We start from the raw sequence: 63,383 nt of genomic DNA, 5'->3' as shown, positions 1-63,383 counted from the left end.
AATGAACTGATCCAATTTGAACTCACATCTGCCTCCTGGCAGACAAGACTTAACAGGCTCATTGAGTGATATAAGTCCTTAAAAGCTTTCTCCTCCCAGTCCACAAAGCTGGATTGAGCACAAAAGCACTCTGTATAGTCCTCAGTGGTGTCTCTCCCTGCCAAAGGCACGCAAACTAATCTGCTGGATCCATGGGTAGTGGTCAGGTCTTCTGTAATGCTTGGTAAGATCAGGAACAAGGATCCGATTGCAGATTATGATTTATTAAAGAAAATAACAAAATACAAGAAACAGAAGAAAGGAAATAAAGAACAAATCTGAGCAAGCCAACAAATCATACTCAAATGGAAATGAAATCAACATAACCACAGTAAACACTCAAGCTTATAAACACAGGGGTGACAAAGAAAAGGAACTTAAAAGAGGGAAACAGGAACTGAAAGCACAAGAATACAAACTAAGAGTCAACATAAACACAAACAGAACTATAATTACAATTTTAAGTTGTTTTTAAAAAAAAAATGTAATATTTACATGATGCAAAGCTGAATTACGTTACTAAAGTTTTCAGTATCACCTGATCCTTCAGGAATCTAAATGGTTATTTGGTGCTTTCTTACTATTGTAAATGTTGAAAACACTTGTGCTGCATTATATTTTTTTGTAGAAACTGAAATATTTTCTACGGACTATTTGATGAATAGAAAGTTCATTTAATAGAAATATTTTGTAACATTAGAAATGTGCTGTCACTTTTGATCAACATCCTTACTGAATAAAAGTAATATCTTATAGAGTTTTAGATTGTATCTAAATAAATAAACAAACAAAGGTAAGTCCTACCGAGCGTTAGCATGTTTAAAAATAAATTAATAAATAAAGCAATATGAAATAGGAAACAAAAGGGGTTTTAAGGTTCAAAAACAAATGTTAATGGGTTATTAGTATTTACAGTTTATAGTTGTAGCCTACTTCCTACATAAGTGCTCAGTCATGAAACATCTAGACTGTGTGTGTAATAATAGATGCCTTTGTTGTATTGATGATATTGGTGTGATATTATGGATAAATAATCTAATTAACTTTTTATTTGACTTAAAGGACCAAAATGACTTCTAATATAAAGACATTAAAGTACTGATGACTTAGGGAGGTTTTGAAGTAGTCTTTCTCAAGATGTGTGCATGACCACCTTGTAGACAGAACAACTATTAAACACTGATTTTAATGGGGGTGATCGTATAAAATACATAAAAGGAAAGTGGCTGCAAATATACATTGCAAAAACATGTTGTCAGTTAACCTATAAATGTGTTTCATGTTAACATCTAAATTGACTGTTAATTAAATATAACAGTTACACAGATAAAGGTCATTTTAAGGGTCTTGTCAGGTAACGATTTTAACAGTGTAGTTATAAATCTTGAACCTGATATTTTGAAAATCATTATAAAACAGATCTGTAATGTGCTGGATATTTTCATTCACATACTTTTCTGAAGGCCTTTATACCAATCTATCGGCTACCAGATAAAGTCCAGAGCTAATTTCCCTAGGCAAAACTTTCAGTACTACACTACAGCATGGAGAGGATAAAGTATTGACCCACATTGTCTATCTCCTCTCACAAGGTCACTGCTCCAGCAGTGGTAATCTGTCCCTGGACGTGCTTGTCACAGTCTCCTCTTGTAGATTAAGCTCAAGGCATGAACCATCTGTTACTGTAACATCACTAAGTGGAAGCATTGCGCTTATTAAATGAGAGCAGTTTTTTTTTTTTTTTTTTTTTTTTGGGGTGGACAAGGACGTTCACCTTGTAGTGTTCTACATGAAAGTGTGATTGGTTTAGCGTGATGGTGTTGCCTGATAAACTAACTCCTATTTCTGCACTGATGCTATTGAGAACCCTTTTTGTTGTTGTTGTTGTTGCTCTGGAGGAGGAGTACTTTACAGTGAGCTGTAAACTGTAAAGTATCATATTGATGTCAATTTAAATTCAGCACAGCAATAAATACTGTTACCACAGGATGGCAATGGAGGACAAGATGAGCACTGAATTTGTATGTCTGAAATAGGTTTGTAATTTCTAAACAATATTTAATTGTTTTGCATTCATTATTAAATAAAAAATATGCTTTATTCATTAATAAAAACAATACATTGTTTTTTCATTAATTTGCGATTAGATATACTGTAACATTCATTACATAAAGTTGTGATGAATATGTACACTGTAAAATGTATTTGTTAGGTAACATATGGCTTCAAGTTTTAAGATGAGGTAGAAATAGACCATTAAGATTGTTATTAACTTGTTATAACTTTTTACAATGTATCCGACATTGTCATATTCATTTAATAGCTATATATTTTTGTAAATGAAAGTTAGGCTATATTTACTTAAGCTATTTTGTTTTGATGACTATTATAATGACGTTAAACTGAAAGCATGACTTTTTCTGAACTTTTATTTGTGAAATATTCAGTATTTTAGATCTTGTCCTTATTTAAGCTAGCCTACGTAATGTCACCAAAATATGACTGTTGTGGAAAAGAAATATAGCTGACAGAAGGAAAAAATGACAAATTGAATTATAGAAACAATATGAAAGATGTTTCTTTCTTTCTTTTTGAGTTTTAATATATAAGAAATCACTTTAAATTATATTTACAAACATGGAAGTAAAAAGACACTCCACGTGTAAAGAGCTCAATGGTTTTTGCGTAAGTGTGAAGAAATAATCAAATGATCAAGATGAAAAACAAATGAGGTTGCAACAGCAGCCCTCTCTTGTTTACACTGTCTGTGTTCAAAACATAGCGAGTTACCTACATAGAGAGGATTTCATTAGCATTTCTACCACGTTCTCTGACAGCATTTTTGGCCATCGAAATGTCGAAAGCGTCCAAAAACGATGCGTGCGTCAATGATGCCCAAAAGTGCTGCAAGCGCCTATGAATGCCCGATACTGTCCAAGCAGGCGGCTCGCAAGGTTTTAAGACACAGCCATGAGTTTCCCCACACGAGGGAGGCGGAGGCTCGGGCCCATTTCTATTTATAATGGGCTGAACAAATTTTGCAACTGTAAAGGTCAATGAAGGAGTCGGTTTGAAAATAATCTGTAGATGTTGAGACATGCGCAGATGCGGGATGATGCCATATTGGACACACACATACACACACCGCTCCTGCTTCAACCAGAACACCGGATCACTCAATTCAGATAGACGGAAAAAACTCGCTTAAGGTAAAAGCAACATTATCAGCATGAACTTCATTCTGTAATAGTGATCGTGACTGACACGGACTCGCGCTTCTTTGGGCGAATTTCCGCGTCCAGACGCTTTTTCCTCGTTAAAAACATTTGGAGGTTGTTCGTAACAGTCAGAAATATACAGAAGCGTCTGCGTAAGAGTTGACAAAACGCTCCGAAAATAAGTAAGTAAGTAACCTTATTTATACGTAACATGAATGCCGAGCGACCGCACTTTCGATTCTGCCGATAAATATATTTAGAGACGCGCGCCGGGAATGTCGTGGAAAAATAACGTTTATGTAACAAGCGATATTTTCGTGTCGTGTTCTTCCTCAAAGCGACTCTCTCTCTGTTACTATTGACTTTATTTTCAAACTGCCATTTGACCTCCTTTCGATTTCAAAGGACACAACGTTCAGGCGTAAATATCGACACTTAAGTTTACATATTCGGGCGGTGTTTATATAAATGTGTGAACGTCACGAACCGGTCGGTGTGCGTGATTCAGGTGCGCAGAATATGAGCCGAAATCCTCGTTCCTCATGTGTCAAATCCACTTTCAACATGGCGGGTTAAGGTGTGTTAAAACTGCCATGCAAAATCTTTGAAGAAGGAAAAAATAAAACCGCACTGGTTACGCATTCAGTTTTCGTTTCTTTCGCTGCACCTGGACGTGCTTTAATGAATTAAATTCAAAGTTGTCGTTTGGCGACGTCGGTGGAGTTTTTTTCCGCTGCAATACTTTTAGAGTGTGTAAAGTACAGTAGTATCACACATGCTCATACAATATTTCCTGTTTCGCTTTGTGCACTCTTCGCTGTGCGGGCTGACAGAGAGCCATCATTTTATTCGCATATTATTCCTATTAATCAAACGGTTCCCCAGTTTCAAAAAGCTATTTATTAAGACGTTACACGCTTTGGCGAGTGAACGAACCATCGTGTTCTTTTCAAATCAATTATGATGATTTTGAATTAAAAGTGATTAATTTTCCGCAAAAATGCGGGTAGCTATTTATTTGATCAACCTTTATATTAGTGGATGTCGCGGTAAATCCATTGGGTTTTATTCATACGGGCGGATTAAACTGATGAAGGGGAAGTCACGCGTTTGGAGATGAGATGAACTGAGATCAAATTATATATTTTTTTAATTCTCTGCCTGACCTGAAAAAGATGGACAGGAATAAGTCTCTTCACGTCTACGCTGGTAGCCTTTTTAAACTACCATATATAGATAGCAAGCCCATTTTTTAAGAAGCGTTTGTTTAGCCTAATTAAACCGTTCTGCCATAAGAAATAAAGAGCTGCAACACTTCAACGATACGGTTATGGAATTCATGGCATCCAAATCATCGATGTGTTGAGCTGAATCAGTGTAGCTAAGCTTCGATAAAGCTTGACATTTGAATCGATTGTGCCTTCACAGTTGAGCCAGAAAACATTTTTTTCATTAGGCTAAGGTAAAAACAAGAGACGAAAGCAGATACGACACCTGTCCGGCGCTTACAGGGTGCGAGTTAGGGAGAAGAGGCTGACCCGCTAATTAAGGCCTGAACCCTCAAAACTAAGTCAAAACAAAAGATTGGAGGTCTTAAAAGTGGCCTACGTATTATATTTTACATTCAGCCCAGGAGCCACAAAGTTTACGAGTTATCGCACTTGCGGCCAAATAGACGCAAACAGAAGTTGCTTTAGTCTGAGGAGGTAACCATAGCAACAGTACGCAGCTTGAGCACGTACAGTACATAAACAAAGCGTGACAAATACGTTTTAATTATTACAAAATGTGTGATATGTCACAGAAACGTTAAAAATAATATATATATATATATATATATATATAGCTAGCAGTGGAGACTACCTGCGCGAGATTCACCAACGTTTTGTGACCTGAATTAGGCTACCTAAAAAAAAACATCGCACAGATGTTGATTACGTAACATGTAAAGTACTGGGAAGCCATATTTAAAGCACACAAACACTGTTAGATGTGCATTGTGAGTGAGAGATATGCGATACGTCATAGGGTAATCAGATAGGTTACCCTCGGGTCGCGCAGATCGGGTGACTGCTGCTCTTCTGTTGTGGATTGGATAATGCGATTTACATTCAGCCCATTGTGATGTAATGTCATTGAGGACGTGAAAGCAAATGTTGGTGGCCTCCAATTAGACAGACTTTCACATTTATAATGATTCATTTAAAAGGGAACTTGCCTTGTAAACATCTTACAGTGCAGGAATGCATGGGCAGTGTTTATTCTTATTTGGGATAGGCTTATGCATAGCTCCTACATCCTACACATATTATCTAACATTATCAGCTCACGTAGTATACTGACAGCATGGGTTTTCCTTTATAAGGTCACAAAGGTGTTTTTATAGAGAATGATGCCATGGGTATTTTTGTTTGTCTGGTAAAGAGAAAATAGCAAGGAACTGAATACTGTGCCTTGGTAATGCCATCATGTTGTGTTTTTTGAGAAGTGATGTCATCCTATTTCAGTTCAAGACTAATGCTTTAATGGTAACACTTTAGTATAGGGAACAATTTTCATGCCTATTATTAACATATTGGCTGTTTATTAACTATAAAGCACATATTCGGCATGAACATAGCCTATTCTACATCCCTAATCCTACCCAATACCTAAACTTAACAACTACCTTACTAACCTTACTACTAGCCTTACTACTAACCTTACCTTACTACTAGCAGCAAATTAGGAGTTTATTAAGGCAAACGTCATTAATGGTTTGTTGGTGAGAATTGGACCTTAAAATAAAGTGGGACTGCTTTAATATGGAATGCTTTATAGAAAAACATCAGGTATAAGTGGCAGAAAAAAGAGATAGGGACGAGTCAGATGGATTGAAACGAACCTGTTGGTATAACATGTTTGTTTCAGTCCATTTGAGTTGCCACTATCATTCATTTTTAACTTTTTAATTTTTTTTCTGGCTTGCCTGAAGCGAATTCATAGTGGTTGGATTAGCCTAAATGTAATGAACTAACATTGCAAGTTGGTGGCTACTTGCATGTGTAAAAGGGAAACTGTTCTGAGAAACAGAGATAGCAATTTTACACGTTCACACGTTAAACATGAGAACGCTTGAAGACTTGTATTTAATATACATATATAAGACACCAATAGAAGATTGACCACACAGTTGTAATAGATGCTGTAGGCCTGTTTGAGTTCACTATATGCATTGCAGCATTAATTAATTATGATAAACTATCCATTCAGTTGTATCCGACTCTCTGTGACATTAGGGAGAAACATTCTCCATGCTATCCCATCAAGCACTGCTTCTTTGTTCATATTAGTATCTGTTTCAATGGTATCATGCTAGCAAGTTCTTTGCCATCCCCTTCTTCTGATTCCACTGACCTTCCCAACATTACTGACTTTTCTAGCAAGTTTGCACACATAACATGGCCAAAGAAAGTCAGTCATATTGATTTCAGCTTCTAGTGATGACCCATTGCAATCAAGTACTTCTCCTAATTCTAAAGAATTATACAGATTACTTATTGTTTTATTGTTTGCTGTTTTTACTTGTGCTGTGGTTGTTGTCACTGTCAGTTATGTGGTGATTTTTCAGATATCCTTTTTTTTATTATTATTCATTATCATTGTTGAGGTTTGTGTGTTAAGTTCTGATGTGCATGTATAATTGAATACTTGATTTTATTGACTTCTCTGTTGGTCCAAATCATTTTTTAATGGAGCTATTTCAGGGCTCTTGCCATAAGCATTTTCCTATATTCCTGATATATAGGCTTTCCTGGAAAACATTAAGCAAATAAGGCAAATAATCAAATCATGGAAAAAAAATAAAAAAAACACATTGTGTGCTGTAGGAAATAATTAAACTCAAGCTTTCAAGGTGAAGTGGGCTGAATTTTAATTATTATTATTTACATTGTAATGTCTGACCAAATAAATGTATTGCAACTTCCTAAACTAAACATCAGATAGATGAACACACAGCTAGCCTTAACAATTCCTCTCTCCAAGTTGGGTGATTAAAATGGATTATTAAATGCGTCTCAGATTGAAAAAGGCCAGAGCCATTTATTTTAATAAGAAAAGCAATGCTACATTGTGCTCCGATAATCCTTTAATTCCCCTTCCACAGTTTAACAAGTCCTGGATTAGAGCGAGAGAGGGCATCTGGCTCAATATGAGCTAATCGATAGTACGGCCTGCCTAAAATCTGGATTTACTCTGAAACAGCCCACATCATAGATTAGGTTTGATAATTCACTTTAATCCCACATCTTCAATCTGGAGGTGTCCTTCCACCCACAGGCCCAACTGCATTGGCTGAACCACAGCGAACCCACAATCAAGACATTAAAATGACAGCAGCAATCTGTCATTATTAAGTCGCTTTTTACACTAATAATTTAAAAAGACCTGTTTTGTTTTGCAATGGTAAATAGTATTATTTTTACTTCTGTAATGTTTTTCTCACATTTTTGCTAGCCCAGTTTATGAGAAATGGATCACATTTCTGTCTGACAGCAATTTGGATGAAAATTCCAGTGAACTGGGGACAGAACACCTTTTCCACATTTAAAACCCACATATAAGTCACAATGAATCCTTGTGACGTCAATTTCCGCTTTGATTCTCATCTTTCTGGATCGGGTTAGTGTGGAACACCGCCAGAAATATCTGCCAAATGAGTGACAGAACCAAATTTTTTTTTTCTGTGCAATTGGTCTGCTGTGTTTATAACACACAACAAATGCACATACACACACACACACACACACACACATAACAATACACTACCATCATGGCAAATATTGAGTGAGGCATTTGCAAGGAAGTGGTTTTGGTGTTAAAGTGCACTTCTCATTCTTAGTTCCATCTGAAACCAGAAGAAAAATGCTTTAGTGTCACAGTGTATGTATCATTCATTGCTCTTCATTCCAAAAAGAATACCTTCAAATATCTTTTTTCTTATGAAGAATCAATTTGCTTGTGTGGTGTTCTTGAGTTGAGAAAATGAATGGAAATTAAGGACTGGAATGATGGAAAAGGTTCTTCAGACCAGCATATTGGTTTCTGGCTTCTTTAGAAACTAGAAAATAAAAAATGTTGACATCAAAAAAACCTTTATTAGTCCCAAATGGAAGCTTTATTTTAAAGAATGGTGTATTGAATTCATGTGATTAAGCAAACCAAAAATGAGCAAACAAGGCATGCTATTCAAAGAAATAACAACATGTTAAAAGTATTAAAGCATTACTTGACTCCAGGTTAGAAGCAGTAGAAGCAGACGTAACCGAAACATGCTATTTTTGAAGACATCAGTGGTTTGAAGGATGCTGTCATTATCATGAGTGCAATCATCAGCTTTTCACATACTGGAGACTACACAGAAGATCCAAATCACAGCCAATTGGAGAGCAGAACAGACCTTTACACCAATTTAGATTACATGAAATTACTGCAAAATTGCAAAATGGTCTATTTGTTTACTCAGCCTTTTTGTTTGAAGCTCTCTTTGTTAACCTAGTGAACAATCCAGCATTTCTATAGACCATAGTGAGAGTATGATTTGATATGAATAAACAATGGAGCAAACAACATTTTCGATCTCAAGATGAGAGCAACAAGGTGTAGCTTGTGAGAAGTCCGCATCCTTTTCACACTGAAGTAAATCAAGAGGTGTTGTAGAATTGTAACCTTGTTTTAGTTTTAGTGTTCGATTCTTCACATTTATTTGTGTGAAACTGTTCTGTATGATCATCTTTGATAGATACGCGTCACTGCTCTCTAACATTGGAAGCTGGTAAAATATAATGAATGTGGAATTGTGCAAAAATTGTTGAATGCTTAGTAATAGAAATATGGAAGTCCTCCCCGTCCTGTCCATGGTTTAGATCAGGCATCCTCAAATCTGGCCCCACTCCTAGTTTAGCTCTAACCCTAATCAAACACACCTGAGCATGCTAATCAGTCTTCAAGATCATTAAAATCACAGGTAGGTGAGTTTGATCAGGGTTGGAGCTAAACTCTGCAGCAGATTGGCCCTCCAGGGAAAGATTTGAGGAACCTTGGTTTAGATGAATGAGGGTTTTATCTTGAATCTTCTAGAGGATTTCTTTCTAATTGAAGTCCTCAGCTGTGCTTAGCAATGGGAAAACACATTAGATTCTCCCACGCATTTAATTTTTTCTAAGTGAAACATCTGATGACTCATGACATAAATGGCCTTGTGTAAAACCAGAAATCTTTGGTGTATTTATTAATATAATAATGTTATTCGACTAGGTCTAGTTAGCTGAAAAGAGAGAGATGGTGGAGTGATAGGAATGCTGGTGTTTGTCATGAGTTTATGAATACTTCTCGCATTTGCTCATCAAAACGCGTCACTGCATTTGGTTATTATAGAGTCTTGTAAGATTATTGACAGTCGTTTGCAGACCAAGCTAGATACAAACTATGTGCAAATATGCAGGTTAGAATAACAAACAAACCACAGTATTTTAACTAACATCACATTTTTGTGTGAAACAAAATATTCATTAACCAAAATGTGGGGCAGAATTTGATTTAATGAGGAATTAATTGGGTTGTGAGAGTACTAGAACAGAAAACTGACCACAGAGGAAGTCAGTTTTTAGTTTTCTCATTATAGAGCTCCTTGTGGCTAGTGAAAACACAAAACATACTTGAGTTAAGAATTGCATTGGGACACATTTTGGAACACGATGCATGAAATTGAGCTGGTTAGAAACATTTGCATTCATGTGATTGAACAGAATGTGGCTTATGCAGATATGTAACCATGAAAATACATACACTCTCTTACTGTGTCCCTCTTTCCTACCAGGCATGGATTGTGTAGAGGAGGAGGTGGATTTTAACTGGGAGGAGTACCTCGAAGAAACTGGAGCCACTGCTGCCCCTCACACTTCATTCAGACATGTGAGAACACACAGACAGAATGTCTCTCTCTCTCTCTCTCTCTCTCTCTGTGAGACACACACACACACATACACACAAACTACCTACCCATACAAAAGCTTGGGATCAGTAAGATTTTTAATAGGTCACCAAGGCTGCATTTATTTAATCAAAAATACAGTAAAACAGTAATATAGTGAAATATTTACTTTAAATATTATTTTAAAATATAATTTATTCCTGTGGTGGCAAAGCTGAATTTTCATTAGCCTTTACTCCAGTGTCACATGATCCTTCAGAAATCATTCTAATATGCAGATTTACTAACAGTGTTTCTCCGCTTGATTTTTATATTTTTTTTCAAACCTGTGAACTTTTTTCCACATACACTTATTAATTTATTCAAAATAGAAATGTATAATTTCAATAGCGTTCAAAAGTTTGGGGTCAGTAGGTTTTCTTTCTTTCTTTTTTTGTTTTATTCAGCTAGGATACGTTAAATTGATTTTAAAAAATGTCAAGTAAAGATTTTATTGTTACAAATTATGTCTACTTTGAATAAAGGCTGTTATTTTTAACTTTTTATTCATCAAAGAATTCTGAAAATCACAGTATCACAGGTTCCAAAAAAAAATTAAAAATAAAGGTAAAGCACCTGTGTTTCTAGTATTGAAAATACATTTGCATAATAGGCTGATTTTCAGTCATGTGACACTGAAGACTGGAGTAATGGCTGCTGAAAAGTATATTAAAACAGTAAATAGTTATTTTAAATGGTAATAATTTGTAATATTTGTAATTGCAGTAATATTTCACAATATTACCGTTTTTACTGTATTTTGGATTCAATAAATGCAGCCTGGGTGAGCAGAAGAAACTTCCTTCAAAAATACTAGAAAAGCTCCCAAACGTTTGAATGCGTGTAATATTTTGTTGTTAATTTCGTAAATGGTGTTTTGGCGCAAAGTTACTTTGTAAAACCTAGAAAAAATAGACTGATTCCAACATGGCCACATTGTGTAACATGTTTCACTTCAAAATCATGAGCAAGTTTAAAAATACCACCCAGAAAACATGAAATACAGGTTAGGTTTGGTACTGTGTTGGGTTGCTCCTTGATGTCTAATGTCAAATCAGGTCCTGATGATCACACACATTAACAAAATAGGAGGTGTGCCATTTAACTTTAGGCCAAAACTGATCACTTTAATTACTCAAGGAAGTAATATCAACAGTATATTAGGGCCTATATGGTTATCAGTGTTTTTACTTTCTGAGGCCATCAGTAAGCACATATATTTTTCATGGAAGAATACAGCAAAGTCTTAATGCATCATACTAACATCTGACTGAACCTTACAGGTGGAGCTCAGTCTTCAGAGCAGTTTTCAGCCTGGAATGAAGCTTGAAGTAGCTAATAAAGGCAGTCTGGATACATATTGGGTGGCCACCATTATAACCACATGTGGTCAGCTGCTATTGTTACGCTACAGTGGCTATGGCGACGACCGCAAGGCCGACTTCTGGTGTGACGTCATGACAGCCGAACTTCATCCTGTCGGCTGGTGCGCTCAGAACAACAAAACGCTTCAGCCACCTGAAGGTAAGGCACAAGTGCACCCAAACCTAAACCAATGCACCTTCAGAGAAACTTGTCTATTCAAACACAGATTAAGCTCATTTTAAAACAGTCCCTCCTGTCTAAACAAATGACGTCCAAGCACACACACACACAGAGAGTTCTTCTCGCTATGTAAAGCAGTCCACCTTGTTTGTTCAAATAACAGCACCAAGTCTTATGCTAATCAAACAAACAATGCAAAGTTGTATTGAAATATGCGCATTGTCGTCCAAAAATGAATGAGTGAGCACTGTAATGTCTTTAACAGCTGGAAAGCCTCAGACAGGGTTTAGGTTTAAGTGGATTATTTTCTTCCAAAACTGGGATTGATTGATTCTTTGGAACTGGAAGCAGGTTATCAGTGTTATCCAATACACCATATCATTTCTTCATGAACTTTAACCTGGATTTTCAATGTTTGCCCAAAAACAGCAATGGTGAACAGTCACAATTCTTTACAAAAATCCAGCATTTGCTATTTGGGTTTATATTGTTATCACTTGCTATTATTGTTAGTAAAATACGTTCGTATGTAATTTCTTAGTGTAATTCTGAAGTGTAGTTGACCACTGCGCGTGATGTTTCTTTAGTCATTTTGGTCAATGTAAAATTGTTTGTTTGCTTTAGACAGTCCTAAATAAAGTTAGGTAGGGTTAGGGGTATAAAAAAATTATGCTGAAATGGAAACTTAAGAATAAGAGATTAGTTGAAAGTTTAGTTAAGAACACATTGACAAGTTACACATTTGTTTAAGATGTTTCACTATCCCAAAGAGCAAATTCATTAGTGTAGAATAAAACAGAATTAGAATTAGAAATTAAATTCTTGAAAAGTCTGTGGAGGTAATATAAAAAATTGAGACTTATTTGATCAAGATTAGAAGTACAGGACAGGTGTGGGTTTATTGAAATAAATATCTATTCGGCCAGAAAGTAATTCTTTTCTGTGATTTTAAAGAAATAGTCACCCAAAAAATTTCACCATGATTTACTCACCCTCAAGCCGTCCTAGGTGTATATGACTTTTTTCTGTCAGACGAATACAATCAGAGTTATATTAAAAAAATGTCCTGGCTCTTCCAAGCTTTATAATGGCAGTGAATGGGGGTCGAGATTTTGAAGCCCAAAAAAGTGCATCCATCCATCATAAAAAAAGTGCTCCACATGGCTCCGGGTGGTTAATAAAGGCAGAAACCAAAGCGAAATGATGCATTTATGTAAGAAAAATAACCATATTTAAAACTGTATAAACCGTAATCTCTAGCTTCCGCTAACTGTCGTATGCGTGTTCGCGAGAGAGTGGCGTTCCAGTGGACGACGTAGGTCGTAAGCATAGTGTAAGCTCCGGTGAGAAGTGACAAACGCAGAAGCGCAGAGGAGAGTGAAACAAAACAATGGTCACAAAGTAGAAGAAAAATGTTGGAGGATTGCGATATAAGCCAAGAGGAGACTGGTTTTCCTATGCTGTTAACAAATTCTCGCAAGACTAGCATATACTCACCGGAGCTATGTGGAGAACTTTTTATGATAAATGGATGCAGTTTTTTAGTCTTCAAAATCTTAACACCCATTCACTATAAAGCTTGGACTCTTCCAAGCCTTATAATGGACAGGACATTTTTTAATATGTCCAGAGTGCATATAATTAATAATAATCTAGTTGTGCTTAGGTGTACAATATTTTTTGGAAAAATTGTAATTCATTTGTCAAAGGTATTGGCACCTAAACACACACATACGGTATTTAATCTTAGGCTAGTCCAGTCATGATCATTTTAGGCAGTGGTGGAAAGAGTACTAAGAAATTATATTTAAGTAAAAGTATTGCTACTTAAGGAATAATTTACTTGAGTACAAGTAAAAGTACTGAAAAATAATACGACTCAAGTAAGAGTAAAAAAGTAGTTAGCTGAAAAACTACTCAAGTTACAAAGTACTTTAGTATTATTTTTCTATTTTTACCCAAAATGAGATGATGTGAGCATTATGGAACAGGGTTAACCCTAACCCTAACACCCATGTAGGCCTACTGTAATGTCTGCTTCACAAGTGAGACCCAGGAAATCCCTTATATGGACAAATGCATCAGATAGCACTATAATAACATGCAGATAGAGACGCTTTGACTGATGAAACATGGAACATAATAAACACACAACAGCAATCCAATGCTAATTGACATAGCTTGTATCACAGTATAGAATTTTATAAAATATATTTTCTGTCTCACTGTGATAAGACACAACATGGAACCACAGAGAAGTTTTTAAGTTGTTTTTTTTCAGTATTTTTCTAATGACAATTTTAGGATTGGTTTATACAAACACATAATGCGGCAGAATAGTTTCTATACTGTAATAAATGTTATGTCAATTAGCACTGTATTATTCATATACTATATTAATTACCTGGAACTTACCTGAAATTACCTTTTTTTAGCTACAGCAATAACAGGATGCCTTTGTCCATATTAGGGATTTCCTGCAAATCATAAGTTATTATAAATTACTTATAAGAGGCTTTGAATGAAACATGCACTGCATGAGTGTTTAGCACTCTGTAATGTTCACATCGTCTCATTTTGGATATGAATAAATCATCCAGTCATACATAGACTATCTTGTTTCTTCGCCCACACATCCAAAGCATGCGCACAGAAAAAGTGATTTTAAATGCAACTGATTAACAGATAAATCATGGTTGATCTATCTTACTTTCTTGCTCCATCCGTGCACTGTACGTTTATCAACCGAGTTTCTATTTACTTATACTGTGTGCTCTGGTATGACCCATTTCAGGAGCTGACAAAATTCAGATTTAAAATCAGAGCATAGCTCATTCACTAAAATATTGAAACGCTAATGATGATGATTCAAAACGACAACGCCGGTGATTGACAGTCAAAGCAAAGCGCGGTTTGAACGCCCCGCCCCCGCAGCTGAACTGGAAGTTTTGATTGGTTTTGCACCCGAGTCAGACCTGTCTGTTATTGGCTGAAGTGCAGGGCTCCACCCTAGGAGTTTCTCGCTCTGTTTCTCCATCGGCGCCTTCTTTGTCTATTTATTTATTTGGAACTTTGTACTTTTGGTGAAAAATAAATGTAGCTGAGTTGAATACTTTACTCACGTAAAAGTAAAAGTACCACAATTGAATTATACTCAAGAAAGTAGAAAAAATATAAAAATGTACTCAAGTACTGTAACGAAAGTATTTGTAATTAGTTACTTTCCACCTCTGATTTTAGGGTTGGGGCCTTCATTGTGGTACTGTGGTATTGCAGATCTTCACTGTGCATCCTACAACAGATTTAAGATTTTTAACCCTTGAATGTACGGTGTATGACTTCCGCATTTGGGTTACTGTCAAATATTTGCAATGTATTGTATTTTATCATATCATTTAATCCTACATGCTATGACACATTACTGGCTTAAAGACTTAAAATGTGTTAACAAACAGGTTATAACAGGTAAACACATAGTCTTTTCCTGTCAGAAACATTTGACCTGGTATCCTCCAAGACATCTAAAATCATCAGTTGGCGGATTCACTAATATTTGACAATCTCGATATCTTTTTGAACCACTCCACACGTCAGAGAATATTGGCATCATTCAGTTTTTTGAAGAGCTTATTTGTTAAACCTGTGCTAGAAGGATCTGACCATACCTGTCTTACCCATATTAGTTTATTTTGGAAGAAAAGGTTTTGAACCAGAAAAAGAATCTGTTGAACAAAGTGTTCTGTTGTCAAACGCATGCCTGAAAGGTCAAGCAGCAATAACAGACAAAGCTGATCCCAGTTGTGTCGGAATATTTCATTATAATAAAGCATGCAGTGTTTTGATCCTAGTTGGCTCGGGGACAACACTGAATTTAAATAATGTTTCTAAATATTTTATAATAGTGCTCAGTCACAATGGATGGCTTTAAAGGGATAGTTCATTTATTCACCCTCATGCCATTTCAAACTTTCTTGTCTGGAACATAAAACAAGTTATTTTAAGAAATCTTTTCAGTACATTTTTTCCAAAACTGTCTGGTTACCAACAACATGCATTTAGTTTCTCTCTTACCCTTATACATTTCATATACTTGATCTCAGATAGTCATGTGTTGCATTCTGTCATTATCGCAAGATCATCTTGAAGCGATTTATTTTGCGATAATGACTAGCTGACAGTACATTTTCCTGATTTTTACACACTATTCTTCCTATTTAATACTGTAAAGCTGTATTGTTAAAAGCGCTATATAAATAAAGGTGACTTGACTTTTTACTTGTATGCATATCTTAATGAGGAAATTATGACATTGATTGCAGTACTGGATTTTGTCATTTGAATTTAAAATTGATCTGTTTAATACATCCTTCCATTATGCATATTAAAGGAATATTCAGATTATATACTGAATACAGTATGCATAACATAAAATTCAGCTTCATGGAAAGCAATTGTGGAATGCTGTCAGCTGCTACTGAAAATACTTTCAATTTCAATTGTATGTAAAGTAATGCACTGTCAATGATGTACAGTTGCCCCTATAGGCTTCCACTGTAAGTACATTTAATGTATTTAATCTGGAACATTCCATAAAATAGTAATAAACTTAATTTAAGTGCACTTAAATATTTATATAAAATGACTGAGTTAGTAAATATGCATTAAAATTGACTTTATTTGTGGTCATTTATTTATTTAAATGTAAAGTTGCTGCTACTGTTAAGCAATCTGTCTGGGGTTTTTTTGTGTATGTGTGTTTTCGGAAGAAATAGATAAAATCTGTGTTTGCATTTCTAAGATAAGATGCAGTCTGAAAACATCAACAGTCGCCAGAAGCTCTGAAGCAAGATTCTGTTTCAAAGAAAGCTCTGTTGATGGTTGAAATATTCACCAAAATGGCACTGTAGTCCAAAAATGCAGGCGTTTCTACAGGACCCCTTAAAATGGTTTGACTGGTGCAGTGTTGATGTGCTGAAACAGGAAATTGGGGCAGGACATACAACAGCACTCCCTCCCCTTTTTATATAACAGCCAATAGCCTTTAGTTTACATTACAGCCCAGTAAACCACACAAAGCCACTTCCTTCTCAAAGAAAGTGGTAAATAAAAATAAATAGGTAATGTATTAAAATAAGCACCACCAATAAACCATAACTTGTTATGGGAGGCTGAGGGCATTTTAATTCTAGAGAACATGTTTGGTTTTGTAACAAACATTTCAAATGCTGTAAAGGTTTATTCTGTTGTGTTTACATTAGCATATAGCCTCAAAGCTAACATACTTGGTCTGAAATTTGCTCTTTAAAATGATTAAGGGTTTAACATCACAACACATTTGAATCATTTAACCAGTGAAACACTGCAACATGTAATACTGTAATTTACATCATTTGTTTTGACAGGAAAATAACTGAAGGTAGAAACAGAGTCATTTAGCATTCAATCAAATGGTTTATGGAAAACCATTGTCATCCTGACCCATTTACGTTAGCAAAGTTAATTTCATTGAGTGCCAGAAGATATATGACTAAATTAAATGACTCGTGCAAATGCAAGTAAACGCCATTAATTAGGTTTTATAGTGTGTACAGAAGCTTAATTAAAAAAAAAATGTTTAGGCACAGCCAGGAATACTGTTTGTTTTACCGTGTTTAATTTGCGCCACATGTAGTGTTTTGTTTGTATGCATACCTTTATGAGTGTGTGTGAGTGCGCATGTTTAGTCAGTGTGTATTTGTTGGTCATCTTTGTTCCTGTCTGTTTATTTCTCAGATAACGTTTACCTCAGAGCAGGTAAGCCGAGCCTACTTCTCTCTCTCTCTCTCTCTCTCTCTCTCTCTCTGTCTGTCCTCTTTTCTCTCAGACCAAGGGCATAGGTTTGGTTTCAACATTTTCAAATCAAATAAGCAAAAGCACCATGTTTATAACATTACCTATTATAACTAAACAGTTGTTTAGAAAGAGAATCTGTACAAGTACTGTATGTAGGTATTTGTACATTTAAAGCAATAGTTCACTCAAAAATGAAAATTTGATGAAAATGTCCTCACCCTCAAGCCATCCAAAATGTAGATGAGTTTGTTTCTTCAGTGAAAGATATTTGGAGAAATGTAGCATTAAATCACTTGCTCACTAATGGATCCTCTGCAGTGAATGGGTGCCGTCAGAATGAAAGTTAAAATAGCTGATAAATATTGGCGCAACTTAAAATGACTTAATTATGGATTTGTTTCTTGCAGACACACAGCTTTTCACTTTAAATGGATTTTAAATATTTTTTGATATTTTATCAGCTGTTTAGACTCTCATTCTGACGGCACCCATTCACTGCATAGGATCCACTGGTGAACAAGAGATGTAATGCTAAATTGATCCAGATCTGTCAAGATGAATAAAAAAACACATCTACATCTTGCAGGCCCTGAGGGTTAGTTAATTTTAAGCAAATTTTCATTTTTGGGTGAACTATTCCTTTAAGATTATTTTATTAAAAAATGTGTACAGCCCTTGTTTATTTTATATCTTATAAATATTTTAGAAATAACTTTAAGAATGAAAATTTTTAGACATTTAAAATTATTTAAAAAGTTTAAAATTAGGTTGAGTAATTATTGCAAGTGAAAAGGTGTCTAAAATTATGTGGCAGAAATAGCATTTTATCATGCCTGAATCTGGACAGTCCAACTGTGTCACTTCCCTTAATTCATATACATTTAATTGCAAATTCAGTCATCATCTACCCACTCTTGTTGTTCCTTGTGTAAAAAAAAAAAATCCAGAGCTGCTCTTTTCCAGGCAGCAAAATGTATAAAAATCATTAGCTGTCAATTTCTGTTTTGCTTTGAACGTGGTTCTCTTTTCACACTGAACAAAAACTACACTATTATTAGTTGCTTTAAAAATAGTTAAAAAATAAAATAAAATCCTGCAAACCTACAAAATGAGAAATTGTGAAGAATATTCTATAACAACTTTAGTTTTGTTTGATGAAATTCAAGTTGTAATTCACTAAGTATCTCTTCTTTTTTTCTTTCCTTAATGAGCAAACTCTTATTTTTATTTCAAGTTCTCCTTACTATTCTTATTGATTCGGTTGATCTAATTCATAAAAACTCGATTCTTCTTGATCTGTCTCGCCTTCTTGATTTCAACTCACCAACACAGAGGGGAAAATTACTCTCAACTATGTCACTCTGTACATATAAAAAGTTAAGGTATGACATAAGAAGACTGTTCATATTGACTACTTTTATGATAATTTTAAAAAAGTTAGTTTTTTGTGCTTGAAAGCTCCAGTCCCCAATTCATTATACATGCATGAAAGAGCGATTTTTTTTCTTTTCTTTCTTTAATTTCCCCTTTTGTGTTTCACGGAAGGAAGTACATTGTATGGGTTTGTAATACTATGAGGGTGAGTAAATGGTGACAGAATTTTCCTTTTTTTTTTTTTTTTTTTGTGAACTCAACTTTTAGTAGATACATGTCGTCCCACATGTACCCAAATCTACGCCCACGTCTCAGAAGCATGCATTAACTGTTTTTCTGGGTCTTCTCCTTTATCTCTTGCCTCATCTTTCTCAGACATCCTCCAGAATTCCTCTTCTTTCTCATAATGTCTTTCTTTTCTTTCCTCCAGTATTTTTTGTTTATCTTCCTTCCTTGTTCCTTATGCTTGTTTGCTCAGCCCTGTGTATTAGATTATGTGAGTATGAATGAGAGTGTGTGAGAGGTGTGAACGTGGTGTCAGCGCGAGAGCTTGTGTATTTGCATGCATTTGTGTAGCTGAGACATACAAAGTTAAGGCAGCTCCGGAGGTCATATGTAAAGCTACTTAGCCTGGCATGCTTCACTTGGTGCACGCACATGTTTGCACATATATCATGCTCTGTGAACCACATTTTACACATTCTTTCCATTTCCGGGGCAAAAACAACTGGAGTTAAATGTAAAACATCATGCATACAGATAAAAACAGATAATTATTTATATGTTGTTACCTCTAATAAAAAGTGGCAGATAATAAAATTAAATAATAGAAAACAAATAAGACAAAAAATAATGAAATAAAAAATATAAAACCCAGATTTTGTTTTAAACAAAAGATAAAGACAATTTTTAAAATGCTACACATTTAGGAATCACAACATTTTAATGTACACCATGAAATAAAGTTTACATTTATTATTTGTTATTAAATTCTGAGATTAGATGAATGCAACCAAAATGGTAATCTTCGTGTTAAAATATGGGGAAGCACGTATTTTAAATATCCAATTTTAACAATAAATATCAATAAAAGCAACCTTTTAATATTGGCTGATTGTGCATCCCTAGCAGTGTTATTTTAGTATTATTTATATACTATTATAGTATTTATTTATATTTTAATGAACTTTTCAGTTTTTATTTTAATTTTAAGTTTTTAGTAATTTTGTTATTTTTTTGAATTTTTATTTATTTTATTGAAATATTTCTATTAATCTTTAATTTTTTTGTCTGCTTTAGATGTAGTAATTACTGTACTTCAACTTAAACTTATTCACTTAGATGCCAAGGCAACATTTCTAATTTTCATTTAAGTTTTTCATGTAATATTTATTTTTAATATTTATTTTTATTTTAACTAATGAAAAACGTTTAATAGTTTTAGTTGTAATTAACAATAAGAATACTAATCCCTAAACTCTGTCATTAAATATAAAATGCAAAACTGGCAAGATATTTACAATTTTTTAAATAAGATTATATACCACAATAAAAAACGATAGCTGAGTTTTTGTTGACTATTCTGTTTAAATTTTCACATAGCATTGGTTCTCCTTTTCTGTTTATAGTCTTTTGTGATAGTTGTGTGTGGGACTTCGGTTTCTCCTGAGTAGTGAAGCTGCCCACTGTTTTCGACAAAAAGCCTGCAGGTCCAGTAAGTTCGTTGGTTTCCCAGCATGCTCTGCACATTTGATTTCTTCCCCACAGTGACTTTATGATTTTGAGATTCAGCGTTGGCACTCAGGACAATTGAGGAACTCATACACAACAGTTACAAAAGGCTGCAAGCGGTCATTGATTCTCAAGGAGACGCCACATGATACCAAGAAGCAGGCGAACAAGGTTTTGCAAAAAAATCATTGTGCAAATTAAACTATTTTCTTAAGTAAGTGCTCACTTGCTTCTCAGTTCTTGGTTCATTTAGACTAGGACGTGATGGAAGTGTCGACATACAGTAAGTCATTTAGACTGGTTTGTGAAGAGGTTCATTATTGGACAGGTTCTTTAAAAAAGAACATAGTCATAAGAACCACAAAGAGCTGAATTATTTATAAATGACTAGTTAAGAGCACTACTAAATAAAAATAACTTTTATCTATCTTAAAAAAAAAAGCTGAACGGGATCTGCACTAATGACAAAAACAGGTGCGTAAATTTATCAACAAAATACTATAGACGAAAATAATACTATTATTTTTAATTACATGGTTCTCAAGTTTTTCGAAATCTTTCAGAGTTTCTTTCTGCTGAACACAAAAGAAGATATTTAGAAGAATCCTGGTAATCAAACTGTTGACGGTAGCCATTGGAAGTCAATGGCTACCGCCAACTGTTTGGTTACCCACATTCTTCAAAGTATCTTCTTTTGTTTTCAGCAGCTGAAAGAAATTCATAAAAACATTTGGAAAAACATGAAGGTGAATAAATGATTAATTTTGGGGTAAATTATACCTTTAAGGAGTTATTTTTATCAAATTATTTTAGTACAGTGTTCCATTTCCATTGGTGGAGGAACCACAACCGAGCATCATAAAAATCATTGGTTCTGGGATTCTTTTAAAATTACAACTGCTTTAGAACCGTATTTGGCATAAACTAAGGAGTAGTTTGAAAACTAAACACTGACATAGGCTTACATAAGTATGCCAGATTAACCATATGGGCATTTGGGCACATGCCCGTATGGGCATCATGCAAGGCAGTATAAATATTTTCAATTGTGCAATGGCCAAAGACGGCCAAAAACAAAGAAAGAGGAATACTTGGAAACTAAGAGGGATTGCTGACATCAGCCAACAAGGAAAATAGTTTCTGGAGAAATTATTACTACATTTTATCTTTGTAAAAGATTACAAACTGAGAATGTGTACATTAGTTTTTCAAGAAACGAGGAATGAGTCTTTTTTTTTTTTTTTTTGCTGAGGCAGCATGTATTAATTGAAATTAAAAGAATAGTTCAACCAAAAGTGAAAATTCATTTATTCATGTTGTTCCAAACCTGAATGAGTTTCTTTCTTATGCAGAACACAAAAGAAGATATATCAAAGAATTTTGAAGAACCAAACAGTTGTTGGTCCCCATTGACTTCCATAGGGAAATAAATACTATGGAAGGCAATGGGGACCATCAGCTGTTCAATTACCTGCATTCTTCAAAATATCTTCTTTTATGTTAAAGACATAATTGAATATTGAATACCCAAGACGTGTTTTGAATGGGGAAAAATGCAACGCTCAATATGGCCGCTCTATCAAATGAAGCCCCGCCTTCTGAGCCAAAGAGCCAATTGCTAATCGGTAAAGTCAGCGCGTCACTGCATCTGCTGTTAGAAGTCGCGGTTGCTATAGAAACAGTCGCTGCTCTGAGACGTGCGCCTAGGACTGCGCATGCGGACTGGTGGGTCTAGCCTGAGAAATAAGCTTTTTTAAATGCGATTTGAGCAAAATGAAAAACATCAATGATACAGTTGTTGTCAGATTTCATTGGTGATTTAAAAATGAAATTGGATCGTAAGCTTGGCGACCAGTTTTGGAGAATTTGATGTTTCCCCATTCAAAGAGATAGGAGCTGCACTTGCATGCCCGAGAGGCGTTTCAAAGATGGCCAGTGACATGACTTGCCTTAAAGGGACTTTGGTTAAACATAAGAAAGAAACTCATACAGTTTTGGAAGGACATGAGGGTAAGTAAATTAAAAGTGATTGAAAGTGATTCCAATGATATCATTGCTGTGTGCCGTTATCATTACAGTTGTGGTTTGGATTTAGATTGATTTTTAAAACTATAAAACTTTACAGTGATTGTCCCTGGTGTGAACGGGCCTTTAATCTGTATTTAACTTAAGTGTAGATTTGCAAATGGTATGATATGAATTCAATTAATTATTCATTATTTCATTAAGTTTAATAGTTAAAAAACATGAAAGAAGCTACTAAACACACACACTCAAGCCCGCACCGAATAAAAAAGGCCCCAGGTTAATCGCATAAGTATGTGTTGAATTTGATTGTCATGAGCTAATGTGATGAAATGATCCCGTTCCACTGAAGAGTGTTGAACACACGGCCTGAGTAGAGTGCTTAGACGCTGGGGGGTTGTTGGCATGGCAACGGCCGCACACTCCCGTTCTAGCGCTACTTAAGCGATTAGCGTACACACTTGTGCTGCAGAGATTACACGCTGAGACACAGCGGCATTCTGCCACAAGCACTCATACACACACACACACACACACACACACACACAATCAAACCTTCAACTTTATCTTACTGTAGATATCTGATTGAATTACATTAGTGTCAGTCTTTTATTATACCACAACATTTTGGGACAATACTGTGGTGGTTCACAGCTATATTTATATCTATATATGTGATGGTTTTATACAGTAATAGAACATGTAATATTATGGTTTGACACACTAATATGTTTATCCTTAATATATTTCTGTGGTCAGATTTGATTGTCAAATTCCATGCAAGGTCAAAATGACTGTTTGTGTGTTTAAATGGAATAGATATCATTGTTATGTTCATATTCATATTATACTGAATACAAAATGATAGTCTAGATATTGTATACATTATTAAACACTGAATAGATTATTAAATTCTAAATATTAATAGTCAATGTAGTGTGTGTGTGTGTATGTATATATATATATATATATATACACACACACATACATACATACACACACACACACACACACACACACACACACACACACACACACACACTCAAAATGAGGGTTGATATATTATATACATTATTAAATTAGATTACTAAACTCTAGTTATTATTAATAGACAATGTAGTGTTTTTTCCCCACCCAAGATTCCATTAATCATGTTTGTAATGTCTTTAAATATTATATATATATATATATATATATATATATATATATTAGTGCTGTCAAATGATTAATCGCGATTAATCGCATCCAAAATTAAAGTTTTGTTCACATAATATATGTATGTGTACTGTGTGTATTTCTTATGTATATATAAATACACACACATGCATGTATATATTTCAGAAAAATATGTTATTTTTATATAATAAATATATTTATTTATAATATCAATTATATGAATATACATGTAAAGACATGTAAATATTTTCAAAATATATACTGTAAATATACACAGAACACACATATTATGCAAACAAAAACTTTTATTAACTATGTACAGTATATATATTATAGTGCTGTCAAAGTTAATGCAAATTCATTTTAACGGCACTAATTTTATTAAAGGGGTCATATGACGTTGCTAAAAAGAACATTATTTTGTGTATTTGGTGTAATGCAATGTGTTTATGTGTTTACGGTTCAAAAAACACTTTATTTTCCACATACTTTACATTATTGTTGTTGCTCTATGCTCCGCCTTTCTGAAGCGCGCCGATTTTTACAAAGCTCATCGTTCTGAGAAGCAAGGCGTGCTCTGATTGGCCAGCTATCCAGTGCGTTGTGATTGGCCGAATACCTCAAGCGTGAGACGGAAATGTTACGCCCCTTACCGTATTGTGATGCTGTGTCCCGGCGCGATGACACAAAAAATATAACCCATTACAAACGAGGCATTTGTTGCATCCAGTGGGGACATAATTACTGAATATAATGACTTATACTGTCTGCATTTGTGATTGGAGAAATGACAAAAAACAAGCACTACTCTACACAGCTCAAAAGTTTGAATAGTCAGTGGCAAATTCTTTAAACGAGAATACGTACTTACAGGCTGCGAGTCAGAAGCGCCAGACTGTCCTTGCAAAGTTGGAATTGCCCCACTTTATAGAAACAGTCTTTGAGAACAGCTGGCAGGCTACTCCCAGATTCAGGAAATAGTCCTCCAATAAAATGCGATGCACACACTCGAATATTTGGGTTGAACTGTTCTGGAACAGTGTTGTAAACACAACTTAACCGCTGATTTCTAGTTGTGTCCTCTTTTGGAAGCCCAAACAAAGTAGTTTCACTTTCATAAAGAAAGACAACATCTCCAGGACATGGCGCCGGCGGCAGCAACAACACTACAGCAAGAATAAAAGTCCCGCCGTCTTTCTTTGCATATATGTTTTGCAAATCTCCCCACACCGTGGCGTAGACATGTGGGGCGTGTTTGAATGAGCCGTTTTAGGAGGGCGTGGTCGAGTCTTAACTTTTATAAAGAATATCTCTTTGGTTTTGAGACTTTAGTCTTTGCAACTTCAGGGATCTTATCTATGCACAAACAGCTTGTAACACTCAAAGAGAAAGGAAAACTTGAAATCGCATCATATGACCCGATTGACAGCCCTAATATATATATATATATATATATATATATATATATATATATATATATACTGTATATATATGTGTGTGTGTGTGTGTTTGAATTATTATAAACTATGTGTATATATATATATATATATATATATATATATATACATACATACATACACACACACACATTTATATCTACACATACAATTAAAAAGAATAATACATTTATTTTTACTATATATAGTAAAATATTTAAATAAAATTGTATATGCACTTTTATATGTTTATTTATACTAATTATTTTGTCTTTTTTACTTTTTATTTAATATTTTATTACTGATCCATTCTTTATTTATCTATCTATCCATCCATCTATCATCTACTAAATTAAAAACGAGCATAAGAAAATTCAGACTGACTTTCAGTGTTGTGAAAAATAAATTTGTAATTAGTTATTTATTAATAAAATAGTTGTTATTTTCCTTTGGAATTATCCTAAAAACACAAACTAGTCAAATATCCTTGAGTTAACCTGATTAAGCAATGACCTTTTTGCTGTTAAAAATAGTAACCTGGATGTCCTAGTGGTTGGCAGGCAAACAGGAAATGGTGTTATCCACTTCAGACACACAGGACAGGTTGTTTCTACTGTACCAGTCGGTATCGCAACGCTGCTCTCCCTTTAACACACAGCGTTTTGTTTCCCTTCCTCTCTTGAATAATTGCTTTGATTACACAAGCAAGGAAACTCTTTAAATCTGGCCCCGCTGTTTACAGAAGAGTTGTTGGAAGATATGCAAATCTGCTTTTGCAAAATGAATATTTGCATAGAGACTCCCTAGTGCAGAAAAGAGGAAACGCAAAGCGGCTCATGTGTCTCTTTGAGTTGTTGTAAATTATGCATTCATTTATTTGATTCGAACAAGTCTGTTCAGCCAAAAGAAACAAAAGAAAAAGTGCCACAATGGATTTGAATGAACTAACTTTACAATATTTATGTCTACAGAATAAATATCTACAAAATCTCTTGTAGCCATAGTCACAATCCCATAAGAAATAAAAATAACAAATGAGATCTTATGTTTTTTGTTTTGCTTCTAAAAAGCAATAATATTAAATGAAGCAAATGTCAGATGTTTCTCCTGAAAAAAACAAAACAAAAAAAAAACAACTGTAATCAAAAGTCAGAAATCTTAGTATGAACTCAAATGTTATACAATAATAATACCTTTTAAACCATAATATATTTACCACAAGATATATATTTTACAAAGTAATCACAGTTGTTATAGTGGCTGTAGTTAGTAGACAGTTAGCAGGCAACCAGTGTGCTAGTTAAAAGAGGAAAATAAATAATAGGGACACAAATACGTGTCCTGTTTACATGGAAATGGCCAGAGTCTCTGATGACTGCTTCTGTTATTAAAAAAAGTGTGGTGACAAATTTAAAGTGTATCTGTAAAAATAGTTGCTCTATTCCTGTCTGTAAAACATCAAGCAGAACGACAGACACAATAACACAGGGACAGAGCAAAGACATTTTCAAACACACTGCAAAAAATCCAGTTTACTCACTGTTTGTTCGCTCCAATTTAACCATAAATCATAGTCCCTTTAATTATAATGTAATAACTAATACTAACTTGCTTAGACTCTGAAAAGACTTCACAAAACCCACTGTTTAACTTAAAAAAGGGGTAACACTTTAGCATAGGGACCAATTCTCACTATTAACCAGTTGCTTATTAGCATGCCTATTGTTAACATATTGGCTGTTTATTAATACTTATAAAGCACATATTCTGCATGAGCATATTCAACGCTATCTCACGACCAATTTGTGCGTATTTTACGAGGTGGCTAATTCGTACGAATTCGTACGACCTCACTTGTATGATTTTGTACGATTTGTCTAAACCCCAGTGATGGGTAGGTTTAGGAGCGGGGTTAGGTGTAGGTCATTCGTCCAAATTCATACGAATTGTGAAACTCGTAAAATATGTACGATTTGGCAAAAAACGTATGAATTTGTGAGGTCGTACGAGTGACTTCGTAAGAATTTGCCACCTCGTAAAATATGTACGAATTGATCGGGCTGGCATATTCTACATCCCTAATCCTACCCGATACTTAAACTTAACAACTACTAACTATTAATAAGCAGCACATTAGGAGTTTATTGAGGAAAAAGTCATAGTTAATGGTTTGTTAATAGCAAGAATTGGACCTTAAAATAAAGTGTAACCAAAAAAAGGTTGCATTACGGAAGTAAAATGTGTTTCAAACTCCACTTCTACCGATGGAATAAGCTGAAGCAATTGTATATGTAAATGTATAATAATCGTATCACAATACAGTCTCTGAAAATCTTATGCAATGTTGCTTTTCTGGTAAAGGTTATCTAGTTTTAAGGATTTATTTTAGGAATTATCCAGTAGCTATTTACAGGAAACAAGTCAAATATATTGATTTATGCTGTTGTTTACTTCTGACTTTTATTTATTTATGATATTTATTTATATAGGTAAAATATCTCTTCAAGATACAACTTATTAAATGAATCCTCTTCAACAAAAAGATGACCTTTCCTTAAAAAAATTATATTTTGTTAGTAGTATTATTGGCCTTAATTAATAAATTCAAAATGATATATTTTTAAATCAAATATAAATCAATAACAAATTTAGTTTTATTGCAGTTCGCATAGTTATTATGAGATTTGTTTGGCTTATTCTTGCATATTGGTATATTAAAAAAAGTCGGTACAAAATTTACTTTAAGCCTTTATTCATACAAAAAAATCCAATTGTTGGCCCTACCCCTGTCTGTCTGTGTCTCTCTCTCTCTCTCTCTCTCATTCTGTCTTTGTTTACTCAAATCCTCCGTCAGGGCAGAGATCACACCCTCGTGAGTGGTATCATGTGTTATTGAGTGAAGCAGTCGTGACGTAACAGGGCAGAGACAGTATTTGGCTCTCAGAGTCAAGCTAACAGTCAGCAACCACGCTGAGAACTTCAGTAATGTGAATTCTGCTGATGCTAACGTACAGTTTTGTGTGAACGGTGCACAACGCATCGATTAATGTGTTTTTGTCTTTCTGTAACACGTAACTAACTAGCACTTCTCTCTGTGGAGATACTGCGTACAATTATGCAGAAAGCAGGATGTTTAGGCACGTGTAGATGCTAAAATGCAGGAACTGACTTCTCGTTATATACATTCGTAATGCATATATGAATATTTTATGTGGCTGACACCATGGGGCAGGAAGTAGGAAGATGTTTGAGAGAGGAAGTCTATTAAATGGCATATTCATAAATCTTTGGATGTATACTGCTGTTTGAAATGAGCAGATGTATGTGGGTCAGAGACGAAAAGGGGTTTTTAAAATACTACTACTACTACTACTACTAAAAAGTTTAATACAGCTTTAATTTTTTTTCGTACAATAGAATGCATCCTGTTTATTTTTTTCTGACTAAAAAATAATGACTATCATACATTTTTACCATGATTTACCGAAAAAAAAATCTTGTCAGGCATATTTAGAACAAGAATCATTAGATGACATTAAAAGACTCTATTTAAGGATCACAGTGCAGCCCCAAAATATTAATACATTTTTATTTTAAATCTTTGACAATATCCTTCTAACCACTAGGTTTTACCCTTTTGATAGCAACACATTTTTAATCATTTAAAGTGCCCCTATTATGGGTAATGAAAGGTTCATATTTTGGTTTTGGGAGTCCCCAACAACTGGTTGGCATGCATGCAAGATCAAAAACACTTTCATTGTCTAATAATATGCATTTATTTTTTACCTTATTTGCTCAACGACTCCCAAATGATTCACTCAGCGATTCTTTTTTCCAAACCCCTCTTTTGCGTGACGCTAATCTGCGGTGATTGTTCCGATTGGTTGATTTCATTTCCATGTAATGCCTGATAAGGCAGCTTTTGTGAGTGCAGTTTGCTGCTTTGTGTACAGCCGTTACCAGGGAAACAGCTATTTTTACCGCTCCAAAAGCGGCACCTTGTGACAAAGAATGAATTTGCATTTTCATTCAGACCAACGCAAAATTTCATGTTGACGTCAACGTGAAACAGCTTGGGATTTGTTTTAAAAACAACTCGTTTCAATGATTCAGAGTTGACTCTTTCTTTTGAGAGACAATAACTTTATACATGGTGCACTTTCAGATTTAAAAATTTGCAGGATGTTTTCATTCATTTAGAGTTGTGTTACACACTGCATGAAAGGTCATTTTCAAAAATCCATAATAGGGGCACTTTAAAATGTAATACAATTTAGGGCCAGTTTTACTAAAGAGCGCAATTCCAAAACAGCACCGATGGGCGTGGAAAATTCTGTGGGTGATTTACTGACAATGCGCAAATTAAAGAACACAGATGCAACATCTCATTTCCATAATGAACAATGCAGTCTACCAAGCGCAGCGCAAATTAGCTTAAGAATATGTTTGGATTCTTCTGGCATTCCAAATAAATTAATACGTGTGGAAAAAAACCTCTCCCTTCTAGCAACAACAAATGCAGCCATTTCAAGCGCAAAATAGTTTAAGACATGCTGCTCTTAAATAAAGGCGCAAATATCAGTAATAGTTAGTAAATCGCATTGCATGATTCATTTTAATACTCTCCTCTCATAAATTTCGCATCTGAAAGGGAAACTCCTACAAATTCATATTCAATAAGGTCAGGCGCAAAAATAACTGTGTCCATGCCTTTTCAGCGCTAATTCTTCACTGCGTGTCTTTAGTAAATCCTGACAGTACTATTTTAGCGCCAAAAGACAGTTTTTGCTGCCACAAGCTGTTAGTAAATCTGGCCCTTAGTATTATAACTTATTCTTTTGTATATTCTAATTAGTAGAGGTCAGAATAAATGTTGTTTCATTTTTACATAAATATAAGATGTTATACTAAATGGCGATGGAATATTATTTCACCCATATTTTGTCATTTTATTTTCACAAAAGTTATTTGAAACATCAAAGTAGACACTTTACTTGCATTTAATATGCTTTCTATGTATATAAAACCACTTTTGTAAATTTAATTTGATGCAAACACAAAAATGGGGCATTGCATCTTTGACCCATGCATAATGGGGTACAAATGAGAAAATAAAGAGCTGTAATATTAATTCAAATATTAATAGAGATTATTATTACTTTAAAAGCCACACACACACACACACACACACACACTCCTGTCAGTCGTGCACATGGTAGATACTATCAAACAGCAACATAATGCATCAGTTCCAGACGCAAAAGTGTGGAATTGTCTGTGAATTTGAATTTATAGTATGAAAAATTCATTACACCTCTTTTTTCTTGATCTGTTTCAGCTATTAAAGAGAAATACGGTGACTGGACTGAGTTTCTCATCAAAGAGCTCACAGGTTCACGGACAGCACCGGCAAACCTGCTTGAAGGGGTGAGGATGAGATTTGTGTGTATTTTACATTCATATGTTAAGTGTGCAAAAGTAAGTGTTCTTAACATTAACAATCAACAAACCTGTAAATGCCTAATCAACAGCGCAAGTGCCAAACATCATACATAGATAAGTGACAGATAAATTAGTGTCAAAATACCACAATGCTGCATGTTTATTACTACTTTTGGATAGTAACCCACCAGTTAAAAACCACTGAATAATGGTGAAAGGAAAAATGGAATGGGCTTTAATCAGGATAGATGGCGTATTAAATTTGTTGTGAATAAAAACAAGAGTATAATGTAAAAGATCATGTGACAGGCTTGTGCAACAAAACAACATTTCCTGTCATTGTGATAGCAAGACAATGGTAGTTATGAAAAAGACAGATAAAGCAAGAATTACACACCTAATGTCGGGCTTTACTTTTTTTTTTTTACTGGTAACATTATAATAACTTTCATTAATCATGAACAAACATTATATAATGCTTAACAGATCATTAGTTAATATATATTTACATAGCTAGAAATATGAGAATATGCTTGTTAATGTTTACTAATGTACTTATTAAACATTATCTAATGGTTAACAGTTTATTAAATGAAAACTGAAAGTCATTAAACTTTCAATTCATATAATCCTGCACTTTTTAAAAATCTTCAAATGATTTTGACAAACGGTTTACGAGTAAAAGCTTCATTAATAAATTATTAACAAACATTATATAATGCTTAATGGATCATTAGTTAAAGTTTACAAAAGTTATTCAACTTTCAATTCAAAAAATCTTCTAATGATTTATATACAATTATTACAAGTTTATTTGTTAATGTACTTTTGAATGCTAACAAATGACTCACATATTATTTAATGCTCTTTTTTTTTACATTTATGAATGTTGTGAAAAAACAGCTTAATTAGTCATTTTAAGAACTTATTCATATAGGTGAACATTATTAACTCGATCAGTCTGTAAAGGTCATATATTTGGTCTTCGTTTGTTGTGTATAATTCTACTATTTTCACATCTTAACAAATCATTTATTAATTATTTGTTCATGTTTTTTGCAGTACCCAATCTAAAGTAGAAACTATTCATAATTGTAAATGTTTATATATGTTTACTAATCTTTCACTGTCTTTATGGGCATTGAACTTTTAGCTGCTGTAACAACATTTGTGTAAAGGTTAGTTACATTTAGCTAAATGCTTGCTAAAGCCGTAACAGACATTGTAGTTGGGTCCAAAACATGCTTTTATTGGCTCAACACTGATATTAGCATACTACTGTATATCATAAACAGGATAATCCTTGAATCATTCATCAGGAGGAGAAAATAAACCTTTTTTTTTTTTAAGAAAATACTTCATTTATCAAAACAATGTAATATAAACAGATTGAGATTGATAGTAATCTTATATCTCTTATATCAAATTAATCCCTGTACACTTTTGACCCCTTAACCAACCTTTTAAACCAGTTCACACACCAAACCTGTCCCTAACCTTACCCGTATCACACCTCAATAGCAACAAAAGGACATTAACAAAAGCTTTTAATAATTGCATAAAACGTGTTCAAATCATTGCAGATTGTCAAAGATTGTCAAATGAAATTGTCAAACAATTTACTTGAATGAATAATATTATTTCTTTGTCTCTCTTTTTCTCTCACCTTAGCCATTAAAAGGTAAAAACACAGTGGATCTGATTGTGGTAGGCTGTATTTTGGAGGTGCGGGATGCCTTTGAACCCAGGGTGTACTGGGCAGCACGAGTCCAGTGTAACGTCGGCGGACGTTTATGCCTCAACTATGTTGGATTAAATGATTCAGCCTACGACATGTGGATGTTCTACCTTGATACCAGGCTCCGCCCCCTCGGCTGGGCCAAAGAGAATAATCTACCATTGAAACCACCCACAGGTGAGAGTATGAACCTGTATTTGATCTTTATAAATATAGCCAGTGTTAATCCACTGCATTATTAAGTTGAATTGATTTAAATAAGTGTAGACTAAATGTAAATGAAAAATAATAAAAATTAAATTTTATAAAATGAACCATGCCCTCTACTAATCTTTCTCAAATATTCATTCAAAGTTTTGAGCTGAAGCAGTGCAGTTCATTGTCATGCATTTTTCTTGAGGCTTCCCCTCCCGTATGCAAATTGTTCCATTGCACAATTGCCAAGTTCTACGTGCAGCCTGTCTGGCTTCCTCACTCTAATTATCATGGATCTGAATTCACATTTCCCTAAAGGAAACGTTGCAAATAAATTCAAAAACTTGTTCAGACATGTTCTCTCATGATCTTGCCTTTCTATCAGATGTGCTTTTGTAATGTATAAGGAATAACTGATGATGACAGTTACATTTTTGAAAATTCAATTTAATGAATTCAGTGGGCAGTCAGAAATCGGTTATTCAACTTACATGTTTATCTCAAGACATTTTTCAGGCTGCTGCTAGTTCAAAAGCATTGCTGTAGAATTTGTATTGATGACTGTTTCTAAGCAGTTATTTTGAGAAGAAAGAGTGATTGGGTGTGTGTCATTACCTGTGTCTGCTGTGGCTCTTAGCACTGTTGAGAGGCAGCAATGCCACAAATAGCTAAGTAATTAGTTTAACTACATTTCTCAGAAGCAAGGTGTTAGCATCACTTTAAAAAACAAAAACAAAAAAACAGGTAGCTGTTTAGTAGAAAAACTATTTTGGTTACATTGCATGATGGATGGATGGATAGAAGTACAAAATGATAGATGAATGGATGGATAGAAGTACAGAATGATGGATGGATGGATAGAAGAAGTACAGAATGATGGATGGGTGGATTGATGGATGGATAGAAGTACAGAATGATGGATGGATGGATAGAAGAAGTACAGAATGATAGATGGATGGATGGATGGATGGATGGATGGATGGATGGATGGATAGAAGTACAGAAGGATGGATGGATGGATGGATGGATAGAAGAAGTACAGAATGACAGATGGATGGATAGAAGTACAGAAGTTTGGATGGATGGATAGAGTACAGAATGATGTATTTATGGATGGATAAAAGTACAGAATGATGGATGGATGGATGGATAGAAGTACAGAAAGATGGATGGATGGATAGAAGTACAGAAAGATGGATGGATGGATAGAGTACAGAATGATGGATGGATGGATAGAAGTACAGAATGATGTATTTATGGATGGATAGAAGTACAGAAAGTTGGATGGATGTATAGAATACAGAATGATGGATGGATAGAAGTACAGAATGATGGATGGATGGATGGATAGTAGTGCAGACAGAGCGATAGACAGAATGAAAGAATGATAAAACGCTGGGCAGGATGGACAGAGGGATGAGTAATTGGCTGAATAAATTTGGATGGATGAAAATAGACTGATAGGTGGATGGATAATTGGATGAATAGTTGGTTAAATCGATGGATGGATGGAAGGTTGGATGAATATATAAACTATGTGGATGGATGAATATATAAAAACACTTTGATGAATTGATAATTGGATGATAAATGGGAGAATATTTGGTTAAATGGATGGATGGAGTGATGAGTGGAGGATGGTCGGATGAATAAATATTGGGTGGACAGTTATGTGTATATACAGTATGGATGATGGATGGATTGATATGGATGGATGGACGGTGTTGTGTCGCGGAGCCAATGATAGATTTCTTCAATGTGGTCAATGAAGCTCGAGAAGCAGAGATGTCAAAATAAGACTTTATTAAACATTACTTTACAGCCTCCTATTGGTTGGAGGTGGTCACATGAGACATATATCAAAGTTGTTTACTTGAAAGTGAAAGTGAAAGTGACAGTGACCTGACATACAGCCAAGTATGGTGACCCATACTCGGAATTTGTGCTCTGCGTTTACCCCATCCAAAGTGCACACACACAGCAGTGAACACACACACCGTGAACACACACCCGGAGCAGTGGGCAGCCATTTATGGATTACGAGTCTCTAACCATTAGGCCACGACCCCCCACCTTGTACCTGTCATATGGAAATCATATGACAATCACCCTGGAAATCACCCAAAGTTCATCGGGTTATTTAAAGTTATTTAAGTGCCCCTTAAGACTCACAATCTGTATTAAGACATCCAGTATTGTAATAATCAGCATATTGATCAGTCTATTGATTACTTTGATAACCATACATAATATTTTAAGTAAGATAATACTATATTGAGCAAATAACATAATATATAGTAAAATTACACAATAATGGATGGATGGATGGATAGATGAGCTTTTTTCTCTCTTTCTCTTTCAGATCTGTGTGATTTGAGGAGCAGCTCAGAATGGACCGAAGCTTTAGATGAAGCCACAACTGAAGCCTTGAAAAGTCCCCTTCCACTGGAGGTCTTCAAGGTATGTGTGTTTTGGGAAAGTTAGAGCAATGTTTTACACAAAGCTCTTGATAACTGTCACAACTGATATCTGTATGTGTGTGTGTTTCAGGATCACGCTGACCTGAGCACACACTCCTTTAGGGCAGGAATGAAGCTTGAAATGGTGTCACCCAAGGAACCCTTCCACATCTGCCCTGTGTCTGTAACTAAAGTACGCTTTTTCACACACACACACACACACACACACACACTAGATGAAGGGTTATTATGCTAGAGGTTGTAATTACTAGCCACCTACCCTGACATCAGTCTCTCTCTGTCTCACACACGTCTCTCTGTTCTGCAGGTCCATAATGAATACTACTTTCAGATCACAGTTGATGACCTCACAGCTGAAGCCACGCCCACTCATGTGGTGTGTTACGCTGACTCGCCGGGCATCCTGCCAGTGCAGTGGTGTCTGAAGAATGGTGTTGGACTGGAGAGGCCACAAGGTGGGTGTGACAGTGTTAATGTGATTTTTGCTCTATTAAATTCATATTCACTTAACACGAGTCTTTATCAAAGCTGTTTGCCTGTTATCTCAATTTTATTTTCAGTTTAGTGTGCTTTATTGGTTTGGTATGGTTTGTACTGCCAAGGCATTTGCACTGCTGAAGCAGATAATGAAATTAGTAAAAAACATTGAAAAATAATAATAATGGAAAATAAAGTCAGAAATATAAATAAAGTATAAAGAATAAGTGTGAATGTTAATATAAAATAATAAAAATCTAATGACATTACCTGTCATTACATACATATATATATATATATATATATATTATGCTAGACATTACATACAAATATATATATGTATGAAGAGTTCAGATGCAAAAACCTCCAAATGCCATCTGAAATTTTCTTCTAAAATGAGCATTTTTATCAGGCTCCTATATTTAGGTTCAGTAATTTTACTCTAATGGCAATATATAGGTCCTTTTCTATGCAATTAAAGTGAAATAACTGAACATAAATATTAAATAAAAATGCTCATTTTAGAAGAAAATTTCAGATGGCATTTAGAGGTTTTTGCATCTGAACTCTTCATATATAAATCGTTTGACATCATGCTGTCAAACGATTAATCGCAATTAATATAAATATAAAATATTATTTGTTGTATTATTTTATTACAACAAACAATAGTTATTTATTATAATATTTATTATTATTATTTATTATAATAGGTATTTGTTGTGTGTCTATATATTTGTGTGTGTGTGTGTGTGTGTGTGTATATATATATATATATATATATATATATATATATATATATATATATATATATATATATATATGTCAGTCATCTGTCGTGTGTCATGTGTTTCCCGCCCTCTTGTGTCCTTGTACGGTTTTTCCTGTCCTTGTTAAGTTTGATTATGATTTCGTCCAGATGTGTGTGTTAATTATCCAGTGTATATTAGTTCCTGCCCGTTCAGTTCCTTTTCGTCTGGTCTGGTCAAATCTAATAACATATTACCTATTTTTATATTTATACTATTTCTATATAACATCAGTACTACTACTGCTACTGCTACTACTAATAATAATCAAAATATATCAAAAAAATATATCTGTAGCAAATCAGCTCGAAAGGAAAAGGTATATAAATAATTACAATTTATTATGATTAATTACAATTATTTATATCAGCTGACAGTAATAACTGTAGCAGAATTAAATTGCCATCAACTAATCAGCGAACATTCAGTGTAAGTTCATATCAACTCTAAGAAAGGATATTTACGTGGCCACAGAAAATACTTTTCTATTAATGCATTAGAGCATGTAGCGAGGGTCAAAATCGTAACGAGACATTCATTTGCAAGGCAGAACCAGAAACTCATGTAATTTGTGCACACAACTTTTATTAACTAAACGCTAACACACATAACTAATCTAAACAAACAAACAAACAAACATACACCCACGCGTACATGCAAAGGGGAGCTAAAGTGGATGAATGAAGACAATAGAGAAACCAGAGACTGCAGTTATGGAAAAATGAGTCAGAACCACCTGAGTTAAAAACCATCAGTGCTGTTTTACAACGGGGTCTAGTTGCATTGCCTTGGTCGTTGAACGTGTGTCTGGATGCAGTCTCGGATGAAAGTTATGATGGTTTGAAGGTTTGGTGGTGTTGGAGTTCTTCAAGTTCTTCCGGGTTTGAAGGGTGATGAACTCCAAAAGATGTTATTCTGGCTCGGTGGTGATTGGGAGTAAAAAAGAGCTAAGAAAGAGATCTGCTGAGATCCGAGGATCTTTGGTTGAATGGAAAGTCAAGGCCGCAAGGCCTGGTGCAAAAACTTAAGGGTTGCTGAGGAGCTCACATCCTCCTCATCCTCTTAGGATCTAAAATAACCACAGACTGCAAGGCTCACTGATGTGAGAGCTTTATCTAATATAGAGGTCACACCTCTGGGCTGTCAAAGAGCCAATAGTGACTTTCACTGGTGTCAAAAGTATTCACATTCATTACTCAGGTAGAAGTATAGATACTAGGGTTTAAAAAGACTTCTGTAGAAGCTGAAATATCAACTCAAGCTTTTTACTCAAGTAAAAGTGTAAAAGTACTGGTTTCAAAACTACTTAAAGTATAAAAGTAAAAGTAATGTAAGGAAAAAAATGCCATTAAGGACAAAAGCTTAGGCCGCGCCCCAGGGGCCTATTGTGCACTACCCCACCTCCTCAAAAAAACATTTTTCTAAAGGCCATAATGACTATAATGTTGTATTAAAATGTTAATGTTGAAAAATTTGGGTTGCACTAGGCTACCTGTTTCAGCCGCATATATGCCCATTAAAAATTAACGCATTTTAGTACAATGCAAATACATTAAAGAACCATATATGTGTACTACTGAGCATTAACGTGTTTCATGGAGCGGAAGATATGATGACTAGTTTCCTATAAGTATTGTAATGGTGCAAAAAGTCAAACTTCAGAGGAATGTCATCATTAACCTTTATTGGAATGTAAATGTACACCCAAGCTTAGCTGCAGGAATCTGTGAGGGCAACGGACAAAAAAATTGCTGTACCCAGGGCAGGCTTAGTAACAATTACCCTTGTATGGTTGTCTATATACAGGGGTGCACATACGTTTTTCAGCCTGGTTCTCATATGAGCACCTGGAGATTTGGTTTGGTCCTCACACAGGCCATGGCATGTAGTGTGACCCATAAACTATAACTATAAAAAAATTAATTAATAATAGTGATAATAATATTATTGCACTTCATTTTTTATATATATATATATATATATATAAATTAACTAACTAAAAAAAATAAACTAAATAATCAAGTGTGATAATACAAATGCAATTATTTCATAGTAAACTTAAAAATAAAATGTTAATATTTTTATTATTATCATTATTTTAATTTTAATTTTCATCATTTTCAAACGTAAAATCAGCGAGCTTTTATTTTGGCGGGTTGCCGGCAAGTAAGTATTATGCGCTTCCGGGTTTAGCGCTGCTGATGGAATTGCGTCAGTGTATGAAATGTCACAGACAGTTTTGCTTTGAAAACGGCAGCGGTAGACTAGATTATGCTTTCAGTTTGGATAGAAATCTTATACAGTACAGTTTGTCGATCTAAAATGGTCAACCATGTCGGTACGCAAATGCGCTGTCAAAACTTATTTACGCAGCGCATTTTTAATTTTGGTCGTGCATGCGGACCTGCGGACCACTTATGTGCACCCCTGTCTATATACAATAAACATTAGTGCTGTCAAAATTAATGATTAATCCAAGTGATTAATAAACTCAATCCTGATACCTTCCTGGTTTGTACTATGCTCAATTCTATAGCTAATGGCAACAATGTCACATTTAACTAGAAGATGTAACAAACACTTTGGACTCAATCCTGTATGTACAACAACAGGGTAATCTACATCAGTTACATTTCGCTCGAGTTCTCTTCTTGAGTCTCTGCCACGGACATCTTCGTACTGACAAGCCGAAATGAAATAGGAGTAACGAGGCTATTTTTAAAATGTAAGGAGTAGAAGTAAAAAGTCGGCTGAAAAATAATTACTCCAGTAAAGTATAGATACCCAAAATTTCTACTTAAGCAAGGTAACGAAGTATTTGTTCGTTACTTGACACCTCTGGTGACTTTCAATTTTGGAGGGAAAGTTTAGGACTCTTTGTCTCTGAACATGGTCATTTGCATATGGAATTTGCCTGGGGTTAATGCAAAAACTACTAAAGATTCTTAGGACACTAATATGTTGCATAGGTATCAACATGTAATATTCATTCTCAATTAGATCATCCGAAGACGAATTCATAGATACTAAACATGGCATAGGTAAGGTTACATGAACGAGTGGTTCTATCGTAAGCATGCATAAAACAGTATACAATACACAAAACCATATTCAAGGAGGTCATACACAAAGACATGGGATATGCATGATAGGAAAGTCATAGAAAAATGTGTCTATGAATTAATGAAAGAAGTCATTTCCTATAGCAGTATGTGTCGGTTTTAGAGAGAACTGAGTAGGGAGGAAGATTCTCTCTACATACTTTTAGGTCATAAAGTTGATCTGATCCGGCAGGAGATCGTTCAGCAGACATACTGGCACCCAGTATGTGTATTGGGTGAGGGGTCTGTGACTATTTGTTAGTCTAATGACTAATTGATTTGTTAAATCTAATGAAAAATTGTGTGTCTGATTGGTCCAAATGCTACATATCAATATATCAAAAAATAATCAAGGCTAAAAGAAACATGAAAATAGAGTACAAATGATATAGTACAATCAAACTATATTTGCTCATAATATGTCTCTCTCTGTTTCTCTTCATCATGTCTCTATCTCATTTGTTTTTTCTCGATGTCTCATTTTCTGTCAGGTTTTGAGTCACAGGACTTCGACTGGGCAGACTATCTCAAACACACTGGTGCTGAAGCTGCTCCAGATGTGTGTTTCCCAAACGTAAGGCACTTTCTCTCGATGTTTCCCCCCCAGAGCTGCCTCATCTTCAGATGACCATGTGTGTGGTTTGATGGCATCTGAATGAGGCTTTGGGGATTTCTTCTTAATTAGATAAAATCTGATGACAGCGTGCCAACTGCTGGGTTTCCCCAATGTTGGTCACATTGACACACGCAAGGTGCCAAAACATTGATTGTTTTTGAGAGAAATACCCCTCGCCTCTTGTGTTTCCCGTGCCTCATAAAGTTCAAAGCTGACTATGAACAACATAGTCAGGAACTATAAATTATGATAATTTCCTGGCAAGGGATACACGTCCTAAAATATATAAGTTTATATACGTTTTTTTTTTTTTTTTTTTTTTTTAACAGTATAATATACAAATAAATACATAAATAAAAACATTGTGTAAGGACAATATGTACCTTTTTATTATTAAAATATTATTAAATAATATACTTACTTTGTATTAAGCTGACAGCATGTCTTCTGTCTACCTTATATTACCATTAGATACATAAATCAAAATAAATATTTGTAATTATTTAAAAATTTAAATTATTATGAGCATAAATATTGTCACAAATCAGCATTATGTGTGTGTGTGTGTATAATTATTATTATTAATTAATTATATATAACCAAAATAATAGGGATCATGCCAAATGCCTGTTATGTAGTACTGTCCTGAATAATCTTTATACATAAAAGATATATATTTTCATAAAATCAACATATTTTGTCTCAGGCTTTCTGCGGACCCCCTATCTCTGACATGTAAACTAAGGTTAATTAATGACATTAATTAATGTTTTGCATCATAAATGCTACTAGACACTCACAGCTGAAACACTGTGTTGACCAATCAGCATCCAGCACTGTAATTTTAAAGCTCATCAAATTCCACTAATTATATTGGAATTCAAGACAAAGGCTGTGACTGCAGGCTTTTTTGTTGTTTATTTTGCACCCATTATCGGATGTAAATGGTGATAAGTTGTATAAATCTGTTTGCCATTATTTTGGAGGATTCATTAAAACTTTTGTTTAAAAAAGCAGTTTTCATTGATTATGTATCTGCCTCATTATCCAGTTTGTTTGTACTTATTGTGATATGCATAGTTCTATGTAATTGGACACTTCTCCACTGACCTATTTTTCTGCGTTGTGTTGTGTGTGATCAGGCGTCCCAGAGCAGGGGCTTCTGTAAGGATATGTGGCTTGAAGCTGTGAATCCACTCCAACCTTCCGAACTCTGCGTCGCTCGCATCACTCAGGTCAAAGGTCGGCTTCTCTGGCTCAGACTGGAAGGTAGGAATGAATAGAGCACATACTGGATGTTGACCCTCTTTGTGTATTATTTAATAGAAATCTCTCAAGGCCATGATTTTGCAGTGAATACCAAAAGATACGACACACTGGCATGTTGTTGACATGGTTTTCACCTCTGCTCTCTGTCTTTGTTTTTAGGTCTGACTAAGCCGCAACCAGATTGCATAGTGGATGTTGAGAGTATGAATATCTTCCCTGTGGGATGGTGTGAAGCTAACGGCTATCCGCTAACACATTTACTAAAGACAGTCTGTGAGTGTCAAGTACTGATGGTTTCTTATATGTCTGTGACCGCAACATATGCTTTCAATCTGACTTGACTTTATAAAAAAGGAACATATTTAAATTCTGCAACAAATTTGGCTTTTTTTAGCCATGTTGGCGTGAAAAAAAGTTTTGGTTGCTAAAATGAAAATGTTAAAAAGCAATAATTCTGTTATTTATTTTAAAATGTCGATATTTTTTTTAAATAGATATTTAAATAGATAGCAATACTTTAATATTTAATTTAATGAAATATATTTATTATATTTATTCATACATGCATATCATTTACTATGTTGCCACAGCTAGATGACCTAGTAACAGCCAGTTAGAAAGTATTTCAGGGTTCCAACAATCATGAAAAAAGAGTGAATATCTATCAATTTTCAAGTGTAATTGTAAAAAAGTCATGGATGCTAATAACCAAAGTCCCTATAAGGCAAGTCATGTCACTCTGCGGCCATCTTTGAAACGCCTCTCGGGCATGCAAGTGCAGCTCCTATCTCTTTGAATGGGGAAATATCAAATTCTCCAAAACTGGTCGCCAAGCTTACGATTAAATTTCATATTTGAAATCACCAATGAAATCTGACAACAACTCTATCATAAATTTATTTTGCTCAAATCGTGTTTAAAAAAAGCTTATTTCTCAGGCCAGATCCACCAGTGCGCATGCGCAGTCCTAGGCGCGCGTCTCAGAGCGCCGACTGTTTCTATAGCAACCGAGACTTCTAACAGCAGATGCAGTGACACGCTGACTTTACCGATTAGGGATTGGCTCTTTTGCTCAGAAGGCTGGGCTTCGTTTGATAGAGCGGCCATATTGAGCGTTGCATTTTACCCCATTCAAAACCAGTGATGGGAATAACGGCGTTATTTTTTTCAGTAACAAGTAATCAAACGAATTACTGTTTCCCCCGATACAACGCCATTACCGTTAATGACAATAAAATGCGACGTTACTATAATTTATTATAATATTACTATAATTTTATTTTTCAGTTCATCTGAATGGATGTGCAGTGCAGGCTACCTGTATTTGATGTAGGCTACCGTAAACTCTAGTGTGAAGGCGCACGGCTCGCCGTCACTTCGTCTCACACACGCAAAGAAAGAGATAGAACGAGAGAGTCTTACACAACACGCAGAATTGACCCGCTACATGTAAACAATATTCTTTGTTGTATTTTCCTGTCAAAAATTCCTTTGGAATTCTTCAGCTTTTAAGAACTGCCGGTTTCTCTGCTAGTGGGCAGAACCAATGCGCAAACGGCAATCTCATTGGCTGGCGATCACCTATTATCGTCCCTGTTTTGATTTCAGCAAATAAATTCGAGCGAACGCAGACAACGTGATTGATATTGATGAACTCAGCAGCTCATTAATCCTTATTGCGTTTTATATTGTTATTAGTAGTAGAATTCGTAGTAGTTTTGTTATCTTATCAGTATTATTTTTAGTTTCCCTTTTTGTTATAGAAACCCTAAATGACAAACAATATCTTAAGCACCACCACCAGTTCTGTCAACATGACAAATATGCATTCAAACTTGGTTATTCTAATTACTAAAGTTCTATCATCATATAATGCTAAATTATCATATAATATCATATTACAATGCTTGACTGACTGATGCTAAGTGTCAGATATTTGTGCCATTTTACAAACATAAGCTTTATATATATATATATATATATATACTGTATATAATATAAAATAGTATATCAGATAATCAATATTAGTCTGGTGAGTAAACTAAAAAAGTTACTAGCCAATGGCAATTCTATTGCCAAGGTGTCCATAGAGGGTTGACAATATTTACAATAATATATTGAATTTGATAGGTGTCTCTCACATTAAAACATTAAAATAGTGTAGATTAGTGTACAATGTACATTTAATATTGGGGGCATCCAAGTTATTTGATATCTATATATATGTATGTGTGTGTGTGTGTGTGTGTGTGTGTGTGTGTGTGTGTGTGTATATATATATATATATTAAAAAACAACAACAACAAAAAATTATTTTAACATTAAGATGCAGCATAACACAATGTGAAAAAAATGGGTCAGAACACAATATTTTCTAAATCCACTGTATATTTTTTGTACACTGTACATTTTTTGTAGATTGTAAGAAAAAAAAATCTGTAGAAAAGCAGAAAACATTCCTTTAACCCTAAAACAAACCAAAACAAAAAACCTGTCAATATAGAAAATTCCTTCATATTAACACACTATTTTTGCAGATTTTCTTTAACTGTATTCATGCACTAAAATGTTTAATTGTTTATACATTGCTATTCGTAAATGCAATTTTTATTTTAAAAAAAACAAAAACAAATCTTGAATAGTAAAGCTGGAAAATTCTTGGAAATTCTCTGGTGAAAATTTTGAGAAATTTAAAATATTTACGGCAATGTGAAAAAGGACTTTTTACCAATGAGATCCGTGCAACCTGATGGCAATATACTGTACTGTAAACCACGACAACTTTAGTAAGACCTGTTGTTAGTCATTTATCGTGGATGGGAATAAAGTATTACAGTAATAACAACTCTCACTTTTACATAAACAGTGCATATCGTACTCTGCTCTTTCAAAGCAAACCGAACAAGATTTTTCATAATTTCATGGCATTTTCAGAGAACAGAGAAAAATCCTTTCCAGAGAAATTTCCCTATTTTCCCCAGTGAGTCATGTTTTTATATGGTATTTCAGGTTTGCCTCAGAAGAAGATTGCCGTTGTTCAGCCTGAGAAACAGTGAGTAGATATACTCATGGACATTTTAACCATGAGCCTTTGTGTTTGTTTTGCTAGAAAGTGTGGGACTTTTCGCCTAAATGCGTCATGCATGCGACTCATCTACTTCTTGTTTTGAAAATATATGTTGATGCTGTATTTTTTCAGTTTGATCATTTCTGTAGTTTTGAATAGGATGGCAATACCATGATTTAGATTGATTGATTGTTTTTAGGTTGGCTCCCTCACAGCCTCCTGATGCCCTTCTTAACCTGTGCTCATCCATGGATACAGGTTTACTAAATATTCTACCAATAATATCATTTTAATTCATGTCATATAACCATTGTCAACACAATTGGATGTTGTGCTAATATTGCTAATCTACTGTATGTGTTATCTAGGTTTGGTGAATGGAAAATACTGTTGTTCTCAGCTCTTCATCAACCACCGCTGTTTCTCTGGTCCGTATCTCAACAAAGGCCGAATCGCTGAGTTACCAAAGGCTGTTGGGCCTGGAAAGTGTGCTGTAGTCCTCAAAGAGGTACAGTCCTCTCTGACTTTGTTGCAAATAATATGAAGAATTTTAGATTTTTCAAATTTACATGAATGTACAGAATAAAGAAAAGTGTAGATGCTGAATCTGCAAGATTTTCCACCATTTTTAATCAATTAGCCTATGCCTTCACAAGTTTATTTTAAATAGGGTGTGATACATATTTCATTACAATTCTACATTAACATGAGGTAATAAAAGTTATTGCATGCACAATAATTATAGAAGTAAAAGAATAGTTGCCCACTAGCTGTAGCATATGCACATGTGTTTGTGTGTAGGTGTGTATGTTTGAATGTTTGTTGATACTTATGTAACATGATTGGTTAAATGAACATTGTGATGTATTCACTGTGATGGTATTTTCTCACAGATTCTGACAATGTTAATAAACTCAGCGTATAAACCCGGCCGTGTGCTCAGAGAGCTGCAGATGGTGGAAGACCCACAGTGGAACTGTCAGGAGGAAACCCTGAAAGCCAAGTACGAACACACACACATTCATGTTTACTTAGTTATCTACTGTAAATGACAATATACCATAGACATTGACTAGATTTATATAACACTAATTATAATTTAGACAGACTAAACTTATCCATAACAGAATGTGTTTTGTTTTTGTAGAATTAAAAAGATTTATAAATATAATTTGAAAACAACGACATCAAATACAGGTTTTGTCAGATTTTTGTTTTGTCAGGTTTTGTCTTCTTATGAAATAAGACAAGTTATCAGATTGATGTAATTGTGCTCTTGTATGTGGAAATATATATATATTTTTAAATAAATAGTTTGTTAGTAGCTAATATTCATTCTGCAAATTATTATTATTATTATTTTTTTAACAATTCATTGTTTTTGTTGATTCAGTTGAAGTCACTCAATTATAATAGATGACTTTGTTTAGGGGTAAAATTGTGTGGTTGGAACAATATAATAATAATAATATATTATTATTATTATTATTATTATTATTTACATTTATAAATAAGATTGGGAACAATTCTACTCAGTATTTTTACTATAACAATTAATAACAGTTGACACATTCTATATAATAATTGAAAAGAGAGTGAAATAATCACAATTTCATTTAAAAAAATGTATAGAATCCCATATCCCATTGTATGGAATTTTTTATCTTTCAGTTCTGACTTTTTCCTCGATATTGTATTAATTGTCGCAATTCTGACTTTTCTTCTCAAAATATAAGTTTGTATCTCGCAATTCTGACTTTTTATCTTACAATTCTGAGTTAATACCTTGTAATTTTTTGACTCGCAGAACTTTTTTCATACGAAATTTGATTCATACTTTATTTCTATTATTGGCTTTCTCGAAATCCAATTTTTTTCTAAGAATTGCGAGATTGCGTACATAAACATGCAATTATGCAATTTTATAAGGCAAAATTGTGAGATGTTAAAGGGGTCATATGACGTTGCTAAAAAGAACATTATTTTGTGTATTTGGTGTAATGCAATGTGTTTATGTGGTTTAAGGTTCAAAAAACACATTATTTTCCACATACTTTACATTATTGTTGCTGCTCTATGCCCCGCTTTTCTGAAACGCGCCAATTTTTACAAAGCTCATCGTTCTGAGAAGAAAGGCGTGCTCTGATTGGCCAGCTATCCAGTGCGTTGTGATTGGCTGAATACCTCAAGCGTGAGACGTAAATGTTACGCCCCTTACCGTATTGTGATGCCGTGTCCCGGCGCGATGACACAAAAACAATAAAACCCATTATAAACGAGGCATTTGTTGCATCCAGTGGGGACATAATTACTGATTATAATGACTTATACTGTCTTTTTACGCGTTGCATCGCGGCACGTAAACATCACCATGTCTGCATTTGTGATCGGAGAAATGACAAAAAACAAGCACTATTCTACACAGCTCAAAATTTGCATTTGAATAGTTAGTGGCAAATTCTTTAAATATGAAAACATACTTACAGGCTGTGAGTCAGAAGCGCCAGACTGTCCTTGCAAAGTTGGAATTGCCCCACTTTATAGAAACAGTCTTTGTGCACAGCTGGCAGGCTACTCCCAGATTCAGGAAATAGTCCTCTGTAAAATGCGATGCACACACTCGAATATTTGGGTTGAACTGTTCTGGAACAGTGTTGTAAATACAACTTAACCGCTGATTTCTAGTTGTGTCCTCGTTTGGAAGCCCAAACAAAGTAGTTTCGCTGTCACAACGAAACACACAGCGTCTCCCCGACATGGCGCCGGCGGCAGAAACAACACTATAGCGAGAATAAAAGTCCCGCCCTCTTTCTTTGCGTATACGTTTGGGCGGTGTTTTGCAAATCTCCCCACACAGTGATCATGTGGGGCGTGTTTGAATGAGCCGTTTTAGGAGGGCGTGGTCGAGTCTTAACTTTTATAAAGAATATCTCATTGGTTTTGAGACTTTAGTCTTTGCAACTTCAGGGATCTTTATCTATGCACAAACAGCTTGTAACACTCCAAAGAGAAAGGAAAACTTGAAATCGCATCATATGACCCCTTTAATGTTCAACTGCGAGATAAACTCACAATTCTGAGAAGAGAAGTCAAAATTGTAAGATGTAAACTTTTTTTAATTCCGTGGCGGAAACAAGCTTTCCGTACTTTTTTCTGATGACTTAAGCTTATTATTTCTTAAAAAGACTTTCCGATACTATTGAGTCTCTGTGTGTGTGTGTGTGTGTGTGTGTGTGTGTGTAATTCTAAAAGCAAAAATATTACTGATAAATTAGCCAACATTCAAGTGCATTGATAATGAACAGAAAGCTGTGTTTCATTTGCATAATGTGATTTTAAGCCAGCTGATTAGCATAGTCATGTGTATGTGAGCCGAATATCTAAAATGTTTCATTTTCATAATGTTCTTGATGGTGGAAACACATTTGCTTGTTTATAGATATAAAGGGAAAAGCTATCGGTCCACCATGAGGATCGTCCGAACAGTAGATCAAGTGTCGGACTTTTGTCGTCGAGTATGCGAGCGACTTCAGTGTTGTCCGAATCTTTTCGGTCCAACAATCGTGTCCGACACGTGCCCTGAAAACTGCTTCAGTCAGACCAAGACCAAATACAGTGAGTGTTTTATTCCTCTATGGCGATGAAACGTGATGTTTGCTCTAACTTGGAATTAAAATGACATGTTTCACAAGAGCAAGGTATTATTTTCTCCAGAAACACACACAGATACACTCAAACTCACACGTAGCTCTTGCTAACTGTCAATAATTGTGTGTGTGTTCCTTTATGTCTGATGTAGCATATTACAAGAAGAGGAAAGTTGGACGACCAAGTTTAGGGGAGAATGCACAGGACGGTGACATGACCAAACCAGCACGACGCCGAAAGAAACGCAAAGCGATCTTTGTCCAGAAGAAACGGCGCACTTCCATTGTGGGATGCCACACCACAGAGTCACCTCAGGTCTGCCAAACCAAAAACACACACTCAGAAATATTCACTTGCATCTCACTTGTAACTCCTGAGAGTAAGCAAACGCAAGCGCATATAAAAGTACATAAGTACGTATGTTTCCAACAACAAATATTTTGTCTGTGCGCACTAAACATAAATAGATAAACATAAATGTTGCAGGAAGTGACAAAATCACAAACAACCACAACATATTTTGTTTAATTAACTATGCAAAGCAGGTACTTTGACCAGTTATGTTTTGTGTGGGCGGAGTACACTGCAAAAATCGTTTATTTTAAATAATTGTAATCAAAGCTATGATACATTATAATACTTATCTATCACATTGTTACACTGAACATATAATGCATTAATGCATGCATGACAACCAATTTCAGATGTAACAAGGAATCTGCAAATATAATGCATTTTAAGTTCGGTTAAAATTTTTATGAAAATATATAATGCATATATGCATATGAATACCTTTATAATGCATTATACATATAGGCCTGGAATAAAGTGTTACTGAAAATTGCAACTATTTATGTCTTGATTAATATACTGTATCTTAAGTTTATTCTTTTCTTGTTTTAACCATATTTGTTTAATATTTCATTTTAGTTTTATGCTAAAACAACAAAAAAAATTATCAGTGGGGTAATTTCACTGGGGGGGATATTCACTGAAAATATTTTATTTAATTTTTGATAAGAAACTGTTTTCTCAACTGTTACATTACAAAAAAAAAAACATGACAACAATTTTGATTAACATGGAAAAGATATGATTTATTGATGTTATTGCACATCAAACCTGGTTAAAGCAAACTTTAGTGTTAGTAAAATTTTGCCCAAAAAAAAAAAAATGCGATGTAGTGATGCACAAAGCGCCACTCACACAGAAAACACTTTAAAGGGGTCATATGACATTGCTAAAAAGAACATTATTTTGTGTATTTGGTGTAATGCAATGTGTTTATGTGGTTTAAGGTTCAAAAAACACATTATTTTCCACATACTGTACATTTATTGTTGCTCCTCTAAGCCCCGCCTTTCAGAAAACACGCCGATTTTTACAAAGCTCATCGTTCTGAGAAGCGAGGCGTGCTCTGATTGGCCAGCTATCCAGTGCGTTGTGATTGGCCGAATACCTCAAGCGTGAGACGGAAATATTACGCCCCTTACCGTATTGTGATGCTGTGTGCCGGTGCGACAACACAAAAATAATAAAACCCATTACAAACGAGGCATTTGTTGCATCCAGCTGTCTTTTTACACGTCGCGTTTCATCACGCTGCGTAAACATTACCATGTCTGCATTTGTGATTAGAGAAATGACAAACAACAAGCACAAACGTTACTCTACACTGCTCAAAACTCGTGTTTGAATAGTCAGTGGCAAACGAAACACACAGCGTCTCCAGGACATGGCACCGGCAGCAGCAACAACGAGAATAAAACACACTTGAATATTTGGGTTGAACTGTTCTGGAACAGTGTTAACCACTGATTTCTAGTTGTGTCCTCTTTTGGAAGCCCAAACAAAGTAGTTTCGCTTTCACAACGAAACACACAGTGTCTCCTCGACATGGCAGCAACAACACTACAGCGAGAATAAAAGTCCCGCCCTCTTTCTTTGCGTATACGTTTGGGCGGTGTTTTGCAAATCTCCCCACACCGTGACGTAGACATGTGGGGGCGTGTTTGAATGAGCCGTTTTAGGAGGGCGTGGTCGAGTCTTAACTTTTATAAAGAATATCTCTTTGGTTTTGAGACTTTAGTCTTTGCAACTTCAGGGATCTTATCTATGCACAAACAGCTTGTAACACTCCAAAGAGAAAGGAAAACTTGAAATCGCATCATATGACCCCTTTAAAATAACCAAGCAGCTTTCTGTTGGTCAGCATGACAGATTTGCGTGATAAACTGTGTGGGGAAGAAACTAATGTGAATATCCAATTGAGTATTCAAATTATATTTGTGGCCAAGAATTTTAGCCAAGCAATGGTAAATGTGACCACCCCTTAAGATCTAGTGTTCCTGTTTCTTTACAGGATAGCGATTATTACTATGATGATGAGGACGAAGATTTTGAGGAGTGGGGCAGTGAAGTGAGTTCCAGCTCACCGCGTGAGGAGGCCTCTGCCTCCCTCAAGGACGTCCCGAGGAGAGGAAGACCACCGCGCCGTGCTGCTCTTCAGCGCAGGGCAACCCATCCAGGGCCAGAAACCACAGACAGATCCTCTCCCAGAAGAACCACACGCTCCGTTTCTTACAGCCAGAACCAGACGGCCAAAAACACACACACAAAGGTAAAAACGTCTATATAGACCTTTTGTGTGAATTATTTTCTGAATGTAATAACTTTCATTTTTAATGAATGCCTAGAGTCAAATTCTATTTGTTAAGATGAGCTGTGCTTGTGTGCATATGTAGACTGAGAATTTTGAAGAGGAAGATCGTCTGGTGTTAGAGACGAATCCACTGCAATGGAGCGTCTCTGATGTGGTTGACTTCATCACATCCACAGACTGTGCCTCTCTAGCAAAGATATTCCAAGAGCAGGTACAGTACACTAACTAATCTATCATTTGCCTACTTCATATCAAGTTATCAAGAAAATGTTTACAATAAGAAATATTATAAAATATTGGGATTGTTCATTTTATTTTAAATGTTATTTTAATGGTTAAATGTACTTGCTATGTACTTTCTATGAGTAAATTACATATTGGTAATCATCTGGATGTAGGGCAAATTATTATGTTTGTTTTATGTTTTGAAACTGTCTTATTGTGAAACTTATTGTGCTGCCATTTTGGCCAGGACTCCCTGGAAGAAGAGATTTTGTATCTCAATGACACTATCCTGGTAAAATAAAGGATAAATAAAAAAATTAATAAAATGATTTAATAAGATTTAATATTGCAGACTTCTGTAAATAAATATACTAAATAGCATTTGTTCATTCTTTTATTTTATTTCTGTAATTTAGATAGTCAAAGATGATGTTTTTTTTGTATTATTTTCATATTTAATATTCAAATATTGAAGGATAAATTTAGAGGTATACATATTTAGTGTTTAAATTGTTAAAGGTGTTTTTTTGTTTATTTTATTATTTTCTAAATTATTTTTCTTATTTTCTTAACTCAATTCAAAGAATGATTGTTACATTTTTTTAAAGAATGCAGACTTAAATTAATTAAACTAATTTTTTAATTCCATTTTATTATTTTCATCATTTGAAATTGTCAAAGATTGATTATAGTTATGCTATTTATTATTTGAAATAATCTATTATTATTATTACTACTACTACTACTACTACTACTACTACTACAGGATATATTAAAATCAGTGAATAAATTGTCAAAGTTAGATTATTTTTATTAGTATTCTTATTTTGTTTTATATTAAACTAAACTAAAATATATTAAAGTCAACAATTGCTTTTTATTTTTTTTGTTTTTGTTATTTTTAATTTAAATTATATATATATAATTTATATAAATTACACACACACACATACTGTATATAGTGCTGTCAAATGATCAATCACATTCAAAATAAAAGTTTTGTTTACATAATATGTGTGTGTACTGTGTATATGTGTTAGTTATATATAAATACATGCAGTATAAATTTTGAAAATATTTATTTATATTCATATAATTTATATTATATATAAATATATTTAATATATAAACATAATATATTTTCCTTAAATATATACATGCATGTGTGTGTATTATATATATATATATATATATATATATACATAATAAATATACACAGTACACACACATTATGTAAACAAAAACTTTTATTTTGGATATGATTAATCGCTTGACAGCACTAATATATGTATGTATGTATATATTTTATATATATATATATATATATATATATATATATATATTAGTGCTGTCAAATGATTAATCGCGATTAATCGCATCCAAAATAAAAGTTTTGTTTGAAAAATATGTGTGTTCTGTGTATATTTAATATGTATATATAAATACACAGACATACAGTACATATTTTGAAAATATTTACATGTGTTTACATGTCTATATTTATATTCATACAATTGATATAAATATATTTAATATATAAAAATAACATTTTTCTGAAATATATACATGCATGTGTGTGTATTTATATATTCATAATAAATATACGCAGTACACATACATATATTATGTAAATAAAAACTTTTATTTTGGATGCGATTAATCGCGATTAATCATTTGACAGCACTAATATATATAAACAAAATTATTTTCTGAATTCAAGCCTAGCTATATTTAAATATTCCAGAGATATTTTTTTAAATTATTTTATAATTTTCATAATTTAAATTTAAAAAGATTAGCATTATTTTATATATATATATATATATATATATATATATATATATTTCTGGCTATATTAAAAGGCTAATCAGTGTGCAGTCAGTATGACATCTGTGACAGAGCACATCTAGAATGCATTGCTTTTTATTGAAATCAAAATTGACCCTTTTTACTTTGTTTTTTACCTGAGTTCTTTGTCTACTGCGGCTTAGAAATCATACAAATTTCAAATGTACACAGATACACCCTTAAGAATCACACATTTGCTATCAGGGTGTGCAAAACTGAAGCAAACAAGAACAAGCAAAACCGGTAAAAAATCAAATATTTATGCTAACCCATACATCTTTTTTCCTTCTCAAGGACATTGATGGACAGGCCCTGTTGCTGCTGACCCTTCCTACAGTCCAAGAATGTATGGACCTAAAGCTCGGCCCCGCCATCAAACTCTGTCATCAGATCGAGCGAGTCAAAGTGGCCTTCTACTCCCAGTTCGCTAACTAAGCTAACCTTCTTGGCGGACATAAATCAACAGACACCTATATTGTACTCAGGGGATGTAAAGAGTCATTCCATCCGTCAGGAAACCTCAGGTTGCCTCATACCGAATGGATTTTTTCAATATGAGATTTAGTCATGGAATATGACATAATTTCTGCTTTCCCTGCTAAAGAAAACCGCTGAAGGTTGCTGGTTTGATCTGGTCTACCTGGTCTCCCAGCCTAGTCAAACTGGCGTTTAGAGGATTTAACTGGATGGCCAGCTGGTCAAGTACCAAAAACCTCTTTAAAGCCATCAAAATAGCTTTAACAACCATCCACTCTTAAAAATAAAGGTTCCAAAAGAGGTTTTTCACAGTGATGCCATAGAAGAACCATTTTTGGTTCCCCAAAGAACCTTTCAGTGAACAGATCTTCTTTTTTTCTTAGTGTGAAGAACCTTTTTCCACTATTAAGAATCTTTTGTGGAATGGAAAGATTCCAAGGATGTTAAAGGTTCTTCAAGGAACCACTGATGCCAATCAAGAACCTTTATTTTTTAAGAGTGCCGTTTTTTCAGCAGTGTGGTAAAGACAAACCAAACAATCTTGCGGAAGTTTAGGTTTGGTTGGAGTTCCAGAAGTTTCAAAAGAATGTCTCTAGTATGAAGAATAATTACGCGTCTAAACTGAAAGGCAGTTTTAACTGTGAAAAACCTCCAACCCCTGAGTTCACTGCAGAACTATCTGAAATTTTATTCGTCTTTTAAGACCAAATTATATTTATAATGGCGAATTATATGTTAAGTATTAACTTCGGAAGTGAACTAATATATTTGTAATATTTATTTTGTTCTGATAAACTATTTTTATAATGTTTGTTAGGAGGTCAGTGGCAATTTAACACCTGAAAAATCTAGATTTGGCAACTTGGGCATTATGAATTAGGGAATATTATTAATATCAAGACTGATATTTGATATAAACTTATTGTGTGAGTGGTTATATGTCATGTGAGTATGCTGAAATGTGCATACACGCAAAAATACACAACTCGACATACATTTGTTTTCCCAAAATGCCTGTTGTTTGTCTAAGACATCATTTGTTTCTCTTTACAATCAATACAAGGGCAAGTACATTTTTGAGGAGCTGCCTTTTGTCATGGCCTATCTATATTTTATGTAAATGTAATTTTTGATCTATGCAAAATTGGATATGTTTTCTATATATTTTTTTTTTGTTTGTAATGACTTTCATAGTGATATATTTTTTACTTCTCTGTTGTACGACACCTTGATCACAAGTAGAATGTATTAAAATTCGATTAACTGCTGTTGAAATATTGTCTTCAATCATCATTTGATCAATTTACAGTGCTTAAAACATTGCAATAATTCAAAATTGGCAATGTTTGAAAGACCAGAAAATATAAACTGCACCAGCTGTCCATTATTTTGACTCAATTTGTAAATGCACACAAAAATGGCATAGAGTGCGCTTTCAATGGAAATCTACAGGGCAAGGCATTCTAAGGGGTTTTAAAGCATTTTATCATACTAGTCTTATGTATAATGTTTAATAACTGTTGCTAAACTTAAGCAGAAGTGTATTTTAATGTATATTTCAGTGCCATGCTTTGCCTCATAGACTTTCATTGCAAATGCATTACTGTATATTTTCATACTGAAGGCCAAGTCAGTATTATTTTCTGTGGTTAATCGACAGTGTGTCACAGATACCCTTCATAGATTTTGTATTTAACCCAGAACGTTCCCTTAATATTAAAAATAGCAGCTTGCATAGTTTATACTTATGTTTTCCAGAGAATTTGAAACAAATGTGAACTTCTACACCCCAATACGAACATAATTTCCAGGAAACATTAGGCAACGTAATGTGGGCTATTTACAGCACAACCCACTCACACACTCAGCTGTTGGTCAAGGCTAAAACATGGTGATATTACATAACCACTAGAGGGTTTTTTTTCCATGAACATTTCTCAAATTTTACTAAGAAGGTTGTTGTTTGGCACAGACATTTGATTGTACCTCTATTAGCCACCTGAGTCATGAGGTTTGCTACATAATGTATGCATGTCAAGTATGTACAACGCTACAGCATACTTTGCACTGGCTAATCAGCATCTGCATGATTGCATAAAGTATGTTTCTGGGGTGGACTCATTCTTAAGAATTACTAAAGATAATAAAAGTTAACATTTCATTCCTATGTTTCACCTTTATTTCTATGGCATTTTTATACAGACTGTGTCAAAGCAGCTTCACAGTGAAAAACAGGAAAATAGCAGAATCAGTTATGGAAACTAGAATACAATAGTGCCATTTTTAGCTGTCAGATCAGTGTTGGTTCATTTCAGTTCAATAACTGATCAACACGCTCACAGATGCTGTTCATGAATAGGTTCTCAGTCAGACTCAATAGAAAACACTTAATGGAGATAATGTCACGCTTCATGAAATGTGAAAAAAAAAAAAAACTATAATTTGTGGAGTGCAATGAATGGTTATTTTGTTTGTTGTAACTTACACCAATTCTCTTGATGGCTGATCTGTGTATATATGTCTATATATATATATATATATATATACACACACAGTATATATATATATATATATATATATATATATATGGGTAATTCTAGAATTGGGGTACATTTCGTGTCTTCCAGGTAAACCTTCTGTTATTTTTCAAAAACAAAAATTTCACTGAATCAGTTTTGAATAATAACACAATTAAGCTATCACCAAAAACAATGCTTTTATGTATATTAAGGGACATTTTGTCTTGAAAATAATAACTGAAAGACTGCCACTACACCTATTATTGACTGTCTTTGCCTCCTGATTCATACATTCAGCTTGAATTATCATTAAATAATTAAGTGTTTACTCTAATATTGCATAAAATATCTAATTTTTGGAATATTTGTAATTTCATTAATAAAAAAATAAAAAATAAATTTTATGTCTGTCCCTACGTTCTGGTCAACTCTGTTACCTCAGTTATAAAAAGGCATAAAAATCTTTAAAGCATTCATTGAAAAAACATGTGACTTGCACCAAGTGATGTCACGTCCTGTGGTAGGAATCTTTGGAAAGCATTGATGTATGTCTTTATTCTTTATTCCCATTCATTTGTACAAAATGTTTAGGATACACCAATAGTAGAGAATATTAGAGTTTGCAGTGAATCTCTCATTCACTTTTTAAAAACAATAATATGATGGAAATCCATAAAATTCTGTTTTAGACATGCCATGTGGTATCTGGTTTGAGGGTTAGCATCTTGAGCTAAAGCACAAAATGGTGGAAAATGTCAATTCTGTTATTGTCAACTCTGTTAGTTTTTTAAAAAGTTTAATGATAACGGAGTTGACAGATTCAAATGTTCCCAATCACATTTAAGTATTTTGCATTATTATTATGTTTATTTTGGATTCTGGGTCATTTTACTGTAAATTATACTTTTGTTTTACATCATTACAGGCTAAAGAAATTGAATTACAGGTAAATTAATGTCTCAGCAACAGAAAGGCAAGGGCAACAGAGGGCACAGTGACATGCTGACCCTGTAAGGAAGGCAGAAAATAGACAGAGATAGACGGCACAAAAGGAAAAAAGCACCACTACTCAAAATGAATGTTTTGCTCTAATGTTTATGAATACTAATGTAAACATATGGCTACAAAGTAAATCTAACATTCTTGCAAACTTCTATTCCTTGAATCAAGAGCTCTGTCTTTTATTATGTCTATAAAAAACTTGCATAGTGCACATTTAACTACTAAATAAAGACATATGGGCAGAAATTGCCAATAACTGATTTGCATGCCCAGGGTGAGGAAGCAGCTATGCCATTTTATTTTCCAGATCTTTGGACACATTAAGTTAATTTTCAATTACATGAAAGATCTGTTATTCACATGTATTTTATCAAATTAAATAGTTGTTACATTTAAAATGGTTTCAGTTTCAGAATCTGGCAGAAAATGTTGCTGTTTTTGGTCTTTTAACTACAGGTGGTCAACTCTGTTTTCTGATGTCAACTCTGTTACCACCAATGTCAACTCTGTTTGTTTAAAGTTTTGCTTTAAAAATTATAATTATGTGTTTTATTGTTAACCAATTGCTCAGAAGCTAATTAGCCTAAATAGTACTACTACTATGTGAAACTTTAAAGAATGTCATTCATTTTTAAAGCTATGTTTAGAGAAAATACACACCATGTTGGCAACTTTTCAATTAAACAGTTGATATTTTTTACTCTAAAAACAAAGAGTATATATATTTTTAGGTTTAAAGTTGAATTAATGGATTAAGAGACAGATGTTCTTCTAGGGAGGACAGGGTTTTAAATTGTTACATTTGTTAACTGTATATTTGTCTACAACAGAGTTGACATATTTTTCTGTTAGTACATTGATTTTCAGAATAAATATTTAAAATCTTACAAGTTTAAGATCAGCAAATATAGAAAATATTAAATTTAAAGTGTGTTCTATGAAAATAGAAAAGTTTAACCAAAAAATAAAATTTCCTATTTTTGTTTTCTTTCTCAGCTTGAAATGTACCCGCAATTCTAGAATGAGCCATATATATATATACACACACACACACACACACACACACAGGTGTGAAAAATTGTTGGACCCCTTCCTGATTTTTTATTTTTTTGCATGTTTGTCATACTTCAATGTTTCAGATCAAACAAATTTAAATATTAATCAAAGATAACACAAGTAAACACAACATGCAGGTTTTAAATGAAGTTTTTTTATTATGAAGGGAAAACAAAATCCAAACCCACATGGCCCTGTGTGAAAAAGTGCTTGCCCCCTAAACCTAATAACTTGTTGGGCCACCCTTAGCAGCAACAACTGCAATCAAGCGTTTTCCGATAACTTGCAATGAGTCTGTTACATCGCTGTGGAGGAATATTGGCCCACTCTTCTTTGCAGAATTGTTGTAATTCAGCCACATCGGAGGGTTTTCGAGCATGAACCGCCTTTTTAAGGTCGTGCCACAGCATCTCAATAGGATTCAGGTCAGGACTTTGACTAGGCCACTCCAAAGTCTTCATTTTGTTTTTCTTCAGCCATTCAGAGGTGGACTTGCTGGTGTGTTTGGGATCATTGTCCTGTTGCAGAACCCAAGTTCGCTTCAGCTTGAGGTCACGAACAGATGGCCGGACATTGTCCTTCAGGATTTTTTTGGTAGATTCATGGTTCCATTTATCACAGCAAGTCTTCCAGGTCCTGAAACAGCAAAGCAGCCTCAGACCATCACACTACCACCACCATATTTTGCTGTTGGTATGATGTTCTTTTTCTGAAATGCTGTGTTACTTTTACGCCAGATGTAACAGACACACACCTTCCAAAAAGTTCAACTTTTGTCTCGTCAGTCCACAGAGTATTTTCCCAGAAGTCTTGGAGATCATCAAGATGTTTTCTGGCAAATGTGAGACGAGCCTTTGTTCTTTTTGCTCAGCAGCGGATTTCGTCTTGGAACTCTGCCATGTAGGCCATTTTTGCCCAGTCTCTTTCTTATGGTGGAGTCATGAACACTGACCTTAACTGAGGCAAGTGAAGCCTGCAGTTCTTTGGATATTGTTCTGGGGTCTTTTGTGACCTCCTGGATGAGTCGTCGCTGCGCTCTTGGGGTAATTTTGGTCGGCTGGCTACTCCTGGGAAGGTTCACCATTGTTCCATGTTTTGCCATTTGTGGATAATGGCTCTCACTGTGTTTCGCTGGAGTCCCAAAGCTTTAGAAATGGCTTTATAACCTTTTCCAGACTGATAGAACTCAATTACTTTCTTTCGCATTTGTTCCTGAATTTCTTTGGATCTCAACATGATGTGTAGCTTTTGAGGATGTTTTGGTCTACTTCACTTTGTCAGGCAGGTCCTATTTAAGTGATTTCTTGATTGCGAACAGGTGTGGCAGTAATCAGGCCTGGGTGTGGCTAGAGAAACTGAACTCAGGTGTGATAAACCACAGTTATGTTTTAACTATTAATCTTTGATTAATATTTAAATTAGTTTGATGATCTGAAACATTAAAGTGTGACAAACATGCAAAAAAATAAAAAATCAGGAAGGGGGCCAACAATTTTTCACACCACTGTATATATATATATATATATATATACATACATACAGTGTGTGTGTGTATGTGTATATATATACCATTATACTAGTCAACAGGAGAATTGGTATAAGTGGATACAAACAAATGAATCATTTATTGCACTTCGTAAATAATATAAATTATTTTTGAATATATTTTTCATGATGTGTGACATTATGACCATTAAATGTTTTCTATTGAGTCTGACTGGGAACCTATTTGTACAACTGCCACTTCTCATGGTTGCCAGGCAACATCATTTCAAAGGTATGCTGTGTGGCTTCACCAGTGATGTGTCTGACCATAATCGAGATATTTTTCTCATGGTTGAGGAGCCCACTTGAATTTTAGTGCACAACAGTTCAAAGACAGCATGCCTAAATGCAAAAAACAACAACAACAACAACAAAAAAAACATATGAGATCTGTTTAATTATCAATAGTTACTCATAAATAGCAATGCATGATATTTCTCCAGAGGAAAAAAAATATATATATATATATATCCCAGGTGTCTCCTAGAGTTTCAAAAGAAATATTAATAATCCTTCAGAAAGTCTGTAATCAAATGTTCACCATCTCAGAATGAACTCAAAATTCTCATAAAATTCCAAAAGATGTGAACTATACTATAAACATTAGCTCTATATTTTTACTGTATGTCAGTTTCTCGTTAGTATCTATTTTTTTGTTTTTATTAAGTAATTTAAGAAATCTATCTATCTATCTATCTATCTATCTATCTATCTATCTATCTATCTATCTATCTATCTATCTATCTAATAAATGTATGATCTGTTCTGTAAACTCAATCCTCAAAGCTTAGTATGCTAAGTAGCATCCAATATTTAAAGTTTTTCACATTCCACGAAAATCATTTTTAGTGGCACAGCATTGCTGACTTAGCTATTCTGTCAGATGTGTTGTTATATGTGTGTGATTATGAGCATGACTCTGTAGATAATATCAGGGGCTGGCAGAAAACGGGACTCTGTATATGTGCCTGTTCATGTAAAAAAAGAAAAACGCTGCTTGCGTGGGTTAACCACAAAGCTCATTCTCATACTAAAACACACCTGAAACTGGGTCATGTAGGACCTTTAAGGGGGGTGATAGGGGCCAGTTTTGAATTGTTGGCTGCTGTCTTTCCTTTGAAATAAGTTTCCTTTTAGATTTGCACATTTTGCATGCAGTCGGAAATCAAGATACAGCTTCAAGGACGACTGTTTCTCTCTACTTGTTTTACCGCAGTGGAGTTGAAAGGTGCAACAAAAACACACACTTAAACAGACCTACGCACCTGCTTTGACATGAAGCACTTTTGATATTTTGCCTGTTTATTTTAAATGTTAATACATACTTTCTAAAATTAATTGGTGGCACCTTCTGCCAATAAACTGACATGATTATTTCAACACGCACTTAATTTGTAACTATTTTACATTTTGGCGAATTTGTGGCTAATTCATAAAATTTGTATGTTTTGTATGCTATTTTTACTACTATATGAAAACATTTGTACAGCGATTCCTGTCCTGCAAATGTCACTTTATTATGCTGCATTGTTAATTTTAACATTCATATTTTGTAATGTACCAAGTTAGAAGGTTGCCAGTATGCAACCTGAGGTCACAGTCTGTATAAAATGTAAAAGTATGAAAAGACAATGTTATGAAAAATTACATTGTAAAAAAAGAAAAAAGTCGCTGCCTTAAATTTTTATATTTAAAATTAAATTAAATTTGCTACCTCAGCTTAGATGTATAAGTCATTTCAACTTAAATTACATTAAACTGAATTAAAAAAAGTTTAATCTTTTATTACTTATTTTAATAAGTTGAAAATTGCTTACCTTATTTTGATGCGTTACGGTAACGTAAAAACATATGTTGCCATATGTTGACTAATTGATCATACCATTTTTTTTTACAGTGTATTTTTTGTGTGCTGTCCTGACAGGCTGCATGCAATAAGATGGACAACACAACAAGTGTAATCTGATTCACTAACTATTTATTGTCTTTTTATTGGATCAAAAACATACAGCAAATTACTTTTATAAACAGTCCAAAAAGAAGAGTTACTACAGTCCTGAGCACTATGCTGTGTGAGCTCTAAAATATAATGAATTGGAAACTATCAAAATCGAATATAAAGCTACTGTCATCACAAACTGATCGATTTCCAAGGTGTTCTGTGTGGTTGCTACGAAGTCTAGGACATACTTGATTTTTTGTGTAGTTTTAGTTGCTGCTTCTAGGTCAGCCTTACATCGCATTTCTCTGAAATGACCCTCAAAGTTGTTCTGCAACAACATATGCATGGAAAAGACATATGCATTCAAATAAGAACAGGCTCTTTGTATCTGGTTGTAAAATGCAAAGGCATGATTAGTATTAGTCATACTGATAACTTGACATTGTGTGAAATGACTCATCAAGGAAAAAGAACCAACCAAAAGCTCCACTTCATCTCTCTGTTGCTACCTTGTAACTGTGTGTTTGCCTGTAGGTGTGTATGTATTTATCGACCTGATCAAACATGAATATTCATCAAGCTTCCATCTATGTACATCCCAAAGGAGAGCTGAGCAATATACAGTCATGGCCAAAAATATCGGCACCCTTGGTAAATATGATCAAAGAAGGCTGTGAAAATTAATCTGCATTGTTAATCCTTTTGATCTTTTATTTGTTTTAAATCACAAAAATCTAACCTTTCATTCGATAATAAGAATTTAAAATGGGGGGAAATATCATTATGAAATAAATGTTTTTCTCTAATACACATTGGCCACAATTAACGGCACCCTTTTATTCAATACTTTTTGAAAGCTCCATTTGCCAGTTTAACAGCTCTAAATTTTCTCCTATAACACCTGACAAGAGATCAGAGACCATTCCTTCACCCAGAATCACTCCAGACCCTTTAGATTCCCAGCTCCATGTTGGTGCTTCTTCTCTTCAGTTCACCACTCATTTTCTACAGGGTTCAGGTCAGAGGACTGGAATGGCCAGCAGAAGCTTGGTTTTGTGCTCAGTGACCCATTTTTGTGTTGTTTTTGAGGTTTGTGTTTGGATTATTGTACGGTTGGAAGATCCAAACATGGCCCATTATAAGATTTCTAACAGAGTCAGTCACTTATTGATTTTTTTATCTGTTGGTATTTGATAGAATCCATGATGCGATGTGTCTAAACAAGATGTCAGGCCCTCCAGCAGAAATAAAGGCCCACAACATCAAAATTACAGCAGTATATTTCATTGTACACATGGGGTACCTTTATCCCTGTGTTCACCAAACCCATCTTGAGTGTTTGCTGCTAAAAAGCTCATTTTTTAGTTTCATCTGACCATAGAAGCCAGTCCCATTTGAAGTCCCAGTCGTGTGATAACTGAATATGCTGGAGTTTGTTTTTGGATGAGCTAGGATAATTTTTCTTGAAACCCTCCCAAACAACATGTGGTGATGTAGGTGCTGTTTGACTTCTTTTTTTTTTAAAGGTTTTCTGACCCCAAGACTCAACTATTTTCTGCAGTTTTCCAGCTGTGGTCCTTGAAGAGTCTTTAGCCACTCAAACTCTCCTTCTCACCGTGCATTAGGACGATATAGACACACGTCCTCTTCCAGGCAGTTTCGTAAAATTTTATGTTGATTGGAATTCTTAATTATTGCCCTGATGGTGGAAATGGGAATTTTCACTGCTCTAGCTCTTTTCTTAAAGCCACTTCACTAATTTGTGAAGCTCAATTATCTTTTGCTGAACATCAGAAATATATTCTTTGGTTTTTCTCATTGTGATGGATGATTAAGGGAATTTGGGCTTTGTTTTCCCTCCTATTTATATTTCT

The 63,383-nt window shown here is 34.4% G+C and overlaps 1 protein-coding gene across 2 annotated transcripts; it reads left to right on the top strand.

Annotated features, from left to right (window-relative positions):
- The first annotated feature begins 3,121 nt into the window (after positions 1 to 3,121).
- Positions 3,122 to 55,606, top strand: sfmbt2 (Scm like with four mbt domains 2). Of its 2 annotated transcripts, XM_058773904.1 has the most exons (21): positions 3,122 to 3,248; positions 10,117 to 10,211; positions 11,553 to 11,793; positions 17,587 to 17,607; positions 30,730 to 30,818; positions 32,505 to 32,748; positions 35,129 to 35,226; positions 35,317 to 35,418; positions 35,554 to 35,701; positions 40,125 to 40,207; positions 41,392 to 41,518; positions 41,678 to 41,791; positions 44,528 to 44,570; positions 44,785 to 44,843; positions 44,954 to 45,093; positions 45,479 to 45,588; positions 48,025 to 48,200; positions 48,385 to 48,548; positions 50,596 to 50,853; positions 50,978 to 51,106; positions 53,263 to 55,606. In XM_058773904.1, exons 2-21 carry the CDS (start codon positions 10,119 to 10,121, stop codon positions 53,401 to 53,403), a joined length of 2,580 nt encoding a protein of 859 aa, XP_058629887.1. In that variant the 5' UTR covers positions 3,122 to 3,248; positions 10,117 to 10,118; the 3' UTR covers positions 53,404 to 55,606. The 2 variants fall into 2 exon arrangements, with proteins under 2 accessions (XP_058629887.1, XP_058629888.1); XM_058773905.1 differs by lacking the exon at positions 17,587 to 17,607.
- The last annotated feature ends 7,777 nt before the right edge of the window (positions 55,607 to 63,383 follow it).

This window comes from Onychostoma macrolepis, chromosome 04 (assembly GCF_012432095.1).
Source record: "Onychostoma macrolepis isolate SWU-2019 chromosome 04, ASM1243209v1, whole genome shotgun sequence".
In the NCBI taxonomy this organism is placed as follows: domain Eukaryota; kingdom Metazoa; phylum Chordata; class Actinopteri; order Cypriniformes; family Cyprinidae; genus Onychostoma; species Onychostoma macrolepis.
This window is presented reverse-complemented; position numbering and strand designations above follow the sequence as displayed.

Coding starts and splice junctions, on each gene's coding strand:
- sfmbt2 (XM_058773904.1), top strand. CDS start 10,119: ATGGATTGTGTAGAGGAGGAGGTGGATTTTAACTGGGAGGAGTACCTC. Junction 45,094..45,478: donor GTGCTGTAGTCCTCAAAGAG/GTACAGTCCTCT, acceptor ATTTTCTCACAG/ATTCTGACAATGTTAATAAA. Junction 45,589..48,024: donor GAGGAAACCCTGAAAGCCAA/GTACGAACACAC, acceptor GCTTGTTTATAG/ATATAAAGGGAAAAGCTATC.